At 42.1% G+C, this 72,089-nt stretch overlaps 1 protein-coding gene across 2 annotated transcripts; it reads left to right on the top strand.

Moving 5' to 3' along the window:
• Positions 1-28,602: 28,602 nt before the first annotated feature.
• On the top strand, positions 28,603-39,352 carry RBM47 (RNA binding motif protein 47; the record flags this gene model as incomplete). Of its 2 annotated transcripts, XM_079706964.1 has the most annotated exons (4): positions 28,603-29,731; positions 30,608-30,814; positions 33,377-33,570; positions 38,564-39,352. In XM_079706964.1, 4 exons carry the CDS (start codon positions 28,603-28,605, stop codon positions 38,795-38,797), a joined length of 1,764 nt encoding a protein of 587 aa, XP_079563090.1. In that variant the 3' UTR covers positions 38,798-39,352. The 2 variants fall into 2 exon arrangements, with proteins under 2 accessions (XP_079563090.1, XP_079563091.1); XM_079706965.1 differs by lacking the exon at positions 30,608-30,814.
• Between the last annotated feature and the right edge of the window lie 32,737 nt (positions 39,353-72,089).

Raw genomic sequence — 72,089 nt, 5'->3', positions numbered from 1 at the left:
ATTTCTGTGATGTGAACGTTAGCGTGTTTGTTTTCTTTGCTACTAAAAGAGGTAGATTATTTTATTAAATGTTAGCAAGAAAGAACGATCTGATTAGAGATTATTGACAACCGTAGAAAGTGAAATTGCAGGCTCTGTTTACTCCTTTCATGGGGTCTCTGATTTCTCAAAAACTTCCCCAAATGTTCCAGCTTTTCAAGAATCTAGGGAACAAGTTGGGTAACGAGGTATTTCTGAGCTCATGATATTTATGAGTATCTAACATTCTCTACTTTTCATCCAAAAAGTTAAACTCCTATCTTTATTTCTAACCCAAGTTGAGAATATCTTTTACTGTTTAAAGTTGAATATTGAGATGCTTCAAAAAAATTCTTAGATGTTGGGCCTTAAAAATCCATGGGTTTGCCATTCACAGTTTTGACTTCTCATAAATGACTCTGAAGCTGCAATATAAATACATATAGAGTAATTTGTCACTTTTGTTATAACACAAATTTTAGTTTTCCACTCTTCCAGACTGGGGTGTAGAAGCAATCAGATTCTTCCATAGAGCAAAATAATTAAGAGCACAGATTCTGGTCTCAGACCTCCTGGGTTTGAATCCCAGCTTCATCATTTACAGTTAAAGGACCTGAGCAAATGGGCAGCCTCCCTCTTTTTAGTTCCCTCATCTCCAGGATGAGTATAACCATAGAATTTGCTTTGTGGGGTTGTAGTAATGATTAAATAAGACAGTGTACACGAAATGCTTAGCACGGTGCCTGGTGCATAATAAGTACTCTGTGAATATTAGCTGTTATTAATATTATTAAGTTACATGCTTTGTGAACAAGCCTCCCCTACCCTGTACATCATCCCAACTTGTTTAGACTTGGCCTTTCCTCTGTTCAATTCAGGAGGGACACAAGATAAGGCATAGTTGGGTAAGGCGATCTGGGAATGTTTTTAGATGCATTCTTTTTGAATATCATGGGGAAGTGTATTTTTAAATTCCTCGGTTTCAAGTCTAGCACTCTTTTATATGCTATTTTTTCCCCCTAATTGATTTGCTGTCACGTGGCAAAAGCTGTAAAAAAAGATAAATCCAAATCATCTGGTTTCCTTTGAGAGTTATTTTCCTTCTGCCCTTTGGTGAGAAACATATGAGTTAAAAAAGAAAAAATCCATAAATAATACCATACCAGTGGGCTAAATTCTATCCCCGATGATATGTATTATACTTACTAGAATTCATTCTTTCTTTCCAGAAACACCAGAAACGAAAATCTTAAAAAAGTGATTTTCTGTGTTGTATTTCTTCATTTTATTCCTATGCAACACAGAAGTGGCATTTGAATAAAAATGTGATACTACCAATGACAATATATAAATTATGTGCTTAGCATTAAAAAAGTAACAATCTCTCACACTAAAGTATGAAGCACCTACTCTGTGCTAGGATTGTGTGTGGGACACTGGGATTATAGTAATGAGTCAGATCTAGATTCTGCCCCAGGCAAGTTTACGATTGCCTGGAGAAGACTGCTATTTATACCAACTACTGTAAGATTAAACCATATAAAGTTGCCAATATTCTACCATTTTTGTCCCCCCAAACAGCAATTTCATGAGGTTCAAGCCAGTGTTATGAGAAGTGCTGTGAGGGATTTTATGATGTTTCAGGAATGTTTTGAGGGGCTCCAGGGATGACCTCTGAGGAGTGACATGTAAGGATGAGAACAAGCTGGCCAGGTAGGAGCACTGGTGAGGGTTTAAGGCACTGGGAACAGCAAGTGTTAAGGGGGAAGTGACACAAGATGCGGCTGGAGGAGCAGCCAAAGTCTTCCTTATACCCCTTACTAGGGATACTGATTTTATTCTAAGGGCAGTGGAAGAGAGTGTAGAGGTTTAAGCGGGAGGGTGACATGATCAAATTGTGTGTTTTTAAAAGGTCACTTTGCCTGTCTTGAGAGCCAGATTGATTGCAGCAGGCAAGAGTGGATGGGTCAAAGTCAGCTCGGATACTACTGCAGGCATCCAGGCCGGAGTTGATGGTTGGCAGTTTACATGATGCGTTCAAATGTAGTGTCTCATTTTATCCTTGTAACGACTCTCACATGTGGTGTTACTTGCAGCTTCAGTATACCGGTGAGGATGCTGAGGCCAAAAAAGCTAAGTGGCATACGGGTGGTCTCACACTGCTGGCGGCAGAGCGAGAACCAGAACTCTGTTACTAGACTGTTGCCCTGGTAGTCTCCCGGTAGCTTTAGGCCCGTGTACTAGCGTCCCTGGGTGTGGGCAACTGGTTTATCTTTAGAAAGGATTTGTTTTTAAGAAACAGAATTCTCATTTGTTGGTGGAGGAGTCGGGGTGAGAAAGTTATTTTTAGCCTCGGTTTATGCGTGAGAGTTGAGAGAAGCAGAACGTGACATGGAACTTGATATTAGATTGGAACATCCTTTGGGAAACAATACATTTATTAATTTCGCATACTTATTTACACCCTGCCTCATTGCAAAAGTGGATTTGAACAGCTTTCAAAAATACATATGGTAGACAAAATAAAGAAGAGAGGGTAAAAAAATCAGGGTAGGCAAATTAAGATGATGCCACAGGCGTCATAAGTCCAACAAACGATTGCCCTCAGATCTCACCATTTGTTGAAGAAGGACCCATGAGTAACTCTTAAGATTCACATGCCTGAAAAATTGAAAACGAACCAGTGTTCTGCTCAGAACAGCTTTTTCTTCTACTGGAATCTAAGAAAATTTCCCCAGTTGGTCTTCCTAAAGACTTCATGATATAATGGACAATATCCATAGCTTTTTCACACAACGAGGAGTGGGTGAGGGGTTGGAATGAATTAATTAACCCAGTTTATGTCTAGAAATATTTCTTTTCTCTAAGAACTTCTCCACAAATTTTACATGACCTTCAGTAAGACAGTTTCCTCCACAGTAAATGGAGGATTTGTACTAGAGATCGACTTCTCAAGCAGGGTGCCCCGAGACACCCAATGTTGTGTCAGGAGGAGTGTGAAGCCACGGGAAGAAGGTAGCATATGGGTTTCGCTTGAAGATTTTTATGACAAAATAATATTAAAATATTTACGAAATGGGTTATGTTTGGAGCCATTCTGGAAAATTGGATTTTTCTGGAAACAAATAGTCCGCAGTGTTTTATTTGGGGGAAATTTTCTGTTACTTGAATAGCTGTGAAAGGCACTTCAATAATTCTTCTTCCCATCATTAAGATTTAGCACAAAACTATATAGAACCTATAATTTCATTTATATATTAATAATTTGCTTCCAATTCATAGATTTTACATGTCCATTACCATGATATTATTTCTCAAAGGAAAAAATTTGCCATTACAGAGAGAAAACTTACAATTCTGCACAAATATGTGCCAGGAATGGTGCTTTACAAGTATTTTCTCTGTTCTCCATGCAGTCCTGCAAGGAATTAGCTCCACTTTATGGATGTGGAGACTGAGGCTCAGAAAAGTTGAATAAATTTGTCTGGATTCACTTAACTCATAAATGAATAGTGCAGGAGTCTACATTTTATTCAGTTGCCTTGACAGGGTAGAATTAATTTCAGGACACGGCTTGTGTAATTTGCACATTTATTTTTATTTATCAAACACTGTGATGCTGATCATTAAGTATTATCCAGGATGTAGCATTTAGAAAATCGACCTCACAGATGAGGGTGAGGATTATATGCTTTGAGATGTACAGAGTTTAACAGCAATTACTCTGTGATTTATTTGAGGGTGTGGCTTTTTTATTTTTTTTAGTAGATCATTGATAATAAGGATTAAAGCCAGCTCATGATTTAGTTTTTTTTTTTTTTAGCATCTTTATTGGAGTATGATTTAGTCTTTTGTTTTTTGGGTTTTTTATTTATTTAATTTATTTACTTTTGGCTGCGTTGGGTCTTCGTTGCTGCGCACGGGCTTTCTTTAGTTGTGTCAAGCGGGGGCTACTCCTTGTTGTGGTGCTCGGGCTTCTCACTGCAGTGGCTTCTCTTGTTGCGGAGCACGGGCTCTAGGCGCGCAGGCCTCAGTATTTGTGGCACGTGGGCGCAGTAGTTGTGGCTTGCAGGCTCTAGAGTGCAGACTCAGTAGTTGTGGCGCATGGGCTTAGTTGCTCCGCTCCGCGGCATGTGGGATCTTCCCAGACCAGGGCTCAAACCCGTGCCCCCTGCATTGGCAGGCGGATTCTTAACCACTGCGCCACCAGGGAAGCCCTGATTTAGTTTTATTGCTTGTGTTCCCATAAAGTTATGAATCCCATTGAATGCCTTGCCAGTCATTGCAATATAGAGATAGTTATGGCAGAATAATTTTGGAGCTGTAACTGACTTTAGAAGCCATTTATTTATTTGTTTGTTTGTTTGTTTGTTTTTGCTGCACTGGGTTTTAGTTGTAGCACACGGGATCTTCATTGCAGCATGCGGGCTTCTTAGTTGCGGCATGCAGACTCTTAGTTTAGGCATGCATGTGGGATCTAGTTCCCTGACCAGGGATCGAACCAAGGCCCCCTGCATTGGGAGCACGGAGTCTTACCCACTGGACCACCAGGGAAGTCCCTAGAGGCCATTTAATTGGCAGGTTCCAAATTGTGCTCTGTGGTCCTAAAGATCCTATGGTGTTTCCATACAGCCCCCATGGATGATGGAGCAGAATGGGTGGAGATGCTTCCCCATATCATCCCCAACCACCAGTTTAGCCAGCTCCTGTTTTATCAGTTTGTTTCTGCATCTAGGTAAATTTTTGGTGGAAGAAAGGATGCTACACCTAAAAAAACGAAGCAAAACAAAACAAATATTAAAAAACCAGTTTGAAAACTACTGGTAATCCAACTCTTTTACTTCTTCAGGGGAGCAAACTTTGGCTCAGCCAGGTAAAATAATTTGTCTGAGAACACAGAACAAGGCATGGCAGAGCTAGAGTTAAAATCCCAGTCTTCTAGGTGCTCCGAGTCTGGTGTTGCAGCCACTGTGCCTTTTTTTTTTTTTTTTTTTTTTTTTTTTTTGCGGTACGCGGGCCTCTCACTGTTGTGGCCTCTCCCGCTGCGGAGCACAGGCTCTGCGGCCATGGTTCATGGGCCTAGCCGCTCCGCAGCTTATGGGATCTTCCTGGACCGGGGCACGAACCCGTGTTCCCCTGCATTGGCAGGCAGACTCTCAACCACTGCGCCACCAGGGAAGCCCTGTTCCCTGTCTTTTCAAGGACAGGAGGAGGAATAAAGGGTTGCGTTTCTTGGTTTGTAGAGACTATGATAATTAGTAATAGTAGTTCATTTTTTGAAGAAAATGGCCCTAAATTTGTAATGCACATATGAAAATTATATTCAAATAGAAAACATTCCTAGCAATTTTTTTTTTTACCTCTTAGGATTTGCTTCAAAGGGCGCTCCACAAATCGAACTGAGAAATCCCAAGGAAGCTGCCTGAATCTCCTTGTATATTCTTATTCAACATTGTGTAAAGGACCAGACATATCAAATTGGTGGGTTTTGGTAAGTACATCCGCTGGTGTCCTTTTCTTCTTCACTTAAGGAAAACATTAAATTTTCATTCTTATGAACCAAGATGTCTGCTGTATAGACAATGTGTACCTGGTGTATGTTTATGTCGCAACGTTAGTAGTACATACAACTTGGTAAGTCATTTGGTAAGTCATTTTGAACCGACAATATAAAATCCTTATTTCTTTGTTGTTTACATCTTTGTGGCCCAAGAGGAAAAACTACTGCTGCTGATATGTGAGCATCTTAGGAATTAAGGGAAAATGTGTATTGCTTATAAATGTCTCCCTCACCAAAAAAAAAAAAAAAAAAAAAGATCAAGGGTATTTCAATCAGTTGTCTTTTGAAATTTTGGATGCAAGGAAGGGTCCTTTGTACAAGCTACAGAAGATACTGGTATGTTCTCGAACAGTCCTTCTGCCTTCTCTAATTTCTGTTTCCTCACCTGTCATATAAGGTAAAAATAACAACTGTTATGTTAGACTCTCCAAATCATGGCAGTCCAATGAATTACAACATATGTAAATATACTGTGACAACTATATAATTCTCCATAGACAGAAGGTATTATTATTCTGTGGGTGATAATCCTATGTATGCTATGGCAGGGACGGGGGCATAGAAGAAAGAGGCTACTCATTATCAACTTCACCCAGAACCTTGGACGGGCAGCCCTCCCGGCCGCAGACACGGCCCTCACTTAGCTTTGAAAGGTAGAGGCAGTAAATCCCTGTGTGTTAGGGAGGGGCTACTGGTGACACTGATTGCCCAGCAACTCCCCATGCTCCCCCGAAGTCCCTTTTCATATCCTCTAGGCTGGGTTCTGGATTCAGGGACTCAGAGAGCTAAAATTGTTTTAATTATATATATTTTTTCTTTTTCTGAAAGCATATTAATTAAAGGAAACTTGGAAATTAAAGAATAACATAAAATTACTTATAATCCCACAATCGAAAGGTAACCACAGTTAACATTATAGTATATTTAGTCCTTTTAAAGTTTTTAAAAATATTTCATATATATTCTAAAATATTTTTTAACAAGGTTAACAGAATTGAGAACATGAAATAAGTATTCTAGCCTACAACTATGCTGTAATTTTTATAGCCATTTCCATACTGTTGAACATTGTTTGTTACATCACATATAAATACATGCTATTATGTTCATTACATTATGCTATAAATACCACAGTAGTGAACATACTTGACTATAAATTTTACTCATGTCTCCAATTATTTTCTTGGGGTAAATTTCTATAAATGGAATTAATGAGAAGGAACTGCTTTTAATGACTACTACTGTAAAGCTCTTGATGTTGTCAAACTATCCTCCAGAAATGTACCAAATTATATTTGCCTTCCCATCCCCACCTATTATATATGACAATGTTCATACCACTGCACACATGTACAGATTGAATTCTATCACGTTGAGAAGATTTAAAATTATAAGTATTTCTACAGAAGCTCAGGAAGTATAAGCCTGTTCCCTCCCCCTGGCCCAGCCCAGCCTTAACCAACACCAGGTCTCTGAAGTAGAAGACAGTATCATCCAATCGACACTGCACCCACCTTGATCTCTCAGATCTGTTCATGGGGGAATGCACCTATGAGGCTTGCATTCATTCACTTGGCATTTATTACGACTGCTTGTGTTCATTTCTGTACTATGTGCTTCCGGGGAACAAAAGAGATTTTCTTTGTCTACGAGAAGCTTAATTCAGTTGGTGAGTCCAGACAAACAACAAACAAAAATACTTAACCTTGGATAGGTCACTTAACTTCTCAAGACCTGTTTTTCTTGTTTTAAAGTGAGAGGTTCAATTTGTCTGTATCTAAAGAGTGTCTGAGGTGGTTTTTAGTAAAAATATGTGAGTACACAAAGTAGTGAAAACAGCAATAAAGATATCTAAACTTTGAACAACATGATGTGTTGTATAATTTCCATTATCCCACAGTGAAAGCACACCAGTTCTTTAGGAGAAAAAAAGTTTCCCTGCGTCAAATACTAGGAAAAAATTTCAAGTTAATCATATTTTTAAATGTAAAAGTAAAGTAATAGGAAAATCCTTCAAGATGGCCTCTAAGGTTTCTTTTAGCTCTAACATCTATAATTCATAAGTAATAGATAAAATAGCAAAGGCCGAGGACCCCCAAAGCAAAGGAATGGTCAGTGGGCTTCACAGAAATTTGGAGAGTCATGACTAAAATTTTAAAGTGATCGTTTCTACAGACGAGTTCTGTCTAATCATCATCCTCACCAACCATACACTGAAAGTCTGTCCTAGTACTGGTATTGTTCATGAATTTTAATCAGATTTTCAAACTTTGGAACACACCAAACAGGTTTAAGGAGTAAATAAGCCTATGAATATTTAGCTATCCTTCGCCATTACCACTTACATCTACCAGAAATGTTAAAATTGTCTGACTCAACTACTGAGATACACTGAGCAGTGTCAGGGAGACTGGGCCAAACATTGGCAAGAAAGTCTGCCACTGGCCATTGCTCTCTCTTTGAAGTAGACTGTCCCTTGCATTTTAACACACAGTAGATACTTCATAAATATTTGCTGGATTCCTTTCTACTCAGATTTTGTGCCACTTTGTAATAACCGGTTTGTTTTGTACTCAGAAAAAAAAGTTACATATATGTTGGAACAACTTCCAAAATCTAAAAGCATGAAGGAATTGTAATAATACCTCAGACTAGCTCTAATCTTAATCTTGGAACAAGGACACTTTTTGACTAGATTTCACACACTTGAAAAGTCTCAGTTGAAAAGCCAATATATTGATCATTTGCCTCTCTTTGCAGTTTGAATCGTAAATATGAAGAAAAAAGCTACATAACCTAGAACATCATTTTACCATTTTCTCTTAAAAATCTGCATTCCTTCCTCCCTTTCATTCCATATATTAACTCCGCTGGTTTTCCATGACTCTTTTTTTTTTGTGTGGTAAAATATGCATAACATAAAATTTACTGTTTTAACCATTTTTAGGTGTACAGTTCAGAGACATTAAATACATTCCCATTGTGCAAATATCACCACCATCCATCTCTAGAACTTTCTCATCTTCCTGTACTGAAACTTTGTACCCATTAAACAGCAACTCTCCATTCCTCCATCCCCCCAGCTCCTGGCAACCACCATTCTATTTTCTGTCTCTATAAATTTGACTATTCCAGGTATCTCATGTAAGAGGAATTATACAATATTTGTCCTTTTGGGTCTGGCATGTTTCACTTAGCATAATATTTTCATGGTTCATCCATGTTGTAGCATGTGCCAGAATTTCCTGCCTTTATAAGGCTGAATAATTTTCTATTTTGTATATATATACTACATTTTGTTTATCCATTCATGCATTGATGAACATATGGGTTATTTCCACCTTTGGGCTATGTGAATAATACTGCTGTGATCATGGGTGGTACTAATATCTATTTGAATCCCTGTTTTCAATTCTTTTGAGTATAAACGCAGTAGTGGGACAGGTGGATCATGTGATAATTCTTTGTTTAAGTTTTGTTTTGTTTTGTTTTTTTGCAATACGCGGGCCTCTCACTGTTGTGGCCTCTCCTGTTGCGGAGCACAGGCTCTGGACGTGTAGGCTCAGCAGCCATGGCTCACCGGCCTAGACGCTCCGCGGCATGTGGGATCTTCCCAGACCGGGGCACGAACCCGTGTCCCCTGCATCAGCAGGTGGACTCTCAACCACTGCGCCACCAGGGAAGCTCCCTATGTTTAAGTTTTTGAGGATCTACCATACTGTTTTCCACAGCAGCTGCACCATTTTGTATTCCCACCAACAATGCACAAGGGTTCCAATTTCTCCACGTTCCTGCCAACACTTATTTCTGTTTTGTTTTAAATTATAGACATCCAACAGGTATGAAGTGGTATATTATTGTGGTTTTGATTTGCATCTTCCTAATGATTAGTGATGTTGAGCATCTTATGCTTATTAGCTATTTGTGTATCATCTTTGGAGAATTGCCTACTTAGCCCTTTGCCTATTTTTAAATTGGTTGGTTTGCTTTTTTATTGTTGAATTGTAGGAGTTCTTTGTATACTCTGGATATTAATTCCTTAATATTTTGAGAAATTACTTTCTCCTGTTCCATGGGTTGCCTTTTCATTCTGCTTACAGTGTTCTTTGATTCACAAAAGTGTTCATTTTGATGTAGCCCAATTTATCTATTTTTTTCTTTTGTTGCCTGTGCTTTTGGTGTCATAGAAATCAATGCCAAATCCAATGTCATGAAGTTTTTCCTCTATATTTTCTTCTAAGAGTTTTATAGTTTTAGCTCTTACATTTAGGTCTTTGATCCACTGTGAGTCAATTGTTGTATATGGTGTATGGTAAGGGCCAGGCTTCCTTCTAAAGAGGTACTTTTCAATCCCATCATGTCTCAGTGAAGATGTGTGTCAGTTAAGCAACTGACACACATATTCACATGTATGCTCATCCTCACACACTTTTCTTTCTCGTGTAGGCTTTGGTGGTTTCCCAACAGACAGATGAGAGAAAGCTGAAGCAATTGGGGAACTAACAGCCCAGCAGGCTCAGCTCTTATAACTAGGATATAGCAGTGAGAGCCGTGAGGCAGTGGCCAGGATCAGCAAACATTTTGATGCAAACATGCTTGATGAAATCCCCAATAAAAGAACAGCAGAGGTGCAGTGAACATTGTGGTACATGACACTTTTTGAATTATGGTTTTCCCAGGGTATATGCCCAATAGTGGGATTTCTGGGTCATATGGTAGTTCTATTTTTAGTTTTTTAAGGAACCTCCTTACTGTTCTCCATAGTGGCTGTATCAATCTACGTTCCTACCAACAGTGCAGGAGGGTTCCCTCTTCCCCACACCCTCTCCAGCATTTATTGTTTGTAGATTTTTTGATGGTGGCTGTTCTGACTGGTGTGAGGGGTGGGATAGGGAGTGTGGGAGGGAGACGCAAGAGGGAGGAGATATGGGGATATATGTATATGTATAGCTGATTCACTTTGTTATAAAGCAGAAACTAACACACCATTGTCAAGCAATTATACTCCAATAAAGATGTTAAAAAAAAAAAAGAACAGCAGAGGTAGATAGCATTTTAGGCTGAGAAGAAAAAAGGGAGTGTGTGTGTATGTGTGTGTGTGTTATATGTACATATACTTGGCAGCAGAGGGAAAGAGAGAGGTCACTCCATGCACTGTGACTGTGAATTTTGGGCTACAGCAAATTTTTATTTATTTATGTTCGTACAAAAATAAATTTCTCTTGGTGCTGCTTTAGAGAAACCAAACTAGGTTAGCCACATTTATGTGGGCAAACTGTATTTCCAAAACAGTTATCCTAGTTCTGTTTTACAGTGGACAGAACCTAAATGTGCTTACAGTGTAAAATGTGAAGGTCTGCTTAGCCTTCACTTTCAGAATCTTGAGAAGAAGAAACTACCAGGCGGCGTAAGCTGCCTCATCCAGTATCACCAGGACCAAAGGTCTGCCCTGCACTCGCTGCTCTGACAGGCTTGGAGATAACATCGCCCCACTAACATAACTCATAGTTGCAGGATTCTGCACATGAATTAGATTCTCAACATTAGAACCCAGTATTGGCAGTTGGACATCCAAATCTCAAATAAATTAGTGTTTATCTACTAAGACTCTGACTTCAGGACCTATGAGAAACACACTGTGACCCAGTCTGTCCCCTCTTGTTTTTCATGGGGACTGGTTTACAGACATAAACTGTTTGCTGCTCTAGGTCCTCATCTTCTCTTTGCCATAAAAGGCGACTTAGAGAAAAAGGAAATAACTAAGCCTATTAAGTTTTCTGATGTCAGGTGGGATAAGCTAAGCCACACTTTCTAAAAACAGTTTGCCAGACTGGTGTACTATATTTCCCTTGAAGCATTAAAATCATTTCACACTTTATTAACTCAAAGAATATCCAGTATTTCCCTGTGAGACTGAGAATAAATGACTAGCTTAAATCAAGGGTGTTTTTGTTGGTATGCTAGTTTTTCAATTGAAATATTAACTCCAAGTGCACACAAGGAAAGTACAGACTGCGTGAGACGTGAACAGCAATTACATCTCCAGCAATAGTCCCAGGAGTTTATTATACCTGAAAAATCATAAGCTTCCTGACACTTGACCATTTTGTTCTAAATGCCCTAGGTTCAGGAAAACTCTGGAGATATATTTTCTGTTCATTTCCATTCTTAAATTTCAGTCTATATTTCATGAGTTTCTTTAACTAATATAGTTCTGCTTTCTGTATAACTTTTATATTCTATGTAACTTTTATGTAAATTTCCAGTTAACTTTAACTGCTTAGTTAAATTGTAGAGACTGGGAAAACTGGTTCTCCTTCCCCTCCACCCTCTCTTCTTCTCCTTCTTTTAATAAATATCTTTCCTCAGAATAGAGCAACTTCCCTATGCCTGCCCCACCAAAAAAAAAAAAAAAAAAAAAAAAAAAAAAAACCTCTGCAAATTCTACCTTGAAAAAATTAGCAATTTAGTATTTAAATAATTTGTAATTGAGAAACTCTCTTCCTTTTCCTAGTTTAAAACCATATATTACTACATTTTGTTCAAGTGGTGAATACCCAGTAAAAAGTGGGGTGTGTGTGTATGTTATTTAAACAAGGATTAAAGCAAACAACTACTAATCAGTAGCATCACTCTATTCCTATATGTTACTCTGGGGTACTTACTAACCAGGTATTTACATTTGAAAACCAGTGATATTAACTGAGAATTTAAGATGAGAAAGAGAAAAAAATAATTAAGAAAAAGATACTATGAAGAAATATGAATAAGGAGGAAAGATGGCAATAGTGATTTTTTTCTCCCCTAAAACCAGAGGTCCCAGTGCTGCTTCCCCACCTTTTTCCTGCTGAACAAGAGGTTGCTTGCCTGTGTGGCAAGACAGGTAAGTGACACTACTGGATCAAGAAACTTGGAGATTTCCTACATAGACATTTGTGAACTTCTATATTCTATTCAGTATCAGATTAGTTTGTGATTTCTCTTCCACCTCATCAAGACCCACTACTACTGCATGGTAGAGAACTGCTCGGGAGCGGAGAAATACCAGGGAGAAAAGGACCCTATCCCACTGTGTGAGCTGAAGCACTGTAACACCCAGCCTTTCAAGAAAACACCTGCACGTAAGAGAGCATATGGAAACTGCCTTCATGGTCAGGCACTGTCTTTGTGCCTATTTCCTTGTGGCGGCAGAAAATCTCTACCAAATCCCTGAGACAATATAGTAGAAGCTAAGCATATCGGCTCAGGCAAAAAAAAAGTCATGGAAGTTCTGCAGCTGCCTGACCAGTGCCTGCTTTACCAAGAAGTTTCTAGGGAGCCTTCGATATAGTCCATCAATCAATGGTTGGCGGGGCTTTTCCCCTTGACACTGCTGATGCCTGAGCTGTGTATTAGAAATGCCAGCTCCTGTACCAAAGCTGACCTATCCATTCTTCAGTGTGCTCTTTCTGATTATGTCAACAGACCCTGGACAGTACTTGGCATGGCTCTTTGTACACAGTTCCAAATGCAGGTAAACCACAAAAGTTAAATAAATAGATAAGTATAAATAGAAAAAAATATCCAAAGCAATTTACTGGTAGTTATACAGAATATTTAAAATTTTTTGTAGCTTTATCCTACCATGTTTCTTATAAAAGACAGTGCTCATTCACTGGTTCTTTAATTTTTTCCTTTATTGAAGTACTTTTTCATTCAGTGCTTAGGCACTGGGGATACCAAAATAAAGGTCCCTGCCTTTGAAAAGCTTCAATTATACCTAATGAGATAAACCATATTCTTTTAATTTTTCTAATACATTTCAAACAGTGTAGAAGAAAGTGGAAGTAGCCTAAAATGTCTAAAATCACTTCATAATAGAAAGTGAATTTGACTTTTTCTGTTATAAAGGGACCTCTCTCCGATGGCCCCATTTCTAATAGAGTCCAAGTTTTTATAATAAGAATTAATCTACTGAGTATTAGGGTTTAACTTTAGCCATACTTTTGCTAGAAGGACCTGTTCTTTTTTTTTTTTTTAATACATTTATTTATTTATTTATTTTTCGCTGTATTGGGTCTTCGTTTCTGTGCGAGGGCTTTCTCTAGTTGTGGCAAGCGGGGGCCACTCTTCATCGCGGTGCGTGGGCCTCTCACTGTCGCGGCCTCTCTTGTTGCGGAGCACAGGCTCCAGACGCGCAGGCTCAGTAGTCGTGGCTCACGGGCCCAGTTGCTCCGCAGCATGTGGGATCTTCCCAGGCCAGGGCTCGAACCCGTATCTCCTGCATTGGCAGGCAGACTCTCAACCACTGCGCCACCAGGGAAGCCCGGACCTGTTCTTTAAACTATCATTTTCGTTTCTCACTGTATGCAAAATAATAATAATAAACCAAATATCACCAGAGAAAGACCAAAGATAGAAAGGTAGTAAAGGGCAAATAATATTTAAACATTTAATGAATAAAAAAATATAATTTGGGGGTTAGTTTAAAGTTGCATTTTAATGCATATCGTCTTTGCCTCCCACTATAAAGTTTACTTTCTTTTATATTTTTTTCTCACAAAGAGCCTATTATAGTCGTATTGTTGTGGTACTTAAAAATATTTTTAACTTCAAAAATAACCCGCATTCAATTTAAACATTTGTAGAAGAAAGTAACCCATGGCTTATTCAGTATTGAGAGTATTTCTGGCCAAATGCTATTTCACTGTAACTATTGCCTTGGGATACTTGGCAATGTAATACAAGGACATCAACATTAAACAGGATCTGGTTTTTTTCTGTGGTAGCAGATATTTTTTCATAGTCAGAACTGAAATGACTAATGTTAACCAAACAAAATCAGAAGGTCACACCTAAAACTGAAGCTAATGTTTGACTATGTCACTCCATTTCAGAGTCTTTGTTTCAGAACAGGCAATTTGTCATTTTTCTTACAAAGAGACCTATGATATTCTTATATACTACTATTTGACATACCACCAGAAGGTAATACAAGAACATATCCCATAGAGCATGTACTCATGTATAATATGGCATAGTAATAATAGACCATATTATTACTATATAACTACCACTTGCAAATATAGTTTGAAATTGGAGGAAAGGAAGAGTATTTACACATCATCATAAAGACTGTGTAAGCTTATGTTTGGGAAAGTTCACTTTCTAAATCTGTTTTGCATAAATTCAAGAAACTAAGCAAATGAAAAATATTCTTTACACACAAATTTTAGAATTTTTAAAAAGCTATAGATATCTGGATCTCTACTATATTTGGACTGCCCAGATTTTGTCTTGAATATAAATGGACTCTATTGTCAAACAGAAGTTAAACTAGAGACTATCATCCCAAAGATAAGGTTCCTTTATTAAATTATAATTCCAATTTTATCACTGTGTAATTGTGATCTTGAGCTTAAGCACATGATCATCCAGTTTCTCCATCATGAAAATGGGATTGATACTTTGGCATAGTTTGTAGGTATATATCAGTATAGGGAAGGTATATACAGGAAAGATATATATAGAGATCAATTTTTTAATAACTTGAATCATATTCTAGATGACATAGGGGACTTCCTATCTAAAGGAACTCTGTTATAAATCCCTTTGCAAATTAAAGAATATTTTTATAATAAAAATAACCATTCATCAAACTACCAGTTCATATATTCCAATGCTGGCACATAAAGTTTTTCTGTGAATATTATTCCCAGGTAACTTTCTTAAACTTGCAGTGGTAATTTGAATATATCATAGTTAATAAGCAATATTTACTACTACATTCAAGGGGTAGACACAAAGCATTAGTGTAGGTATACTAAGTAGTAATAAAAAGAATATAATACACAATTGAACAAATAGCAAAAACATAGTGTTTGCTTTTTGCATAATCATTAGCTTTAAAAATGCATCATTATAACATTTCACATTTACAATGTCTTAAAGCATTTTCCTATATAAATGCAGAACATAATAGCTATAGAAGTTCCCTTCCAGTTTATCCACAAAAATCTGGGAGTAAATTCCCTCAGATTCTTTAGCTTTTAAAATTAAATTGTCAAGCAGAAAATTTGTGATTCTAAGCTGTGGCTATATAGTTCTCTCCCAATAGAACATCCTTGAAAAACATCTGCTATTTTGCCCAACTGAAATAATAATAATTTAAAAAGTATATAGGATATGAAAATATAAAATGTAGTCAATTTGAGCATTTGATATAACCAAGTACTTTTCTAAGTGCTTTTATATGCATTATCATTTAATCTTCACAACACTGTGAGATATATTATTACCATTTTATAGATGGTGAAACTGAGGCTCACGAAGATTAAAGTGACTGGTGTGATGACACTTGTTTCTCAAGCAGTGGAGCCAGGATATAAGCCAGGCAGTCTGACTCCAGAGCCTGGGTTGGGTAAGCCCATCCCACTGCCACATTGTAGTCCCATATTCTCACTTAAACATTTGGATTATGTGAATTCTAGTCCCTAAACATTTCCATTTAAGAATTTAATTCAATAGATTTTTTTAAGTCTAAAAATTATAATTTGAACCTATTAACTACTTTATAAAGGGCCAGAAATAGACTATGGAACAGTTTGTAGAACTCTCTGAAGAGGAGTGGGGAGGGTGGGAGGTGCAGTGAGGCATTTGGTAGGAAGGAATGGTTTTCCAACAATTTTACTGTGGATCTGTGCTTGAGTTTCCCTTCAACTCTGTTAACCAATGTCCATCTCTCCTTGATATTGTTTTTATTCTGTTAACACTGGCTATCCCTAACTCTTCTAAGAAAATAGCAAAGGCAGAGTACCATGGTAGAAAGAGCTTGGACTTTGTCATCAGCTAAATTTCAATTCTGAGTGGTCTTGGGTAAGTTATTTGATTGCTCTGAGCCACAAGCTCCTGATCTTTAAAAAGGAGGCAATAATAGCCAACATTTATCAAACCCTTAGTATATACTTGGTTTTGTTCTAAGCACTTGGTATATATTGTGTAATTTATTCCTCACAGTGATGCCTTGAGATAGTGATTATTATTACCACCAGTATCATTTTGCAGATGAGGATGGTGAGGAACGAAGACTTTAAGGAACTTAACCAATGTCATACAGCTCCATAGTTAAAGAACTAGGGCTCAAACCCAGGAAATTTGACCCTAGACCAGGTCTTTTGCTATAAAGCGCCAAACAGTAAATATTTGAGGTTTCGTGGACCACACTAGTCTCTGCTGCAGCAGTTCAACTCTGCCATTGTAGTATGAAAGCAGCTGTAAACAATATGTAAACAAATGGGCATGGCTACATTCCAACAGAACTTTATAAGAACAGCCACAGGGTTGAATTTGGCCCTCTGACTGTAGTTTGCTGATCCCCTGCTCTAGAGCCTGCATTTTAAACTTCATCTCATAGGGATGTCACGAAAAATCAAATAACTTCCTTAAGGTGACTTATGCACATAATAATTGCTCAAAAATCGTAGCTATCATTAACTCAAGAGTTTTTAAACCATACGTTACGGAAATTCTTTGATTATTTGTGGCCCATCTCCTTCCCTCCAGGGAGGATTGCATTTAAGTCATCTATTGTCTTTTATGCCACCCTCTTCATAGCATATAAGTCAAATACACTCTCCAGCCACATTTCCAGAAATGCTAGACATGCCTTGGAACACAGTCCCCCTCTGAAATCATCTCGCTGTGCTAAATGATGGCAGTCAGCAGAGTGTTTGGCTTATAAAGATGTTCAATAAAATTGATTTTGATTTTCATGATTTTAATTAATTCATTCCACTACAACATCATCGGGTATTATGTTCGCAGTAATGCGATATATGATAATGTAACTTTAAGTGTAGGAGGATAAGGAGAGCTTCACCTTGCAGAATTTCCATCTGTCTCTAAATATAATTAAACCAGATGTGCAGATTTTCAGTCCTTGTCCACCTGTTATAGCTGGGTCGCTCCTTGGGTTCTGTTTTGACCCATGGTTCATTGTTGCTTGTATACTTTACGAAGCCACTGTCATACCTTCGGCACTCAATAAAACGTTAATTGAAAGAACATATGTGTCCTCCTAGGGTTAAATAATCTTAAGTGGCTGCCCATCTTTGCTCAGGATGTTTGCTCTGCTCTCTCTCCTCTCCCTCCTTCTTTGTCCACCCTTGCTAGACTAGGAACCCCAAGTACTGTGCAGTAGTCACCACTGTATCACCAAGCACCTAGCATGGCCTGGCATACAGCAAGTGTTCAGTCAGTTCAATCAGCAAGTGTTTGATTGAATGAATGAACACATACACAAATATTGTTTGATCATCTATTTCATCAGTTCATTGCCTTCTGCCTAAGGGGTACAGAGGTTGATTTTAGTATCAGTAAATTGACTGTGTTCCAGGAGCACATTTACAGTGATTGTTCATAGTGTGTCTTTAAAAAAAAAACAACTCAATCTTTTTTTTTTTAATTTATTTATTTTTGGCTGCGTCGGGTCTTTGTTGCTGCGCGTGGGCTTTCTCTAGTTGCAGCGAGCGGGGGCTGCTCTTCGTTGCGGTGCGCGGGTTCCTCATTGCAGTGTCTTCTCTTATTGCGGAACATGGGCTCTAGGCATGCGGGCTTCAGTAGTTGTGGCACGTGGGCTCAGTAGTTTTGGCTCACGGGCCCAGCCACTCCGCGGCATGTGGGATCTTCCTGGACCGGGGCACGAACCCGCGTCCCCTGCATCGGCAGGCGGACTCTCAACCACTGTGCCACCAGGGAAGCCCACAACTCTGAATCTTAAGTGAAGCTTTCTACATAATTAGAAACCAGCAGTGACACCAGAGAAAGGTCTAAGTCTTAAAAACCAGATTGTCAGCAGTTTTCACATGTCCGTGAAGCAGAGGGGTCTGAATTTAATGAGGCATTTCTATAGCTTGGCAGATCCTTAGCCTGATTGCAAAAGTGGTATTTGTGTGACCCAGGCCTGTCAGTTTGCTGGATGACAAATCAGTTTGACGACAGAATCAGTGTGATAGAGCTTTATGGTGGTAGTTCTTTGCTTTGAAAAATAAAATTGATAGGTTTTCAACCAAATTAAATGAGTAGTTTGGTATCAAAAAAACACTACCTTGGACCTTTGAAAAATGTTGTGCCGTTCTCAGTCTTGACAGCCTTGACAGGAAGAGCCAGATCAAGACACCAAGCCCATGCTGGGTGTGGAGGTACTACTATTTAATTAGTACCTCCCATGTGTAAGTGTATAATTTGTTTAAAACTCCAAGATAGACTCGATCAGTAATTCTCAACAGGGAGCAATTCTGCCCCCCAGGAGACATTTTTGGTTGTCACACGTGGAGGGGGGTGGGCATGTAGAGGGTAGAGGGCAGAGATGCTATGAAACATCCTACAGTGCACAGGACAGCCCCCCAAAACAAAGAGTTATCACACTCAAAATGGCAGTAGGGAATGAAGTTCAGAAACTTTGGATTAAATGATACCCAAGGTTCCTTTGCAGCTCAAATTCTGGGATTTTAGGATGTTAGATTATGTACGTGAAAGAATTTTATAAGTTGCCAAACACTATACTATAAATTCAAGCTACTGTGATGATACAAGCCATCGCTGCTCTCCTCCTCTCCGGTATCTGTCTGGCAGTCATCCTTTCTGTTCTGAGCCAGATCCCTCAAAGGTGTAGGTCAAAAGAGCCAAGGTAAGGGGTGAAACTAGAAGTCCCTCCTACTGCTTGTTCAGAGTTTGGGAAAACGTTAATCCAGGAGACAGATGTGGCCGAATTTGCAGGTTTCATTGTTTTCAGCATTATCCCATTAACCTGTTGAGAAAAAGTATATGTGTGTAATGCTTATTTAAAGGGAACCAGATAGCCGATTCTTAATGGGTATTTATGTGCTGCCAAAGCCCCATAGAAAATTCCCCCACGCCACCTCTCTGGAGTGGGTGGTGCTACCCCTCTCCTGGTACACAGCCAGCGTCCTTGGGAACCCACAGCCAAATGCTTCATTTTCGGGGATGTGCTGATAGAAATGCCTGGGAAAAGTGAGCCTCTTGGCTTTCATCTGTTAATCAGTCATTCACTGAATGATGCGCCTTGCCGTAACAAAATCTGTACAAGCATCAATACAGCTTAAGCAACAATACAATTAACTCTTCTCAGATTAGCCAGGACCGGACAGAAGGAATGGCCCAGAATGTCATTATTCTAGTGCCTCTTTATCCTTCCAGAATTTTTCCTAAATAAAAGAGAGTCATCGGAGGATTTTTGTGTCTCCCAAGGATCATGCCTTCAAATAGCACAAGGTTGCCAGCTGAGATAGAAAAAAAAAAAAGAGAGAGAGACCAGGCTTCAGTCTTCAGCTTACTGTGTGGGACCCCAGGTAAATTCCAAGTGTTCTGCCTCCAGTTTCAGCAGGATTTCTTTTACACATTCAGACTCTGAGGTAACAGAAATGTCCCCATGCCAGAGGCCTGCCTGGTGGTGGGAGTGTGCTCTCTGCTATTTACTCTAATGGGTGGTGGTAACTTGACACAGGGCAGTAAGATAACCGCTCAGCGAGAGGCCAAATCTTGGAAACTTTTTGCAGAAGCTGGTCTTCGATTCTGTTCCCCCTGATGTGTGGCACTAAATGTCATTTGATCTTGGAACCAATACTCTGAAATGGGTGCTATTACTAGCACTATCTTAGAGATGTAGACATGAAGCCTCATATGACATGGCGAGTAAGTGGCACAGTCATGATCTGAACTCCTATTTCTTCAACTCCAAAGTCTTTGCTCTTAACCAGAACGGCATATGTTTTATTATATCTGTACATTGTGTATATGAGGTCATGCCTAAGAAGTGACTATTAGTTAAGACAAACATTTTATGGTGTAAATAAGGGGACATAAGAATAGAACTCTAACTGCAAACAGAGATAGAATTACCTCTTGGATAAATACATTCTAAAACCTTCTACTGGATTAAATTCCATCTAGTGCTGGAAGACACTGCTCGCCACTGAATATTAACTTCAAATTGCAGTGTGTCCATTGGTCAGCGAATAAAACTCTCCCAAGAATTCCAATTCCAAATTGCATATTAAACACACACACACACACACACACACACACAAAACATAACACACACCTGTGAACCAAAGCTCACTGGTAGTTTGCATAATTCTAGAGTAAACTCATGCTCATTTTTGATCCTAAGTAAAGACTGGTTGGTAAACACTGGAAGTATTTCCCAGTACAGTGTTTACAGTGTTATCCCTTGCCCTCTAAAATGTTCCACTTCAGGGAATTCCCTGGAGGTCCGGTGGTTAAGACTCCACGCTTCCACTGCTGGGGGCCCAGGTTCAATCCCTGGTGGGGGAACTAAGATCCTGCGGGCCCCACAGTGCAGCCAAAAAAAAAAAAAAAAAAGTCCACTTCAAAGTTAAAATCTTACTGAAATGTACTCTAAACTGGTACTAAGGGAATTCAAATCCTTGATGATTTCTGGTTTAAGTCTGAGTTAACCCCAAAATGTTACGTTACCCCCAACAAGCTCAAACTCAACCTAAAATAAAGACAACAAAAATTCTAGCTAATAGTTCAGAATAATAATAGCTTGATTTGAAAGTATATTCTCCTCTGTTTTACATGCCAAACTGTGAATAAATGATTTGTTTTGAATATATTGCCATGTTTGTTTAATGCGAGCAGCCTTCAATGAAGACTAATGCGTTTTTAGTGTGTGCGAGCGTGGCTCTGTGTTGGGAGGGTCCTGCCTCAGGGGATCTGGCATCCTTGTGAACGACTGCACCATTTGCATCCAATGCAGCAAGTCTCTTCAGGTTCTTTCTGAAGAGCCTCTTGCAAACTGCTATAGCCAAGGGTTAGGTGAGAAACAGGCTTACACTTGGACGCCTGAGCCACGTCACCAATGGAGAATCACACTGCCAGACAGCTTACCTGCAGTGAACGGAATCTGGGAGGCTCTGATATGCCAGTCTACACCAGAACTCACAAGCTAGGCTTCTCATTCTGACTGGTTTAAAGTTGGCTGGGGTAACCTCTTGCTTATTTCCCTATAAACACAAGAATCCTACATAGGGGTAAGAGTCTTACCTCAAGTTCACATATCTTTTTCTAAGTTCAGATTTCTTATGCTGTCATTTCTTGAGCACTTGGTGCTAGGTTCAGCACTCAAGAGCTTTGCATGGATCATTTCAGCCCAAGGGTGAGAGTTAACTTAGCGCAGCTGTGGTACAGACTCTAAGCCACACTGTGGGTTTAAGGTAAGCTCCGTGAGGATGAGGTCCACAGGTATCTGGCACATAGTAGGTGCTCAGTAAATATTTGCAGAATGAATGAATAAATGAACACAAACTCTTCTGTGTTTGTGTCACTTTTAAAATCTTAAGAAATTGTTCACATAAAAGTGTTAGGAGCTGAGCCAACAATCTTTACCAGATGTCTCTTCTTCTAGGCCTCACAAATTTGACCATGTAGTTAAGTGGAAAACAGCTTAGAATGAGGGGGGGAAGGCAGCTCAAGAAGACTCTTTAAAATATATTAGAACTTAAAACTTTGTCCTGAAATGAAGTCACTGCTCAGCATAGGAAAGAGGGAAAAGTGACTGTAATACTTAGCAATAGGAATCTCTGTTACTTAGTCTCATTGATGTTCTCTGCACATCTAGAGCAGAGGTTGGCAAACTTTTACTGTACCTGGCCAGAGAGTAAACATTTTAGCCTTTATGGGCCATGCAATTTCTGTCTGAACTAGTCAGCCCCACCACTGTACTGCAAAAGCAACCATCTTCAAAAAAAAAAAAAAAAGTATGGCTGTGTTCCAATAAAATTTTATTTACAAAAACAAATGGCAGGCTATATTTGGCCCATGGCACAGTTTACCAAGCCCTGGTCTAAAGCATGTCTAATTGTAATAAGTTTTCTGTTTCATCTCTGACAGAAGGATCATACGGCTAATGCCGTATAGTTCCCCTTTTTTAAGGCATTAAATAAACCATATATATTTCACGTATCTATGCCTTTGGCCTTGAAAACTCACTGAACAGCACACCATGTAATTTATTTAACTGTGGTATATTATCTTCTTATAAAGACGAGAAGAATGGAGTTCGTAGCCCATAAGGTTTTATTGAATGTGTACCTTTTTTTTTTTTTTTTGGCAGTGTACCATTGTACCATTGCCCCATGTGTACCATTTTAAAATGGCCTCTAATGAAATCCTAATTTTATGGAATCTTATTTTTATTCTTTTTGCATCTCTGAGCTTTCTCACTCTTTTTTTTAAAATTGTGTGTGTGTGTGTGTGTGTGTGTTAAAATACACATAACAAAGTTAACCATTTTACCTGTTTTTAAGTGTCCAGTTCAGTGGCATTAAGTACATCCACATTGGTGTGCAGCCATCACCACCAGCCATCTCTAGAACTTTCTCATCATCCTTCACTGAAACTCCATAAACACTAATTCCCCATTCTCCCTCCCTCTAGCTCCTGGCGACCACCATTCTACTTTCTATCTCTATGAATTTGACTGTTTAGGTACTTCATGTAAGTGGAATCATGTAATATTTGTCCTTTTGTGTCAGGCTTATTTCACTTAGGATGTCTTCATGGTTCATCCATGCTGCAGCATGTGTGAGAATTTCCTTCCTTTTTAAGGCTGAATAGTATTCCACTGAGTATACATGCCACATTTTGTTTGTCCGTTCATTTGTCAATGGACTTTTGGGTTGTTTCTACCTTTTGGCTACTGTGAATAATATTGTTATGACCATTGGTGTACAAATACCTGTTTGAGTCCCAGTTTTCAATTCTTTTGGTTACATACCCAGTAGTGGAATTGGTGGATCGTATGATAATTGTTACCTTTTTGAGGAACCACAATACAGTTTTCCATAGTAGCTGCACCATTTTACATTCCCACCAGCAATGCACAAGGGTTACAATTTTTGTACATTCTCGCCAACACTTATTTTGGTTTTTTGTTAGTTTCTATGTTTGGTTGGTTATAATAGGCATGCTAATGGATGCAAAGTGGTATCTCATTGTGGTTCTCAGTTGTTTTTATGCTAGTGTTTGTAGTTAGTGTAAAAACTAGTTCATTTAAACACTACATTAATTTATATCTCATGCAAATTTTATATAAATATATATATATTCACATATGTGCATTTATTCCTCTCCTAATGCCAAAATTATGTGAGATGGCTTCCAAGGACATGAAAACAATAAGATGAATAATATACATAGCTAAATTCATGGCATTAGGGATATAGAAGACTAAAAAAAGTGAACCAATAGCCAAGATTAGATGAACCTGAGAGTGTGTTGTGACGCCCTATACAATTATAAAACTGAAGTGACAGAGTCAATCCTGAACTTCCTAGTGGCCAAAGAAAACAGGGAAAGGGGGCCAGTAACATGATTCACTTGTTCCAGATGTGACGAAAGCTCAGGAAAAAAGGCTTTTCTTGGCTCGCAGATGTAGGAGAATAAGCTATAACTATTTTAAAAGAGACGATATGTTACTGAAAGCAGCAGAATTTTTGGTGTAATTAATGGGGCTGGAATTGGGAATGACTCCTCTAGCCTGACTGTTATACAACTTTTTTTGTGTTAAATGGTAGTTTCAAAGTACAATTTTAGGAAGATAAAAAGTCAACTCCACATCTCTCAGCAGAGAGATAAGGACTATTCCTTTGGACTTTAGTCACTGTCTTATGTAGGACAACCATGTAAGATCTTGAATTCCCTCATATATGTTTATATATGTACCTGGCATTTGCTTCCCAGGTCACAGATTATAAATGCATATGTGTTTGTACAAATAATCTTCTTAAGAATATATCCTTATCTTCCTTTTGGAAGGAGGGAAAGATCTTCATGTTCAAATTTGATATTGAAATTTCTGCTTCAACTTGAAACTACAGGAACTGATGTATATTTTCAAATTTATACCAGAAAAAAGGCTTCATGGTAACTGGATATGTTGCCAAACCAGCCTTCAAGCAATTGAAGAGCAAAGCAAATTAAAAATAAGAATAGAAGCCATATCAAACAGATGTTTTTATTTTTTTTATTTTCATTTATTTATTTATTTTTTGCAGTACGCGGGCCTCTCACTGTTGTGGCCTCTTCTGTTGCGGAGCACAGGCTCCGGACGCGCAGGCTCAGCAGCCATGGCTCACGGGCCTAGCTGCTCCGCGGCATGTGGGATCTTCCCGGACCGGGGCACGAACCCATGTCTCCTGCATCGGCAGGCGGACTCTTAACCACTGTGCCACCAAGGGAAGCCCCAGGTGTTTTTAAAGAACTGAGAAAGTGTCAAAATTACTCTAAAACTGAAAGAATTGGTCTGAAGTTTTACCCAGAAGTTTGGATGAAGAATAATAACTGACATTTTTTGAGCATTTACAGTGTTCCAGGCATAGTTCAAAGTGCTTTGTATGTATTAACTCACTTCTCTAAACTCAACAAAGTTAATACTACTGTCATCATTCCCATTTTATAGATAGGGAAACTGAGGCATGGAGTAGCTGAATATCCTTGCTCCAGGTCATACAACTAGGAAGTGTTAGAGCTAGGATTCACACACAACCATGCATTCTGGCTCCAGTGGCCAGTCACTAACCCACTAAACTGCAGGGTTCCCCAGCCTCTGTCGTACTGGTCCCTGGCCTGTTAGGAACCTGGCCACACAGCAGGAGGTGAGCAGTGGGTGGGCGAGAGAAGCTTCATCTGTATTTACAGCTGCCCCCCATAGTTCGCATTACCACCTGAGCTCCTCCTCCTATCAGCATTATGGTGAGTTGTATAATTACTTAATTATATATCACAATGTAATAATAATAGAAATAAAGTGTACCATAAATGTAATGCGCTTGAATCATCCAGGAACCATCCCCCCACCCTTACCCCATCCGTGGAAAAATTGTCTTCCACGAACTTGGTCCCTGTCTCCAAAAAGGTTGGGGACCACTGCTAAACTGTACTGCCCCTTGATGTTACAGCAAATGAACCAAAGAAGTATTGGTTGGCCAACGGGCAAATAAATATCTTCTGTTGTATCCCTATATTTTGTTTTGTTTTCTTTTCTTTAAATGATCAAACTTACCTTAATTATCCTTAAAATTTCCCTTAATATTCTTTTGTAGAATTCCCAGTAGTAAATTTTTTTAACATCTTTATTGGAGTATAATTGCTTTACAATGGTGTGTTAGTTTCTGCTTTATAACAAAGTGAATCAGTTATACATATGTTCTGATATCTCTTCCCTCTTGTGTCTCCCTCCCTCCCACCCTTCCTATCCCACCCCTCTAGGTGGTCACAAAGCACCGAGCTGATCTCCCTGTGCTATGCGGCTGCTTCCCACTAGCTATCTATTTTACGTTTGGTAGTATATATAAGTCCATGCCACTCTCTCACTTCGTCCCAGCTTACCCTTCCCCCTCCCCGTGTCCTCAAGTCCATTTGCTACGTCTCCATCTTTATTCCTGTCCTGCCCCTAGGTTCTTCAGAACCTTTTTTTTTTTTTTTTTTTTTTTTTAGATTCCATATATATGTGTTGGCATATGGTATTTATTTTTCTCTTTCTGACTTACTTTACTCTGTATGACAGTTACTAGGTCCATCCACCTCACTACAAATAATTCAATTTCGTTTCTTTTTATGACTAATATTCCATTGTATATATGTGCTACATCTTCTTTATCCATTCACCTGTCGATGGACACTTAGGTTGCCTCCATGTTCAGGCTATTGTAAATAGTGCTGCAATGAACATTGGGGTGCATGTCTCTTTTTGAATTATGGTTTTCTCTAGGTATATGCCCAGGAGTGGGATTGCTGGGTCATATGGTAGTTCTATTTTTAGTTTTCTAAGGAACGTCCATACTGTTCTCCATAGTGACTGTATCAATTTACATTCCCACCAGCAGTGCAAGAGGGTTCCCTTTTCTCCGCACCGTCTCCAGTATTTGTTGTTTGTAGATTTTTTGATGATGGTCATTCTGACTGGTGTGAGGTTATACCTCATTGTAGTTTTGATTTGCATTTCTCTAATGATTAGTGATGTTGAGCATTCTTTCATGTGTTTGTTGGCAATCTGTATATCCTCTTTGGAGAAATGTCTATTTAGGTCTTCTGCCCATTTTTGGATTGGGTTGTTTGTTTTTTTAAATATTGAGCTGCATGAGCTGCTTGTAAATTTTGGAGATTAATCCTTTGTCAGTTGGTTCATTTGCAAATATTTTCTCCCATTCTGAGGGTTGTCTTTTCGTCTTGTTTACGGTTTCCTTTTCTGTGCAAAAGCTGTTAAGTTTCATTAGGTCCCATTTGTTTATTTTTGTTTTTATTTCCATTTCTCTAGGAGGTGGGTCAAAAAGGATCTTGCTGTGATTTATGTCATAGAGTGTTCTGCCTATGTTTTTCCCTAAGAGTTTTATAGTGTCTGGCCTTGTAAATTTTTTTAGATGATAAAAAATGGAAAAAATTTAGTTGAATGATGAAACCTTATTCAACGATTATAAATTATGTTTTTACAGTTTTAAGAGCGTGGAAGAATGCTTGTAAAATGAAGTAAAGCAGCAGGATGTAAATTTATTAGAAGCACAGCTCCACCTCTCCCACCCTCCAAAAGAAACTATTGAAAGAAGGATGGGAAAGTTTAATTGTGGCTATCACTGGGTAGGAGAATTAGGAATAACTTATTTTCTTATTTTTCTTAATTTCCATAAAATTTACTTGAATACTATCATAGACCAAAAAAATGAACTAAACTTCATTTTTCAAAAAGCTAATCAGAGCTGTTCTTTACAAACGCAAAATACAAAGCTCCTAGTGATAATCTCACTGCATAACTTAAAATCATTTCCATGAGCCCTATGCTATAGGAGTGAAGGTGGCATGATTTAGACTTGCACTGGTGTGGCTATTTAATTTTAAAGTAAAATGAAAAATTCTGCAATAGTCCCATTTCCAGTATTCAGTAGCCACAAGTGGCTAGTGACAGGTTTTCCATCGTCACAGAAAGTTCTATTGCTCAGCACTGGTTTCAAAGAAAGAACATGGAATCTGGAGCCATACACCTTGAAATCAAGTCCTGATATGAGCTGATACTTGCTGTGTGAAATGAGCAACTTACTCAACCTCTCTGAGCCTATTTCCCCATAGACATTTGGGACTAATGATAATATCACTTCCCATGAAAGGAAATTAAGAAGATCAAATAAGATAATGCATGTGACAGTTCTCTGAAAACTATAGTATAGTTTAACAGGTCGTTGCTGCTTCACAAGTCCCCCAGCCTGAACTTAATCTAGCTCTTTGTGCACTGATTCCAAATCCATGAATGATTCATACCAAGAATTTTGCTGATAGGGAATGACACCGTAAAAATCAGGCTTACCAGCTCTTAGTACAGTTCCCAGGACAAGTCCTTGGTAATGTGGGTGTTCCATTTCTTCCTTGTAAAAAGCACACAGCTCTGTATCTTCTATAGTAACACCTCCTCGGTTTTTTCCTTAACAATATAAACACATTGCCCTCCTTCCATTCCTAAATGAAAAAGTCTGTCTTAAAAAAGAAAGCAAAGAAAGAGGTTTTGTCTGTCAAAGAAATAAAGGGGGTAAAATGCTGTAACTAAAAGGAAGTCAATCTGACTTGACAGTGCAGGAATTAAGCAAAAGATGTTGCCAACTGCCGCAAGAACGTGAAGTTTTCCCCAACAATGACAGCAGGTTCTCTATGCTTCAAAGCTATTGGGTTACTGACTAAGCGGAAGTACTTGCTCATTCTGATTTTTCCCCGAGTCACTTCTGGTTTTTCCTGCAAAACACCTTGCCCAATTTAGACAGTTTTAGAGCTGCTGCATATCTAGAGTGGTCTTCATCTTATTTCTCATTCAACCACCTGATAGTTAAGCGTGAGTCTTGTATGGCTTTGAAGAAGAAAAAAAAAAATCAAGTTCTGACTCAACTCGGTAAAGATTCCACACTCACCTTCTCCCTCCTGCCTCCCCCAGGTTTCCGCCGGGTGTGGATGCCTTTGACATTATGACCGCAGAGGATTCCACCGCAGCCATGAGCAGCGAGTCGGCCGCTGGGTCCTCCCCCAAGGTGCCCGAGGGCGTGGCGGGCGCGCCCAACGAGGCGGCGCTTCTGGCGCTGATGGAGCGCACGGGCTACAGCATGGTGCAGGAGAATGGGCAGCGCAAGTACGGCGGCCCGCCGCCCGGCTGGGAAGGTCCGCACCCGCAGCGCGGCTGCGAGGTCTTTGTGGGCAAGATTCCGCGCGACGTGTACGAGGACGAGCTGGTGCCCGTGTTCGAGGCGGTGGGCCGCATCTACGAGCTGCGCCTCATGATGGACTTCGACGGCAAGAACCGCGGCTACGCCTTCGTCATGTACTGCCACAAGCACGAGGCCAAGCGCGCCGTGCGTGAGCTCAACAACTACGAGATCCGCCCCGGCCGCCTGCTCGGCGTGTGCTGCAGCGTGGACAACTGCCGCCTCTTCATCGGCGGCATCCCCAAGATGAAGAAGCGCGAGGAGATCCTGGAGGAGATTGCCAAGGTCACGGAGGGCGTGCTCGACGTGATCGTCTACGCCAGCGCGGCCGACAAGATGAAGAACCGCGGCTTCGCCTTCGTCGAGTACGAGAGCCACCGCGCCGCCGCCATGGCGCGCCGCAAGCTCATGCCCGGCCGCATCCAGCTTTGGGGCCACCAGATCGCTGTGGACTGGGCCGAGCCTGAGATCGACGTGGACGAGGACGTGATGGAGACCGTGAAGATCCTCTACGTGCGGAACCTCATGATCGAGACCACCGAGGACACCATAAAGAAGAGCTTCGGCCAGTTCAACCCGGGCTGCGTGGAGCGCGTCAAGAAGATCCGCGACTACGCCTTCGTGCACTTTGCCAGCCGCGAAGACGCCGTGCACGCCATGAACAACCTCAATGGCACCGAGCTGGAGGGCTCGTGCCTCGAGGTGACGCTGGCCAAGCCCGTGGACAAGGAGCAGTACTCCCGCTACCAGAAGGCGGCCAAGGGCGGCGGCGCATCCGAGGCGGCAATGGTGCAACAGCCCAGCTACGTGTACTCCTGCGACCCCTACACGCTGGCCTACTATGGCTACCCCTACAACGCGCTCATTGGGCCCAACAGGGACTACTTCGTGAAAGGTTAGTGGGGACTCCTTGCCTGGGTAGGCCCAGGGATCCGCGTCTGCCAGGCGGGCGGCGTCGGGGGTGTGGTGGCTGTCATTTACCGAGCCGGTGGACGGCGACCCCCCTACCCACCCTTGTTTGGGTGTGGGTTCTGGGTTCTGTTCTTTGCTGGCGCTTAAGGCATGTACTTCTACAACACTGAGAGAAATGCAGATCTTTAGTATGTGTGGGATGAATGGTAGAATCATGGGCACATGCAAGCTCTTCCTGCGCTCAGCCTTTCCAGGGCCTACCTACTGTGGGGCTAGTCCGCAAGGCTCTGGGTTCTTAGGTTAAAAACTACATGTGAAGTGAAATCTTTAGAATGTTGGGGATTAGGGGGCACAGTGTTGTCGTTGGGTTTTTTGTTGGGGTTGTTTTGTTGTTTGTAGTCACTGGCTAGCCTATAATGAAACCAGGCATTACACTGGGAAGCAGAATGCTTAGCCTCTGGGTCCTGTTCTCTGATTAACTGCTTCTGTGACTTAAGTCAGCCCCTCTAACCTCCTGAGGCTTGTTTTCTCACGCATAAAATGAGAAAGGTGACTAGCAGTTCCCCTTCCACAACTAACTTTGTTATAGTCTGTGAACATTTTTATTTATTGGAGTTGCAGTTGCAGTCCTAGGAACTCACCCTTCAAGTTCATCTCTTGCATTAAGCAGACATTTTAGGGTGCACCTAGGCTGGAACAGAAGGTGTGAACCATCTTCCAGCTCATTGAAGGGCAGAGGTGTAGCCACCTGCAGCTTAGAGCCAGCGCAAGCACCTAAGTGCCAGGAACCTTGAGCTAAGGTCCGCCTCCTGTACTGTTGCTATTGGTAGCTCATCATGTTTTGTGTTGTTATTATAAGCAGGCAGCATAAGAGGCCGGGGTCGAGGTGCAGCTGGCAACAGAGCCCCAGGGCCCAGGGGTTCCTACCTTGGGGGATATTCTGCTGGCCGTGGTATATATAGCCGATATCATGAAGGAAAAGGAAAACAACAAGAAAAAGGATATGAACTTGTACCGAATTTGGAAATCTCTGCCGTCAATCCAGTTGCCATTAAACCTGGTACAGGTCAGTATAAACTGGAGTGAGAATGGATCTTTTCAGCCTGAACCCCAGTCCTCTCTTTGAAGTGACTTCCTTGGGTACTTTTATCTGCATATGGCTTCCTCAAAGGCAGCAGAAGATTAGGCAAGGAATGTGGCCTCCTGGGCCTTCTTATCTAGAACTTAGGGAGATAGTCTAGTGTCTAGTTTTGACCACATTCAAGTCAAACTTTCCGATAGTGGGTTTTTCAAATGGGTATAACCAGTTGTTAGGCTTTTTTTCAATTAGGCAGATTCTCAACTAGGCAGATTGGGATGGGGTGTGCAGAGATAGAAGAACACAAGTCTCTTCTGTGTCTTCTACCAGCTGAAAACTTTCTTCTCCGTACTCAAGCCTATTTCTACCACACGCATCAGAAGCCAGAAGGCATATTTCTTTGCTAGTTCTGAGGGTTGCTGGGAAGGGTAGAAAATTCCCCTTCAGGAGCAAATAACACTACTGTCTCTTGTCATGGTCTTAACAAACCAGAATGCCTGGGAGCAGCAGTGAAAGTTTTTGCAGCTGATTTCCAGCTCTCATTTCCACCTTTTGCTGGATCAGTAGATTGGGGGTAGGGGCACTCAAGTAATTCAAGCCAGGAACCTTGAACTTTGCTTCCACCCTCCACAAACCAGGCCCCATAAACCAGTTTTCCAACATTGTTAGTGCTCATTGGCCTAATGTGCAGCAGGTCTTTCTGATCCTAAGCTGCAAGGAGCTTTATTTAACTCCACAGTGTGAACATAGCACAGACTCCCTATTTACACACACCATACAAGCCCACACATGGGAAATCCCGCCCTGGTCCTCCTCCAGACCTTTTCCCGGTCTCATGGAGGGTAGATTGAAGAACTCTTTGAGAACATCCTCACTTCGAAGCTCAGCCTCTCTGACTTTCTGTTGGCTGAGGTCTGCACTCCTTCCCCTGGCTGAAACAGACTCAAGGGAGCTGTGCGAGTGGGGCGTAGGTTGGCATTGGCCACATAGAGCTTACAAAGCATTTTCCCAGTAGAGCTTCCTTTTGAAGTAATCTGGTGATCTTTTTTTTTTAATGCCTGTGAAAAAATTCTGCAATTTCTGCAGGTAAGTGACTCCTTAGACTGGATTTCCTTATAAATGCCATTGGTGCTTTAAGCAGTGTAAAACAGATCCTGTTTCTCTCCGTAATTCCATAAAGCAGAGCCTGGATACAAGACTTGTCACTTCTACTTGTTGGGAAAGGGACTCCGGTTGGCATTAGCTTAAGATTTAACTAGAGAACTCTTAAACAACCTTTAAGCATATAGTTGTGTTCTGGGGCATGTAGTAGCTGACAGCCAGAATAATCCAGAGTTGCTTAGTACAACTCAAATATAGCTCAAACTTATAACCCTTTCTGGACCCTATCCCCATGACCTCTATTTCTGATTAATCCAGAAAATTAGAACTATGTATTTTATGAGGAACACCAGGGCAGTAGTGAAGTATCTGGGCACAAGATCATATGGATGGAAAGGCAGGTAAAAGATTTGGTTAAGATTTCAGGTTTATTTTATTGAATGGCTGTATCATTGTTTAGCCCACAGTCATTTCTCTTTACCTTATATCATCAGCTTTTATTAGAAGAAATTACTTACAGTTGGAGAAAAAACATAAGTGAAAGGTTACTTTGTGTATGCATTTCAATATTCTTGCTCTTCCTTGCAACACACACATACCACACACTCACGCAAACTCCCCCAAATCAGGGCTAGTACTTTTTTTTTCTTTTTACCTCTCCTTATCATACATTGACATTCGATAACTGCTGTCTGTTTGAATCTCTGGTTGAAATGAGCCCTTTGGACTTGACTCACAGAAACATGTCTTTGAATTGGCAGGTACCACCAAAAAAAGCAGTCACTCTACTGCTTCACTATTATGACTGGCCGTTAGAAAATTAGGGAATTTTCCATTTTTTATTATGTATTTTTCCTTGAGTCAATAATATTGAAATCTGAAATGTGGGGTGGGGAAGATGTATAGAGACCTCTGAGTTCTCAAAATGAAACCCTCAACAGCACCAGCTTTTTAAAACGTGGTGAAAGTGAAAAGGGCAGCGGGTCTGGTAACGAGTTAGGTGAGTGATAAGGAACCAGCAGTCTCCTTCTCACACTCTTGGGCCTCAAGCCTCTGCTCTCACTTCTTATTCTGAGACTGTTTTCTCAGAATTAGAAGGCCCTTTCTTGCTCTGTAGAACCTCAAGAGTAAGAGTCAAAATGCGATTTTCTGTTAGAAGCAGTAGGAAATGTGGGCGCAGAAACCTAACTCTAAGCTTTCCTTCCCTGATGATCTATGGGGAGACCCCATTGGTACCCCATTGGTACTTTTGAAAGTCAAGCCAAGGGGAGGAGGGGTACCTGCCCCCTCCTCTCTCTTCCTCTTGGGTAGCACCTGTACTGAGGGAGCATTAGTTAGCAGGGAGAGCCCTTGGCTGCTAAACTTGGTTTTTAAAAATATTGAGAAAGTGATGGACCTCCCTCAGTGACTGGATGACTGACCTGTGTTTCCTTCTTACTTCTCTTGCAGTGGCCATCCCTGCCATCGGGGCCCAGTATTCCATGTTTCAGGCAGCTCCAGCTCCTAAAATGATTGAAGATGGTAAAATCCACACAATGGAGCACATGATCAGCCCCATCGCTGTGCAGCCAGACCCAGCCAGTGCCGCCGCGGCCGCAGCCGCCGCCGTCATCCCTGCCGTGTCCACGCCACCACCTTTCCAGGTAGGGTTCTTGCTGCGGTCATCGCGTTTGTGTGAGGCCTCGTGTCGTGGATTCATTTAATATTCCACAGGAGAATTTACTGTGTGCCTAGCTCTCTGTTAGAACTATGGGACTGGATGACAGACAAATTTTGTAAGATAAATCATGGCAGGACAGAAAAATTTTTAGTAATAATTGTACTACCCCAGTATCGTCACTGTATTAAAGATGGGAAGCAATATGCAAAAATGGCATGTGTAATTTTTCAGTGTCATAATATTATACATACTGTTTTTTTTATGACACTGGATAATTTTTAACTCATGTTCTTATTGTTAAGGAGCTGACACACAGAATCCCAGGAGATAGTTCACGTTTTCCCATTCCAGATTATAGTTCAATGAAGAGTTCTTTAAAGTTCTGCTCCTCCCTCGCTCCCTCCCTCCCTCTCTCTGTATGAGTAGATACATATGTATACATGTATACATATACATACGTGTGGCTGTAGAGAGAGAAATGTCTATAGAGATAAAGATACATGAAACTTTACAAAATCTGCCTTTACTCCGCTCTTACAACCATATCCAACTATTCCCATATCGCCTCCCAATCCAGTCTTACCATTCCATCCTCCTTCCCCACCTCTACTTACTCAGTTCTCCTCTCTGTGGTTTCTTCTCTAGAATCTTTCCCATCCATCTCACCTTGGAAATCATCTCTCCCGTACTTCTCATTACCTACAGTATTACTTGGCATTTGACTGCCAGTGTGTTCTATCTCCCCAATTAAAACGAAGTTCTTCCAGAACAAGAGTTACGTCTTATATTGCTTTGTATCTGCAATGTGTAGCACACAGGGAATACCTATGCGATGTGTCATTCATCCAGACAGAAAAATAATCTTGTTGAAGCTCTCCTTTGTGAGGCAGTGAATCTCAACTACTTTATCAATCAATATGCGTATTAAAAACTCAGGCCGGGGATGTCTTTTATCTAATTGAGTAAGAATTATCCAGGGGATATGTTTATATTGATAAAACAGAGATTCTTAGATTCAAAGCCCAGAAGATTCCAGTTCAGCAGAACTGGGCTCGGGTTCTAGAATCCATATTTTGTCCCAGCTCCTCAGTGATGACGAAACAGAGCCAGACTGTGAACCCTCACCATAGCCTGCTGTTTGCTTGCTGTTGCCCACTCAGAGCCCCAGTCTTTTTTTCTTTTTTTTTCTTTTGCGGTATGTGGGCCTCTCACTGTTACGGCATGCGGGCCTCTCACTGTTGCGGCCTCTCCCGTTGCGGAGCACAGGCTCCGGTCACGCAGCAGCCATGGCTCACGGGCCCAGCCGCTCCGCGGCATGTGGGATCTTCCCAGACCGGGGCACGAACCTGTGTCCCCTGCATCGGCAGGCGGACTCTCAACCACTGCACCACCAGGGAAGCCCTGAGCCCCAGTCTTGACTGCACTATTCAGACAGGGTCAGGCCATGTGAAGTTTATTTATCTAGCAATATATCGTCAAGTATTCTTTAACTGCAAAAAGCCAAAAAAAGGAATAGGTTGGAAATGACTCACAAAGTAGTTATTCCTGTGGCCTGACTATAAATATATACAGTAACCTACAGGCATTACTTAGTGGAATTCTGCTAATAATTTCTAATTCCTCTTTACTAAGAAACTCGTGAACTTTGGTCTTTGCTGCATGGTCACAGTTCTGGTGGAGCCCAAATTCCAGGCTTCATGATCACATTCTGAAATGTAGACTGTTTCTATCTTATGTCAGTCTGCACTGGATGCTGCCGTGGGGTCTTTACACGAAGTTGTGGTTTGGGAATTTGTTCAGTGTGCTGTCATTAGCAGTGGATTCCTATGGAGATTATTTCCTCCTCCAGTATATTCTGCAGAATGCCAGGAGCTACTTCCTTTGTAACGTGGGAATGGCTTCTTTGAGTGTGTGTGGCCCTGCCACTCTCCCTCAGGTCTAAGTACTCTGTGTCCTGCCTCGAGTTCATTGACCTGGGTTCTCTGACACGTTCAGTCCTTTGCCGCCTCTGTGTTCTCTGCCAAATTGCAGCAGAGGGAGGAGCTTTTTTTTTTTTTTTAAATATTTATTCATTTATTTATTTGGTTGCACTGGATCTTAGTTGCGACTGGCGGGCTCCTTAGTTGCGGCATGCAAACTCTTAGTTGCAGCATGCATGTGGGATCTAGTTCCTTGACCAGGGATCGAACCCGGGCCCCCTGCCCTGGGAGCGCAGAATCCTAACCACTGTGCCACCAGGGAAGTTCCCAAGGAGCATTTCAAGCTCCACGGATCGGTAAATAGAAAACTTTTTGGAGTAGAGCAACACTGGAAATCAGTTCCCAGCATGGCTTCCAGAACCTTCTTGGGGAACACCTTCGATCTTCCTCCTCTGTTTTGCTGGTGCTCAGGGATGTTCCTGTTTAGCCATTTTATATCCAAAGTTTCATATAGCCTTTGCAAGCAATTAAAAAAAACTTGCAGGTGTAGACGATCATTTTTTCACATTGATTTCTCAAAGTGTTCTCAGTCTTCACAACAAGTCGGTGGTATAGGTAGAGCAAAGATAACCATTCGTTTTTTGAGAGGAGCAAAACTTGAGGTCTTTTTCTCTCCCAGTCCCCAACTCCCTATGCTCAGCCTAACCCCACTGCACTCACCTGAGCCCAGGTGTTGGGCTGCACTGTAGCACATGGGAAGGTTTTTCTCAGATGTCACCTTCCCTGTGATTCCTTCCCTTTGTGCATTTGTCATTAAAGAGGTGTCCACACATTTGGGAAAGACGGCTTGCTGTCTTGCTGCAAACCACAGTCTTCCCAGTTCCGAAGATTGTCTGCCTGGTTGTAAAGCGTTTCTAATAAGATATTCATTGTGACTGCATTGTAGGAGGCAGGATAATGCAAGGCTAAACGCACAGGCTCCAGAGTCACACATCCCCTTGCTTAAAAGCTATGTCACCGGGACTTCCCTGGTGGAAGTGGTTAGGATTGCCATGGAGCAACTAAGCCCGGGCACCACAACTACTAAGCCTGCACGCTAGAGCCCGCGAGCCACAACTGCTGAGCCTGTGAGCCACAACTACCGAAACCCGCGTGCCTAGAGCCCATGCTCCGCAGCAAGAGAAGCCACTGCAATGAGAAGCCTGTGCACCGCAACGAAGAGTAGCCTCCGCTCGCCGCAACTAGAGAAAGCCCATGCGCAGCAAAAAAGACCTAACGCAGCCAAAAATAAACAAAAAATAAATTTATTAAAAAAAAGAAATAGGTAAAAAAATATTTTTCAAAGAAAAATAACATCATACAAATAAGGCACTTAGAATAGTGCTTAGCAGACTATAATCTCTCTGTTATTGTTATCATTTAGTATAATTATTATTTTGGTTACAGTTGAAAGAAATGACCCTTAGGTTATGAAATTCCTTTGAACATAATTTTGTGACTCTGATTTGCAGGTATTGTAGAGGAATGATAAGTAATTCCTTTATAAAAATCCAGGAAGAAGTAATTTTTTAAAATCTAATTCTCCATTTCACATATCCTGAATTGTTTATTTTAAAGATACATTAAGACAAGGAGACCACAGCAGCACGTACTAGAGAGCATTCTATGAAACATAAGGTGCACCAGATGTTTTGTTAAATGTGTACTTTATTTTACCAAACATCTATCTACTTTTCCATAAAGCAGCTCAGAGAACGAGCTCCATAGCAAACAAACACTTCGGGAAATACTGAACCACAGTCTTCCCTGCATATTCCTATTTGTTCTGAAAACATAGTATGTTACACTTTCAAATGGAGGGAAGGAAGCAGCAGGGACTTTCAGAGCCAGCATGGCATCTGCAGTGAGGCAGCTTCAGTTAGCTTGTCTTTCCCCACTTCCTCCTCATGTGGAAACCCCACCTTCTTCTTCAGAACCCAGCTCAAATGTCTCCACTTCTGAGATGCTTTCTCTGGCTCCTCAAGTTAGTTGTCTCCCTCTCGAAGCTTCTACAGCAATTTGTTTATATAGTGGTGTCATATCTTAGGTGGGAGATGGTTGAAGAGATCACATTTGCTGAAAATCGTGTCTGGTCACAATCTTTTTAGGTCACAGCTTAAGAAGCTGACCCTTTGGAGATCTGTGTACTTTGTTCCATAAAGTTGTCACAGACTATGCTTCTTTCTCTCCATTCTTGAAACATCATGTTTCTTCAGTTAAGTATGAGTTGAGGCAGCTGGCATGTATTTTAGGAAAAATATTTCTTCTTAGTTACAGTGAGATCAACTGAGTAAAGGGTAGACCTCAACTCCCATCTCCAGCTCACTCTGGGGCATAGGCTGATTGCGTGGAATGGTGGGCAGAAGATTCCAGAGCATTGGAACTTTCCCTGAGCATTCCAATTCCATCAGTGTCACCAGCTGAATTCGAATGAGCCTTGAGTATGCAACTTCACCTTACTTTAATGGCTCCTGCCTCACTCCCTTACAGTTATTGTTTGTCTACCCCTCTGCCTTTCTGCCCTGAGAATGGCAACTTTTGTTTTGTTTTTAAATAAATGTATTTATTTATTTTTGGCTGTGTTGGGTCTTTGTTGCTGCGCGCGGGCTTTCTCTAGTTGCGGTGAGCGGGGGTTACTCTTCATTGCGGTGCGCGGGCTTCTCATTGCAGTAGCTTCTCTTGTTGCGGAGCTTAGGCTCTAGGCGCCTGGGCTTCAGTAGTTGCAGCACGTGGGCTCAGCAGTTGTGGCTCGCCGTCTCTAGAGTGCAGGCTCAGTAGTTGTGGCACACGGGCTTAGTTGCTCTGCGGCATGTGGGGTCTTCCCAGACCAGGGCTCGAACCCGTGTCCCCTGCATGGCAGGCATATTCTTAACCACTGTGCCACCAGGGAAGCCCAAGAATGGCAGCTTTTGTTTCTCTGTTTCTCCTCCAGACCCCTGGGAGTTGAATGAATGAATGAATGAATGGATAGGTAGCTACACATGATCAGTAAGGATTCTTTCTCTCCCTCCTCCTCAGGGCCGCCCAATAACTCCAGTGTACACAGTGGCTCCAAACGTTCAGAGAATTCCCGCTGCCGGGATCTACGGGGCCAGTTATGTGCCATTTGCTGCTCCGACCACAGCTACGATCGCCACGCTGCAAAAGAACGCGGCGGCCGCCGTCTACAGTGGGTACGCAGGCTACATACCTCAGGCCTTCCCCGCCGCTGCTATCCAGGTGCCCATCCACGACGTCTACCAGACCTACTGAGATCCACCCACCACGACCACTGAAGGAACACTTTACTATTTATGAAGAAAGAACGTGTTGGGTTAGCACACACGAAACCCAAACGTGAAGAATGTTATCAGATACCATACTGGAATATTTTATATACATGAAGTTTTCACTAGTTTTTTTAAGACTGTTTTCAATTTAGCAGACCTGTGTTTGTACATTTCTAAGAGGCTTGCAATGGTTTGTGCCTTAAACACCATCTCTTAAAAATTTGTACGCTGTAGTACATTTGTATAGAGGTTTTCGTTTTTGTATTTTTAAGGATATATTTTCAGTATGAAGGTTATTTTCTTAACTTCTGCACTCCAGAGATTTCTATTTTGTAGTACCTTCAATAGTAAATATATCAACTATATATTAAAAAGCACACTTGAGCAGCTAGGGAACTATTTTGAAAAATATATTCAATATTTAAAGATACAAACAATAGTGCTTTAAAAATACTACATAAAACGTTATTTTAAAAGTTATACTGGAAAGTGCAATTTTAAAATGAGTGAAACCTCTATTTCTGCTGGAATTAAAAGTTGACAGGTGTTACTATGTGTTATCCATGACGGTTCTGTTTTTTAAACACTCGACTTCTCCTTAAGCCAACATTGAAAGACTTGTCACACTTCTGAGTCCAAACACTGGAAAGCTCTCTCACCTGCCACCATCACCCTGGGTCCCTGTTCCTTCTCCAAGTGCCTTTGCTCTTAGATAGGTTCTCTCCCCACCCACTAGCCACCCTCTCCCCCTGTTCCCAGTCCCACCTTCGTGTTTGGCAAGTCTAGGACAAATGCATTACTCTGACAGAGAAAACATTGATGACTTTTATACTTCTTTTTGTTGGGGTTTTTTGTTATGGGTTTTTGGTTTTTTGGGGGCGTTTGGTTGGGACGTATTTTCAATAGCAGTTATGTGTAAGCACAAGATTTTAATAGTTTGCATAAGACATCTTTGCATAGCTATTTAATTGTCCAATATACAACTTTCATTCCTTTCCTAATGCTTTTATTTTATTATATTTGTTTTGAAGTATAAGTTTGTAGAGACAGAGAATGTTATTGTAGACAAGACCCTGAAAGACTCTTGTCAGCAGATATGCTTCTAGTTGCCTTATCATGTTTCATGCAAAATGTCTGTGGTTGTCACGGTGTTGGAAATATTATGTTTCTTGAACAGGGCCTCCCTCCGTTGCCATGCACAGCATGGCAGGTGAACTGATTTGGGGCATGCACAGCCAGGAGGAGGAGGAGAGACCAGCAGGAGTAACAGTTTGTAAATATCACCTAATGCTTGTTTTTAGCTGTTTTATGTTGCAGAAGTTCATGGTACCTAGTTGAATGCAAAATGAAACCATTTTATTTCAATGTTATTGAACGGTTTTGTTTTAGTAGGAAGTAAATGTATTGTTGCAGTGTTTTGTGCCTGTTTAAAGGCCTTTGTTTAGCAGAGTGAATGTAAAATACAGTAAAATGTTAAGACTGTCATCTACTTTAGGAAATACACCAACTTGGAATTTTTTTTTTGTAAAGGTTCTATCAAGGAAGTGAGGTGTGCAATAGATGGCATGGCCACAGTTGTGTTTTTATGTCATATTGGAGATTCCATCAAACCTTCTACTCACTGAATTTTGCTGATGGCTGCATTCTTATTGTGGATTAATAATAGGATAGTGCCCTTAGCAAACGTATTAGTTTTGTTTTACATTTTAAATTAAGAGAGTCCCAGATGCCCTCTTTTCCCTCATCTTAGGGTGGGTTGAATTTTTTATATATAAGCAATATTTATTTAACTATTCTATAAAATTATTGAGTGCCTGCGAAGGCCTTTAAACATTCCTAACCTTCCTTTCCATCATTCTTAAGTGACATAAAGTAACTGTGCAATGTCCTGATTCTGTACCCAGCAAACTGCATCCAAACTCAAATCTGTTGTAATGAGTAATCCAACAAAATGCAGTTTGGATTAGATCCCCATCCTTTGACTTTGTATGAAAGAAATACTCTCCTACTCTCCTTCCAGTGAAAGATTAAGTATCACAGAGGTTCACTGGATGAGACTGACCCAGGGATCTTACTGTATCTTACATGTGCCTGTAAATTATTTGCAAAAAAGAAAAAGAATGGTGTCTTAACATGGCAACTACCAAACTACCTTAAAAATAAACGTTGCTGACATAGCCCGTTAAGTATCAGTGAGCCTCCTACCTACCTATGGTCTGTCTGTTCCTGTTGTTTGAAAAACATTTCACATATGTACACTACTGAGGTAAGTTTGTAACTTGAAATGTGAACTTTTTTTTAGGGTTAAGAACAAACTATATAAATGTTTAAAAAAAAACTTTCGAGTTCTCTGTTTTCAAACATGCTAGCAGTTTAGTTGTTATCTTTAGTTGCGTTGTATTTGAAAAGCTTTTAAGTTTATTTAGATCTTGCTTCATTTACAGTACATTCTTAGGATGTATGTAGTAAATAAAGCTCTCTTTAAAGCAATTTCAAGACCTTATTTTAAATTGTGTTTTTCTTTATACACATTTTTTTTTCTAACAAAATTAGAATAACCCTTATAGCATAGAAGGAACTGACTAATTCATTATTTTCAGCTGGAGAAGATCATATCTTTGATTTGGAATTACTAATGAAGATGAGGCACATAGTAAAAACTGTAAATTATCAGTGTCTTCAAACTTGTGCCCAGTGGTAGAAAGTTGAGCACTCAACTACTACTCAGCATCTGGATTAGAATGGGATGTGGCAAAGCCTGTCACTGTTCTCGGTACTGGTTTGTTTATGATCCCAAGAGCTTTACACTCAGAAATCTACATGGAGGCAGTTGATGTGACCTTGAGTTATTTGGTGGTCTCATGAAAGTGCTGGGGTGACCTCATGTTGGTCACTGCATTGGAAACCAAAGCCCTCTGTTTCACCTTTTTCACAGCACCCAGCAAGATTAGCAGGGTACTGCCTTTTTCTCTAGAGATCATCACTAACTTCAGGTAGGATCCATCAGCAAAGCCAATCAAATGATTCAAGGGAAAGTGGTAGGTTGTCAATGGAATTACCTCTAAAAACTGCCCCACGTGGCTTTGCCGTTGATTAAGAATTTTACCTTCTTAGTCTTGAGCAGCCTGGGTCATGGCCTCCCTACCCACATTTCTTAGAATTCTAACTTCCTGCTTCCTCTTAAAAGGAAAAAGGCTCTTTCAGAGGCAGAAGAGGCCAGGGAACTTCCCAAGATGACAGATCATTAGGCAATATTTTCAAGGGGAACAAGATCTGCTGATTCCTTCTTGTTCTAGGAGAAGAGTACAGATGCTCTTCAAGTTGCAGAATCAGAGTTTGATTGCTCTTGTCAGGAAAAAGAATTAAGTCTTACAAAATGCATATTACACCTCTACTAGATTCCCTGCCTGTCTTTGTTCTAGGAGCTGCAGTGACTACAGCATCAACAAAACCAACAAAACCTTGCACACATAGAGCTTACATTCCAGTGGGAGAACACAGACAAAATAAGCAGGTAAATAGTGTGTTGGGTGGGGATAAAAGCTTTGCTTGGGTGATTCATTAGGCTTTTGGCTTCCATTGCCGCGGGACCTCACAAGAACTCAGTGAAGTGCTCAGAGCAGATATGTGACCGGCCAAGGTCCCACAGCTGGTAGGAACCAGGGCAGAAATCTGTGCTCAGACTCCAAGTCCCAGATACTTTCAAACAGCAAACACACTGACCCTGGACATGGACAGATTCGGTAGTGCCAACAACCAACTTCACGGTCTACAAAAAGAAAAGAAAAGCTTTTCTCCAAGTGTAGTTTCTTTTCTGTTGGTTGGCTTTTAGTGTGTTTTCAAATGCAGCCTCTTTCCTTGGGGGGATGGGAACTGAAGGAAGAATGGCTGAAATGCCTACTTTCAGCCTGGAAGACATAGCACTAGGTGAGCTGCTAAAATTGTCTACACTGGTAGGTTTAAGGAATTCGATCTACAATGCCGTATCAAGGATTATGGAGAGGGCTAAACAACTATTGTTAGGAAGTCAACTATACCCTTCTGCTGCTTCACTAGACTAGATGCCCCAATTTGTTTTAATTCCAAAAATATCTGTTAAGACAACGTGCATAAGCACTTACTTAGTTGGAAGTCAAAACAACTAGAAAACAAAGTTCTAATTTTTCTTTTCTTGTGAAGGGTAATCCTATGGACAGTCCAACATTTAATTGGGTGCTGTGACATGGCCTACACTGCTGGGTATAGTTTGTTAACTATAATTGACTTTACTGGCTTGCCAGGCCCTGTTTTAAGGGCATTAGGGTAGTTGACTATTTTCAAGAGATGTATATAGTATATTACATGATATTGGGCTGGCCAAAAAGTTCATTCAGGGTTTTCCATAAGATGGTACAGAAAACCCGAACGAACTTTTTGGCCAGCCCAATATTTATTATAGTCTTTTGGGCAACCTTTATATCAGAGTTGGGGTTTTTTAAAAAACGAAATGTGACATTTTGGCATGGCTATTTTGATGAAATCACATTTGGCACACTGACCCTAAAAAAAAAAAAATACAAAAAATATATCTTCACCTTAAAAAAAAAAATTACTGATAGGATAACAGATGTATTCACTTTATCCTTGCCCAACCACTTCCTTGACACTCCATCTCTTTGACCATCCAAGGTCAAGGGCAGGAGTAGGTTTAAATACAGAATGAAACTCAGGAGATGAGTTTTGCTTCACTTCCAAGTTCTAAGCTATCAGATTGGATACAGCCTTTCTTCTCTTTCTCCTCACTAGTTTTCCCTCTCTAGGTGCCCAGTATTCCTCTGTTTCCTAACTCCTCACACCAAAATGTAATTGCCTAAATACTTGTCAAGCACTGTGACCTGGTAGAACAGGCTGGGCTTGCAGCTGGGATGCCTAGGGGCTGAACCTCCAGCTTTGCTGTTTACCAGCCGTGTGACCTTGGAAAAGACGCCTTGCCTCTCTGAGCACCAGTTTCTTAATTGGTAAAACAGAGATAATAATCCTGACCTCATAAGGTTATTGGGAAAATCAGATGAGTTAATGAATCATAAACTGTTGTGTGAATGCATCCCCACTGTATTAATTCATTTAAGCCTTTCCATTTGACACCTTTTTATGCTTTTGTTCACCCATTTTTTTCAATAAACATTTGTTGAATGCCAGCTATGTGCCAGAACCGTATGAGGCACTGGAGAGACAAAGATCAACAAAATCGACCCCCTCTGCCCTCCAGAAACTCCCGGGTGTGATAAGGCAGTGTTGCAAGGGCTATGAAATGGGAGGCGCACCCAGGCCTGGGCAAGGGGTTAAGAAGACTTTGGGGAGGAAGTGGCATCTAAGCAAAGAAGGACAGGATGAGTAGGAGGGAGGGCAGATGAGCAGGGAGAAGAGGGAACAGGAAATGCCCAGGCCCAGAAGAAAAAGTGGTATAGTCAAGTACCTGAAAGAAGTTCAGTGTGGCAACCTCAAAAAAGGAGGAGAAAGGGTGTGGCGTGAGGAAACACAACCTTTGTTCCCTCCAACACTAAACATGGTTGATAGGCCCATATTAACTGTGGAAGGAAGAGATTTGGCCTCCATAACAAGGAAGTAGGAAGAACCCTAAATCATTCCAATTTAGGACTTTGAGTTTCTTTTAGAAAATGCAGGTGCCCCACATTTATCTAAACTGAGAGGCTGAGGGCTTGTCTAGCAATCAACAGTATGATGCATCTGAGCACTCCCCTAGCAGGCAACTGCCTCTCTCCAGCCTTCCTGGCCCCGGGTGATGCCCACCAACACTGATCTTTCCATGGGAGAGTTTGTAGGGGCAGCCAAGGCTCTTAGGATTCCCACCCCTTCCTTCTTTAGATCCAGGTTCCACCTTCTGGGGACTTCCATCCTTCCTCTCTGGAGTCTTATAGCAGTAAGACTGTCTCCCTCGCCACAGGAATGCAGCCTTCTCAGCAAAGGTGATGGAGGCCCGTAGTCCTCCAGATGACTGTGAGGGTAGAGGAGGGTTCCACGTAAAATCTCCAGACACGCACTGGCTTCCTCAACAGGGTTATATATCCTGTGACTCCATTCCACACAGTTATACCCACAATCAAAAGCAACACCAAACCTTGCATTTGCAAGAAATATGACCTTTCCTGAGCTAATTTTTAGCCACCCTTCTTTCCTGGCTTGTTCTACTTTGTTTGGCAAAAATCTTTAATGATTAACCAAACACGAGGCTTAAATAGGCCTTAGTCATTCTGAGGCAGGTAAGACAAGTTGCTGGAGCCCAATTGTTTCTGAGATGACCTTGCTGGGGGCGCTGGGTCAAGACATTTTGAGCTCATGGTACCATGATAACATTGGGTCATGCCAGTTGCATTCTGCTGGCATTTTTCCTCTCCTTTCTCCAGACTTTTATTCCAAACTGTGGTGGCACCAGGGAATGGTATTTCTGTCAGCTTCACCCCCACCCCAATTCAAATATGGCCATTGACACTTTCTCAGTCATACAAAGTCGTATACAAACTCAGCTTCCCAACAGGCACCTAATCTCCCCTTTCCATATAAGATGCTCTCCTAAGAGGAGAAATTCTGGAAATGCAACTGATTCTAAATGTGCTCGAGCATTTATAGAAGGAAGCATTCTGAACATGAGACAATAGCAAAAATTACCTATTTAGCATACTTTCCTAACCCCTAAGTACAAATATCTAAACCATTGAGTGCCCAGTCAAAGCCTGCCCTCTGTGAGTATTTCTCTTTCTTGTTTGTCATTTTCCTTGTGTTTGGGAATAATGTTAAAGCCTTAGAGGGTGATCACTCAGCCGGAGAGAAAAGGAATTGTTGACAGTAACTTACTATATGTCAAGTAGTTTACATGGATTTTTTTTTTTTTTTTTTTTTTTTTTTGCCGTATGTGGGCGTCTCATTGTTGTGGCCTCTCCCGTTGCGGAGCACAGGCTCCGGACGCACAGGTTCAGCAGCCATGGCTCACGGGCCTAGCCGCTCCGCGGCATGTGGGATCTTCCCGGACCGGGGCACGAACCCGTGTCCCCTGCATCGGCAGGCGGACTCTCAACCACTGCGCCACCAGGGAAGCCCTGCACCAGACTTTTAAATGCAGTGTCTCATTAAATCCTCACAACAACTCTATGAGGCAGTTACTATTATTTTACCTCCCATTTTACAAATAAAGTAACTGAAGGTCAGAGAGGTTATATGACTGCCCAAGCTCTCACAGCTGTGTAGGTGGAAGAGCCAGCATTCGGATCCTCATTGGTCTGACTCCAGAAATGAGAGCTTAAGTATTACCTTGTAGATTCAACCGCCGATGATATCACTGACCCATCTGGGCCCTAAATAGAACTCATGAGAGTTTTGACTCTGATGCGAATAGTAGGGTAAGAGCTCTGTGGTTCTGTGGAAGGCTGTACAATGACTTGGTTGGCTCAGCATAAGCCCTACTTCTTGGGTTAAACAGACATTTCTGTGCATCTCTTACAGAATAGCCTTTTCACCCAAATGTTAAATATATCCATTCAAACAGAACTAGAAATAAAGTCCTTGAAATCTGAAGTTTTAAAAAACATGCCACAAACTAATAAAGATATACTGTATAGCACAGGGAACTCTCTACTCAATACACTGTAATGACCTATATGGAAAAAGAATCTAAAAAAAGAGTGGATATATGTATATGTATATTGATTCACTTTGCTGTACACCTGAAACTAATACAGCATTGTAAATCAACTATACACCAATAAAATTTTTTTAAAAAAGGATAAATAAAAAACATGCACAATAGCTTGATGGCTTAAACACACCCTGCCCTGAGTAGAGCTGGATATGCCAGAGATGGAAGGGAGATTAACCACTGAAGTCTTCACTTCCACTTTTCAGAATGCTCCCCCTAGTAACCTGAGTGTTTCTATACCTTCCTTTCCACCCAAAGTTAGTCCCATCATGGGCAATCACTCAAGGAGTGTCTGGCTCCTTGTGTTTTGAGGATCCAGAAAGCAGAGACAGTGCCCCACTTTCTCTGTGGAGCACCAGCAGCATCTAGAACCATGTGGCAACCTAGAACATTGGTGCTGGCAGCCTCCACATGGACCTCCCTGCCTCCATTCTTGCTGCCCTTCTGCTTGTGCTCAACATTATAGCCAGTGATCTTCCTAAAATCAAATCTGAATGCTGCTCACATCAAAAATCTTCAGCAGCATCCCACTGCTGACAGTACAAAGTTCAGACACTGGCTTAAAACATAACATGCCCTTTATAATCGGACCTCTGTGTCTCTCTAGCATTATCTCCTGCTGGCTGCATGTGGGCAGAACTGATAGTCAGACAGTATGTACCACCAGTATCCCTGTGATTAACCAGAGCCTGTGCTGGTTGCTGAATATTCTGACTATGTTCCTTTCACCTGGTTACCATTTTCTCCAATTACAGACCCGACCTCATTTTATTGTACTTCACTCTATTGAGCTTTGCAGATACTGAGCTTTTTTTTTTTTACAAATTGGAGGTTTGTGGCAATACTGCATCAAGCAAGTCTATCGGTGTCATTTTTCCAACAGCATTATTTTTAAATTAAGGTATGTAAATTGTTTAGACTTAATGCTATTGGAGACTTAACAGACTACAGTGTAGTGTAAACATAACTCTTATGTGCATTGGGAAACCAAAAAAATTCGTGTGACTTGTTTCATTGTGATATCTTTGTTACTGCGGTGGCCTGAAACTACAGTATCTCTGAGGTGAGCCTGCATACCAAACCATCTGCAGCTCCTGTAAGCAGGTTCTGTCCCTCTAGTAGTGTCCACCCAACAAACTTCCAATTTATCAAACATTTATTGAGCACCTCATATACTAAGTATTGTGCTAGGCATTCAGGGTAGGGACTCCAGCTCTCAAGAAAATGCTGGTCTAGTGGGAAAACAGAAAAGTTAAGAGATAGTTATAAAATAGCAGGAGAAGTGTTAGGAGAGAGAGAAACTTCAGTGTTTGAAGAGAACAGAGAAGGGGCACTTAACCTAGACTCAGGGTTTAGGGAGCTTTTCCTGGAGAGGGGAGATTTCTGCTGGGGTTCTGAAGGCTGAGAAGGGACAGAAGGAATCTTGATAAAGTAAGCGATGAATCTGTAAATAGTACAAAGGAAGTAAAGCCTAAAATGAGAGTTGAGGGGACTTCCCTGGTGGTCCAGTGGTTAAGAATCCGCCTTCCAATGCAGGGGCGCAGGTTCAATTCCTGGTCAGAGAACTAAGATCCTACATGCCGCGGGGCAACTAACCTTTGTGCCGCTACTGAACTCACGTGCCTCAACTAGAGAGAAGCCCGCGTGCCACAACTAAGACCCAAAACAGCCAAAAATAAATGAATGAAATAAATAATAATAATAAAAAAAGAGAGGTGAGGCTAGTGATGTGAGGTTGAGAAGTGTGTGTGTGTGTGTGTGTGTGTGTGTGTGTGTGTGTGTGTGTGTTGTGGACCATTCAGGTGTGAGATTCCATCCTGACCACAGTGGGGAACCAATAATTGATTTTCTTCAGGGAAGTGACTTGATTAGAATTGCATGTTAGAATGTTCTGAGCAAGCTGGAAGGGAAGGATGAAAGAAACGGAGACCAGTTAGGAGTCTGTTGCAGGAAACAGATGAGAGATGATAGTGGGCTGGACTAAGGCACTAGCAAAGGGGTTAGAGATGGAATGGACTCGAGAGGTGTTAACTAAAAGTCAATAAACACTGGTGACTAGTTAAAGATGGGGCAAAAGGAAATGAAGACTAACTCCCAAGTATCTTCCCTGGGTAACTGGGTGGCTAGAGATGCAGTTTTACATAGCTAACATGATATAGCACTGTTCTGTGCACTTTACATGAATTGACCAGTTTAATCCTGTTAACAAGTCCATGAGACTATACCATTTTCATTCCATTTTATAGACAAGGAACCTGAAGCACAGAGAGGTTAATTAAGTTGTCCAAGGTCACACAGCTAGTAAGTGACAGAATCAGGATTTAGACTCAGGCAGTCTGAGAACACAATTCACATACTTAACCAGTACCACTGGATTGCAATTTACTGAAAGGAAGAGTATGGAAGGATTAGAAGATTTGGTTGAGCATATGACAAGCCCAGCTTAGGACGTGTTGAGCTTCAGATGCCTGTAGAGGATCCAGGTAAAGTCCAGAAGGTATTTGGATATATGGAGATGAGCTAAAACTATGAGTTTATAAAGTATGACCCTTTATAATCTAATATTACTTCTGGAATTTTTCAATGGATGTATTTTTCATTTGCCTTAAATCATGGTGTTCTGTGACTCCCAATGGGATCAATGGGATTCGGTGCTTCATGGAGGGAAGAGTGGGACGTCAGGCCGGTGTCCAAGTCACCCCTCAGCTTTGACTATCAGTTTCTTTTCAGTCCATAGTGAGACAATAGTTTTGAAAGCCAGGTCTTATCAAAAGACAAGCAGAATTTCTGAATTGTGGCAGCTCCCTTTTCAAAGGGCCAATCCTATCAAGTCAGACCACTGAGCGTAGTCATGATTGTTGAACTAAGAGCACATGTGTATCAGCCAATATTCACTCTGATTGATCAGCATCCATTCTGAGTGGTCGATTCTGTGTCATATCAACAGGAAAGGAGAAAAAGGAGGCAAAATGTAGGAGAAAGGACAGGAGGTCAGTGGCAACAGTCCCAGTCCAGAGTCAAACAAACTCGGCAAATATATTTAAAATATTTTGGTGCAAGGGCTTCCCTGGTGGCGCAGTGATTGAGAGTCCACCTGCCGATGCAGGGGACATGGGTTCGTGCCCCGGTCCGGGAAGATCCCACATGCGGCTGGGCCCGTGAGCCATGGCCGCTGAGCCTGCGCAACGGAGCCTGAAAAAAAAAAATATTTTTTATTTTTTTATTTTTTTTATTTTTTTTATTTTGGTGCTGAGGAGCAAGATGAGATCATCCAAACTCCAATGGGACCCCAGACGTGTTCAAAGAGAGTCAAAGAACACTGCAGCCAGTGCGCTGTTTCCCTATCACATCCAACATGGCAGCGAGAGGCAGAATGATGTGTCAAAGGCAGGGGACTGGGTGGATATGCCTGAGATAGTGTTACTAATTCTGGGTTCTCCATTGCCTTACTGTGATGTGTTCCCACATGCTCCCACCACCCTGCTGCCGGCATGCCTCACCTGCCCAGGGGAGAAGGAAACAAAACCAGTTACCCACAGAAAACATTGCTATGGACACCCAAGGCAGGGCTTCTGCAGAGGATGTGACTGAAACTCCAAGGGTCTGCAGGTCCTGCACCACCAAATGCTCTTGTGAGCTAGATATAGCTCAACTCCCTGTGCATGGCCAAGAAAACCAATCACACTTTACTGCCGCAGACTTCATTGATTGGCACCAGGACTAAACACTCAGGGGTCAGGTTAAATCACCTCACCACATCAGAAACCAGCAAAGACCCATTGACCAGCATGAGGATCCAGAGCTTCTTATCTCCCGCCATGACATTATATGAGCTCCTTGCAAACAAAGAGCCATTTTGAAGGAAAAGGAGTGAGAGCAGAGAAAGAGCTCTGGCAGGGAGATGAACTTTAAATTGATTGAATATTTACTTAAAAGAGACGTTTTTAATCAAAAAGAAATTATTGTAAACCAAAAGAGCTTGAGATATCTTTAATTGCAAAACCAAGTATTTTTTTAAATTATTTTATTGAAGTATAGTTGATTTACAATATTGTGTTAATTTCTGCTTTACAGTGAAGTGATTTAGATATATAGATAGATAGATATAGATATATATACATTCTTTTTCATATTCTTTTCCATTATGGTTTGCCACAGGATATTGAATATAGTTCCCTGTGCCATACAGTAGGACTTTGTTGCTTATCCATCCTCTATGTAATAGTTTGCATCTACTAACCCCAAACTCCCAGTTCATCCCTCTCTCACCCCACCTCCCCCGTGGCAACCACAAGTCTGTTCTCTTTGTCTGTGAGTCTGTTTCTGTTTCGTAGATAAGTTCATTTGTAAGATTAAGTATTACTGTTATTCTGGCTACCCAGGAAAACAAAGGTATACACTGCTATATAAAACAAAGAAACCCAATTTATTTTCTCCATCTGAGTGCATATTACTAATGAGGAAAATGTCAATCCATTTCCTGATGCTTCTTTTCATGTACAGAGAGTTCAGTGAACATAGCGCTAGGCCTCTCTCTGCCTCTGTTTTCTTTTCATGCCTGGAGCAGTAGTTTCACACCTGATTGATAACTTTGGGAATAACTGGGCATTCGTGGCTATGCAATTTCCTCTTCCTCTTGGGAGGGAGCCTAAGGTAGACAAGTTCCCCTCTGTTCTTCCCTCTCCTAAGTCCTCCCAAACCCAGTTTTGCCTGTGACCAGGGGGTGGGTAATTCTGCTGAATTTTGGGGCTCAGTTGACAGGCGCATTTGGCTTTCATGCCAAGCTAAGTCCTCCAACATCCTCCAATCTCCTCCATCAGTAATAAACATAGTACCCTCATCTCCATTTTTTAAATTGATGGTAAAATTAACATAATATTCACCATTTTATTTGGAAGTAGACAATTCAGTGGCTTTTATTACTTTCACAGTGTTGGGTAACTATCACTGCTATATAATTCCAGAACATTTTCATCACTGCCAACCCCCCCCAAAAAAAAACCCTTACCCATTAAGCAGTCACCATCCATACCCTCTCACTCCAGTCCTTGGCAACAACTGATCTGCTTTCTGTCGCTATGGACTTGCCTATTCTGGACATTTCCTATAAATGAAATCACATAGGGCTTCCCTGGTGGTGCAGTGGTTAACAATCCGCCTGCCAATGCAGGGGATATGGGTTTGAGCCCTGGTCCAGAAAGATCCCACATGCCTCGGAGCAACTAAGCCTGTGCACCACAACTACTGAGCCTGCGCTCTAGAGCCCATGAGCCACAACTACTGAGCCCATGTGCCACAACTACTGAGCCCATGTGCCACAACTACTGAAGTCCACGCACCTAGAGCCCATGCTCCACAACAAGAGAAACCATGGCAATGAGAAGCCTGTGCACCGCAATGATGAGTAGCTCCTGCTCAATGCAACTAAAAAGAAAGCCCACGCGCAGCAACGAAGACCCGATGCAGCCAAAAATAAATAAATAAATACATTTATTTAAAAAAATGAAATCATATAACATGTGGCCATTTATGACTGGCTTTTTTCCTCTTGGCCTATTTTCAAAATTCACCCATGTTATCGCATATATTAGTACTTCATTTCTTTTTATGCCATTGTATGGGCATATCACATTTTATTCATCCATTCAACAGCTGATGGACATTTGTATTGTTTCTAATGTTTTGGGTATCATGAATAATGCTGCTAGGAATGTTCATGTACAAGTTTTTGTTTGAACACCTATTTTCATTTCTTTTGGGTATGTACCTACCTAGGAGTGCAGTTGCTGGGTCATAAGGTAATTCTGTGTTTAACTTTTAAGGAGCTGCCAAACTGTTTTGCAAGCAGCACCATTTTACATTCCCACAAGCAGTGTATGAGGGTTCCGATTTCTCCATATTCTTGCCAAGGCTGAGTTTTTTCCCTCTTTCCTTTTTTTTTTTTCCCAGCCATACCAGGGATCGAACACATGCCCCCTCTGTGGAAGTGCAGAGTCCCAACCACTGGACTTCCAGGGAAGTCCCTCTTTTTTTTTTTAAAATTCGAGCCATCCTAGTGTGTTTGAAGGGGTATATAGAGTGGTTTTGATTTTCGTTTCCCTAATGACTAATGATGTTAATAATGTTTTTGTGTGCTTATTGGCCACTTACATAAATTATTTGGAGAAACATTAAGTCCTTTGCTCATTTTATTTTTTTTTTTTTTTTTTTTTTTTTTTTTTTTTGCGGTACGTGGGCCTCTCACTGTTGTGGCCTCTCCTGCTGCGGAGCACAAGCTCCGGACGCGCAGGCTCAGCGGCCATGGCTCACGGGCCCAGCCACTCCGCGGCATGTGGGATCCTCCCGGACCGGGGCACGAACCCGCGTACCTTGCATCGGCAGGCGGACTCTCAACCACTGCGCCACCAGGGAAGCCCCTTTGCTCATTTTAAATTGGGTTGCCTTTTTGTTGTTGAGTTGTAAAAGTTCTTTAAATATCCTGGATACCAAACCCATGTCAGATACATGATTTGCAAATATTTACTCCCATTATATTGGTTACCTTTTCATATTCTCTTTTTTTTTAATTAAAAATAATTTTTTTTGGCCACGCAACATGGCTTGAGGGATCTCAATTCCCCAACCAGGGACTGAACCCAGACCATGACAGTAAAAGTGTTGAATCCTAACCACTAGACCACCAGGGAACTCTCATGCTTTTCATATTCTTGATAGTGTTCTTTGATGACAAAAGTTGGATGAAGTCAAATTTATCTGTTTTTTTCTTTTATGCTTGTGCTTTTGGTGTCATATCTAAGAATTCATTGCCAAATCCAAAGTCATGAAGATTTTTCCCTGTTTTTTCCTAAGACTTTTCTAGTTAAACTTTTACATCTTTGATCCATTGAGTTAATTTATGCTTATGGTGTGAGATAGGGGTCCAACTTGATTCTTTGGATAGTTTGTTGTCCCAACACAATTTATTGCAAAAACTGTTCTTTCCCTATTGAACTGTCTTGGCACCCTTGTTAAAAATCAGTTCACTATAGAGGTATGGGTTTGTTTCTAAACTCTCAATTCTATTCCATTAGCCTATGTCTATCCTTAATGTCAGCACCAGTCTTAATTACCTGAGTCTTGTAGTAAGTTTTGAAATTGGAAAGAGTGGGTCCTTCAGCTTTGTTCTTCTATTTCAAGATTGTTTTGACTATTTGGAGTCCCTTGCAATTCCATATGAACTTTAGGGTCAGCTTTTCCATTTCTGAAAAAACAAAAGTTTCTGGGATTTTGATAAGAACTGCACTGGACCTGTAGATCACTTTGCAGAGTATTGCCATCTTAACAAAATGAAGTCTCCCGATTCATGAACGCAGGATGTCTTTCCATTTATTTAGGTCTTCTTTAATTTATTTCAGCAATGTTTTATTTGTTTTCAGTATACAAGTCTTAGTTAAATTTATTTCTAAGTAGTTCAATCTTTTTGATGCTATTGTAAATGGAATCGTTGATTTCCTTTTTGGATTGTTCATTGCTAGTACGTTGAAATACATTTGACTTTTTATGTTTTAAGTATCCATTTTTTTATTGAAGTAAGTTGATTTACAATATTATATTAGTTCCAGGTGTACAGCACAGTGATTCAGTATTTTTACAGTTTATACTCCATTAAAAGTTACTACCAGATGGCTACTATAACCTGTGCTATACAATATATCCTTGTTGTTTATTTTTAGTATCCATTTTAACTCCCTTGTGTCTTTTCTTAGTTTATTTAGAACATGAAAGGGGAAAAGAGGTGCTATTTATTGGGATCCTTTCAGAAACCAACACTTGATACAAGTGCATTTGGTGGCTGAGGACGGAAAGAGTGTGCACACTGACAAAGGGGGGGTCAAGAATGGTACTTTGGTGAATACCAATGATTAGGGAGCAGTTAGGAGAAGACTCACCCATATAGGGGTCTAAGGAGCCATAGTCAGAGAAATGGGAGAAAAATTACGTTTCATCATTTATTGTTGTGTAATATGTAAAAGTCCGCCACAAAGCTTAAAGTCTTGAAATAACAATTAGTTCAGCTTTGCTTTTCCTTATTTCAGATACTAGGCTTCAGTCTTGTATTTGATAAAATAGTTTTGCCCAATATAAAATAAGTCTGGAGAACCCTAAATTAGATTTATGTGTTCTTTTAGCCCCAAGATATAAAGATTTGTTGTCTGTGATGAGGAGGTAACGAGCTAGGGCAGTGGCTTGCTAGTAAATGTTTAACAACTGGCTCTCTGGAAAGAAAAAGCCCTGATTTGTAGCCTTTACCAATTTCCATGGTCCAAGTAGTCCCACCGTGGCTGATTTCAAGGTGCTATCACCAAACACCAACTTGGGAAGAGAGTGCGATAGTCCAGAATTATTCGGTATCTCCACCATACAGATAAAACAGGTGCAAATAACCTTAACAGCATAGATAACAGTGGCAAGTTTTAAGTATTTATCACCTTTGTTTTTACTATAATTTATGTTATTATAAGTTTATATACTTTGTTTTTTCAATAATGGCTGCGTTTAACAATTGGCTCACAAAATTCCTGAAAATTAAAGAATCATCTCTCATGAGCTAACACAAGTCAGCTTCATCCTGGGCTATAGGCACACTTTGAGCTAAGGGACACATGTCCTTGCATAGACACGAGAGCATGGCCATGAGGTCAGGCAGACCTCTCTCAGACTTTCTCCTTATGAGAATTTGGGAAAGTCACTAAATCTCAGTTTCTTCACCAATAAAATGGGATGATAGTGTTTCTTTCTCAAGGTTGTTATAAAGATGAGAGGTAACTATACAGAGTCTGAGCCATAAGAGGTGTTCAAAAATCCTAGTTTAATATTATTTTCCATAGCTTTAAGCATAGCATCATTTTGTGTGTGTGTGTGTGTGGAGGGGGTGGAGTTTAAAAGAAAAGACAATTGAGAGTTACCCAGGGTATAATTGGGAGATACCAAGTCCCACACTAGGCATAACATTTGTGTGAAGACACAGATCCAAATAAGTTTCACTTGTTATACACTTGTCATGGGCAGAGACTTGGAAATCTTGCCGCTGGGAGTTTGGGAGGAGGGGAAGCAGAGTATCAGGCTCATGGCAACCCTAGAAATTGGGGAATCAGACTGTGATTATGGGTCTCCCTACAAGGTCTTCCTGGCTCCCAAATATATTCCTGACAGACTGCTCAGGAACTTGACTGTTCTACCCTTCAAATTTCAGATGTGTTACCTAAAGGGAGGGAGGCTTTGCCCTGAGCTCGTCATAGGGATCAGCTTATCAGTCAGCCTGGGGGGCAGAGAGCAGGGCCTCAGAGAGATGTCACCTGGGGCAAAAGGGGGAGGACTGGGCAAAGCTCCTGGCCTGGAGTAGGGCTTTGCAGGGGACTGTTGGGACATGAAGGAAGGAAAGAAACCACGCAGCAGTGAGAGGGAAGGGTCAAGAAGAGGCACAAAACCAGTTCTGCCCCACCTCCCAGACCTGCCCACAGACTCTGATTTCACACCACCCCGTGAGAAAGCTAACATCCTCTTTGCTTTTCTGTGTCCTCAGCTGCAAATACCAGGGATACACTTAATCAGGAAGTAAATGCACAGTGGCTGGCACTTGATCCCGTTTGTCAACATTTCGCAGCCTCTTTGGAGAGGCCTGTGGAAAGATGAGCTGAAAGGTATAATCCTTTTGCCCTGGGGAGGCCAGGTTCTTTGTTGGTCTTTTGCACCCTGGTATACTTATGAAACAGCAGTTGCAAACTGTCGATCATGTTTTAAGTATGGAAAATCCAGCATTCTGACAATCCCACCAAAACAGGTTCTTATTTCAGAGAGCAGTGGCCAAGTGTGTGCTGGGAACCTGGATTTGTGCTCAACTGGGGGTCCCTGGGCAAGTCACTTGGCTTCTCTAGGCGTCCATATCCTTTCTGTAAATCAGAAATACAGTAACAGTACCTACCTTGTAAGGCTGTTTTGGGGAGACCTACCCTAATGCAATGCTTTGCCTGATGATAGCTAATGTAGTAAGTGCTCAATAAATTGGAGCAGCTGGTGTTATTACTACTGCTTGTGTGACCTTGGCAAGTTATTTCATATTTCTGGGTCTCAGTTTCCTCACAAGTTTTTGTCTTGTGGCCTAGATGACCTTGGAGGCATCTCTGATTCTAGCATTCTATTATTCCCTGACAAACAAGATTCTTGGCCTCGACTCTGGCCCTGTTTATCTAAAGCAGGAGATCAGACCATTTGCTGCTGCTGTTGCAATGCTCAGATAGCAGAGACCTTTGACAGCCCAGAAGGCTTGTTCACCCTTCCCCCTGAACGGAGTTTCAAGGCTCTGGCATAAATAGCAAACTGATGTGTTTCCCTAACCACAGCATTAGAAGAGGGGGCAGGGTGCTAGGCAGCAGGACCTGGGTGTATTGAAAACAACTGCCCTCGAAATGCTGCCTAGAGGGGAGAATAAACGTGCTCTTGGGCCAAGGTCATGACAGACATGTCAGCATTTGCTCGGGGACCCAGCACCATCTCCTAGGATTCTACCCCCAAAATAGGTGGTGGCTGAGGCCGGAAGACAGCTCTCCACTTTCAGAAAAAAATTCCCCTCTGGACTCCGGTTGAATGATACAAAGTTTCTCTTTCTGAATGAGGCCCTGTGAATGATTATAAAAAAGTGAGAGAGAGAAAGAGAGGTGGAGAGAGAGGGAGAAATGGATAGATGAAGTCAAACTTTGTATCTCTGGGCTGAAGGGGACAGAAAGATAGGTTGAAGGCCGGTGGCACCCTATTAATGCTCTTAGCCCTGCCTAATATTTCTTTTTTTTTAACTTTTTATTTTATACTGGAGTATAGTTGATTAACAATGCTGTATTAGTTTCAGGTGTACAACAAAGTGATTCAGTTGTACATATACATGCATCTATTCTTTTTCAAATTCTTTTCCTAATTAGGTTGCTGCAGAATACTGAGCAGAGTTCCCTGTGCTGTACACTAGGTCCTTGTTCTGCCTAATATTTCGAGTTATCCTAATGTCCTTAGCTCGGGCACACAACGCGACAAGGATTGAGTACCTTGGACACAGAATAGAGGGAAAGGCTTCTTTTCCTCAGACCCAGGTCCCTAGGGCAGAATGCTAAGGAGTTCAGACTGACTTATTTCCAGAATATCTTGGGTCAACCTCATCTCCATAACAAGGGAAAGAAAAGGAAAAATACCTATGATTATGTACAGAATGCGTTTTCTACAATCCATGTTTTCTCAGAGCCTCACTTCTTTGGGGCCTCCCCTGATTTCCATTAATGATTTCCAGATGTCAGCTAAGGAGCTGGTTTCCAGCTGGTAGGAAGTATTGCTCATTAAGAATATTCACAAGACCCCAGGCCTTTAGATGACAAGTCACAGGGCTTCTGTCACCCTCCCAGCTGGAAGGTTTCTGCTAAATGCCAAATTTCCTGACGTTTTTCCTTACACATCTTGTCCTGTGATCAACTTTCAAGATTACATTTCAGTTTTTTATACTGTCTCTCATTTTGTGCCACTGGTTCCATGCCTCCCTGTCAGTACAAAAGAAGCATCTGTCAGAAAAATGGCTTGAGTGGGTAAGGGCCACCCCCTACCCAGCTGCCATCGTTTTGTGCCTCTGTCACTCGGTCTCCTGCCTGGACTCAGAAAGGTGAGAGCTGCAAGGAACCTTAGAGGTTATGTGTTGTCAGTGAATACCAGCCTGCTCACTGATCCATCATGCCATGGCTACATTTTATGCTAAATAATGGCAATATATCTAGCATTATCCTCAGAACAGGACCATTGACCTGTAGAATGCCCTGCTACTGTAAAAAGTATGCCGGGTAATGGGCTCCAGGTGGGGCTCTCTTAAACCATGGGACACTCGCACAATTCTGTTATCCAGGCAAAAACAAAGAAAGGTGAGTGTATTCGTTTGCTAGGGCTGCCATAACAAAAGACCACAAACCGAGTGGCTAAAACAACAGAATTTATTTCTCGCAATTCTGAAGGCTGGAAGTCAATGATCAAGGTGCTGGCTGGTTTGGTTTCTACTGAGGGCTCTCTCCTTGGCTTGCAGACGGCTGCATTCTTGCTGTGTCCTCACGTGGTCTTTCTGCTGTGTATGTGCATCCCTGGTGTTTCTTGGTGAGTCCAAATGTTGTCTTCTTATAAAGACACAAGTCAGATCAGATTAGGGCCCTCCCTAAGGCCTCACATTCACTTAAGTCACCTCTTTAGGGTCCTCGCTCCAAATACAATCACATTCTAAAGAACTGAGCGCTCGGGCTTCAACATATGAATTTGGGGGGACACATTTCAGCCCATAACGTGAGCTTTTCTGCTCGCTGTTGTCACTGACGTGGCGGAAGAGGAAGAAGAGGAGAACATACTCTATAATTTCAGAGGAATATAAACACTCAGGACCTACCCAGAGGTTAGCAACTAGGACCAAGAAAGTGTAAAAAAGGGAAATCACTGGGCCTGAAATAGAAAAGGCTGATTTCTTTCATTGAAATATAGGGTGGCAGGCTTAAATATCCTCACCATCAAACTTGGGTGTGCAGAGAAAATATTTTCCTCGTGTTCTCATCTTATTTGTTGTTATTTGCTAGGTAAAGAGGAGAAAGATAACTGAATGCCCAATCCAGCTTAAATCTTAGTCTACATAATCATTCAGCTGGTCCCTTTTGGGTTCCGGCAACGATGCTGGGAAGAAGGCACCTTGGCTTTGTGCAGGCCCTTAGGTGGGTGCTTGGCCCCCATTACTGATGTCTGCATCTGGCATAGCTCCTGGTCTGGACTCCCCCTCACTTGCCTCCAGCTCCTCTCCTCACCTCAGCTCCTTCTGGAGCTATGGACCCTTCAGAGCTCTGCCCCAGCCTCCTTCTGCTGTGCTGGCGCAGTGGGCATCAGGGCTGGCTCCTGGCTCTCCAGTGGGAATGGAGGGAAGCTTGGGACTGAATCCGGCCCTCTCTCTCTGCCTGACGTGCAGCCTGCCTTTTGTACCATGTTGGACTGCCCAGCCTTGCCACTGTCCCAGAGCAGAGTCTGCTACCAGAGTTCTCTTCTCAGCTTATCCAGCATGCCTTTCATCAGAACATGTAAACTCACCACTTTCCCTCCTAACTCAGCTCTGTTCGTGGCCTCTTCTTCCCACGATGCCCCTGAACGAGAAGAGGCAACTCATTTATTTCCTCTGCCTTAAAACTTCCTGGCTCTAACCCAGATATAACCTATAGACTCCTGACTAAAACTCCTAAATCATAAACAGAGTTATCATCTCTGTCCTATGGGAGAAACTCTATGATCTAGACCAACTGGGAGTTTAAGTTATTTGGAAAAATCCTTTCCCTCACTCCAAGCCTAGCGTTCAAGTTATTGTCTTGCTGTGAAATCTTATTTTCCATGTCAGAAACTGAATACTAACTCTCTTTCTCCTTGAATTCCTTCAGGAACCATTCTAATCACTTCTCCGGATAAAAAGATTCCTCTAGCCAGTAAGGAGAAAGCAAAAAAGAAAAGCACATTAATCCCCCCAATTATAACTCCCATAGCAACAGTTTGTTACTTCTTGACATGCAAAGGGCAATTTGCCAAAGCACTTGCTTAATGTTTTTTAAGGAAAGGAAGGAAAAAGAGGGAAAGAAATGAATATTTTGAAGTTCATAACTAATTATCCGTGATCTTGACAGGGTAGAACAAGGCATATTTGGTTTCAATCGAAATGGAAACTGCTTTGAGCAGTCTGAGAGAAGCCGAGCACGTAACCATGCTTAGGAATTAGAGTGAAAAAGGGTCATTGTGGTAAAGATGAAGAGATGAACTAAATGATCTCTGGTCTGGACTTCTTCTAGATCCCACTCCTGCTCTAACCCCGAGAAGGCCCAGAGATGATGTTGGAGCTATTGTTTCTGGAGTCCAGTGTATACATGTGGCCAGGGGTCCACCCCCTGCATGGTAGGAATATGATAGGGCCGAGAAATCCTTGGTTCCACAGAGGGTCTGTGACATCCTTCCCAGCAAGGTGGCTGAGGTTCAGTAAACTTCAGGAGACGTGGAGGCTTCCAGGAAGAAGAAAATCAGAAAGGCAGCAGGGATTCCTCTACCCCTGGAGGTGGGGAAGCTGAGAGGACCTTGAGGAGAGTGAACCAAGCCCACCCGAGGCGCTGCTTGGTGACTCGATGGGGCCTGGTAGACAGGGCCCCTGAGAAAAAGGTCATATGGCTTCTCGAAGCCTCAGTTTCCTCAAGTGTAGAAAGTGGGTATCGGTGCCGACTGCCTGGGTTTACTGAGAGGGTTACTGGGATAACATAGACCCAGCACCTAGCACTGGGCCTGGTACAGAGCAAGTTGTCGGCACACGGTGGCTGTTTTTGTGACTGCCATTTTTTCTTTTTTATGAAACCTGAAGAAACAATAGAGGGACAGCAGAGTAGAAAAACCTGCAAGAGGATCCTCTGGTATATAAAATAAACAAAAGATCTCTTTGTATGGCCTTTCTTCCTCCTTCTGGGTAAAACCAAGGAGCAAAGATCCGATTCTAAAGTTGCAGTCCATATTGTCAAAAATGTAACCAGGATCCTCTGGGTGTTTACTGAGAAAATGACAAGGATATTTAACCCCATGCTTAGGGTGAGGGTCACATGCTGAGAGCTCAGCCCCTCTACTGTTCTCTCGTGACCCAGGAAAAGTCAGAGTCCTCAGGCTGAGTGACCTGGGGCAATGTATGCATGACACTGTGTAGGAGGACTCCGGGTTGAGCAAAGAATGGAAAATTCCCCTTTTTACTATGGCTCCATAACTGGCGTGTTAAAAATGAACAAAAGGGATAGAAATAATGCAGACCAGAATTAAGAGTGGGAGAACCAGGAAAGTCAGGAACCCAAGAAGTGGAGTCAAGCAAAAAAAAGACATTGGTGTTAGAACCATCATCACTGTGACTCAGCAGCACAAGAAATCTTTATAGTCACCGCCCCCTGGATTTCCCAGAAAAGGAAACTGAGGCTCATAAAGTCAGATTACTTGCCCAAGTCCACCGTTAACCAATCTGGGTCTCCTGACTTCAATCTATCACTCTTGCCATACCCAGTGATTAGAGAGACGACCCTCAGAGGGAAGAGCCAAGAAGGAAAGAAAAGGTCATTTCAACCCAAGTCCCAAGATCTGTGATTGGTTAGCTGGCAATGTGCGGCTTCATGAAAGGAAACTTGACTCCAAGACTTCAGCCAGGAGAAGGCCCTGGGGATGGAGGCCCAATGCTAAAAACAACAGGCAGCTGGAGTTGAGCAATGGATGGCAGGACTCCAGGCACTGGAAGGGAGCAAATGCACCTGCTCAGGTACTGAAGCATGACAGGTCTTGGCCAGGCCCAAGCTCAACAGGAGAGAAGGTGGAGGAGGGCGGAGCAAAGGGCTTGGTTGAAAAAACTCACTTTACAACACGAAACAAGATTCCGGCATATCAGTGGACATTCTATTTTTTCCCCTTGCTGTTTAGTGTCTAAATCCCCCTTCCTCATTTTGAGGAATCCCCCCGCCCCCTTTGGGAGTCAGAGCCTTCTTCTGGCACCAGCATCTCAAGAGTTAACCAGAGGATGTGAACCCAGCATAACTATGCTGTATGTTCTGAGTGTTAGCCAACACGTGCATAGTACAGAAGCGAAAAGGCGGAAAGCCTCGCACTTCTTGTCCTCGCTGCTGAAGGGACCACACGGGGTCTAGGACACCCCCATCCAGGACTCTGAATTGTGCAAAGTCATAGAAACAGTGGTGTTGGATCTGTGGTGGTGGCTAACGTCGTGGTCTAGTATGAAGGTCAATGTCCAAGGACTGCGGCCATGGTTGGCAAGGGTGGTGGTGTCCCGGCCACGCTGTGTCTGCTGCTTACCCTGCCTGGTTTCCAAGCCTGCTTCTCCTACCTCCTTCCTTTCATTGATTCATTTCTATCACTGTTGGCCAGCCTCCAACTACAGATACCTGGTTGCCACAGGCCCTGTGCCTCACCTGCCACAGGAACAGCCAAGGAGTTTTAGAAGGCTAGGACTCAGCTGTGAATCTTACAAAGGCAGAAGATGGGAGGACACGATGGAAGATTAAAAGGTTCACGGTGGAACACATCCAGTGGAGACACATTTACAAAACTGTCTCTTATACCTGCTCAAACCACTTATCTGATTCTGGGAGAGAGATTTGGCCACACGGTCCTGCCGCTGCTGCTCTCCTTTGCGGACAGACCCACGTTCAGGCTGGAGGTTTAAAAACTTGCCCAGGGTCACACAGGTAGCCAAGGGGCACAATGCTTGGAAGCTGTTAGGTTCAATTGGGCCTTGAAATGTCAGGAAGAAAAGAGGGTTTGGTTCTTTTTAAAAAGAGGCCTTAGGTGCTAAAGGTCTGGACTGGATTATACAATCTGCACCAAGGACTTCCCCAGTTTCATAAACAATGAAGCATTGATTGCTGGAGAGAGAGTGGAGAGCTGTTTCCTGATTAGAACAAAGAAGACAACCCTAGGATCTGTAAGCCACGCTGAGAAAGTTACATAGCCATACTATCTCCCAGCTCTTCCATGCTAAAACAGGAAGAAGGGAGAAACAAAAAATAAGTAAATAAGTAAGTAAATAAATAAAATAAAATAAAATAAAATAAAATAAAATAAAAGAGGAAGAAGGGAAAAATCCATGGTGGATATAGAGAAATACCCTCTGATCTTCTGTTAGGCTACCATTCTCTAGGTCCAGCCTCTGGACTCCCTTTTCTTTCTTTGCAACAAGCCCCAAAGACTTATCCTGTTTCTATTTCCTCTCTAAAGCTGCTTTCATTCTCTCTATCCCCTAGAGTTCTTACCACTCTTCCATCCCACCCCAAAATGGCTACAAAGTAAGAACATCTCATTCCAGCTGCCCCCAAAGAGGAATCCAAGCCCTTATTCTCTTAAGGATTTTCCTCCTAAGAATTCAGGACAAACGAACAGGGGGACAACAAAAATACAAACAAAGGGATAGTTAAGAAGCTTAAGAATCGGGGCTTCCCTGGTGGCGCAGTGGTTGAGAGTCCGCCTGCCGATGCAGGGCACACGGATTCGTGCCCCGGTCCGGGAGGATCCCACATGCCGCGGAGCAGCTGGGCCCGTGAGCCATGGCCGCTGAGCCTGCGCGTCCGGAGCCTGTGCTCCTCAATGGGAGAGGCCACAACAGTGAGAGGCCCGCGTACCGCAAAAAAAAAAAAAAAAAAAAAAAAAAAGCTTAAGAATCTTAAAAGGTTCACATAGTCCTGGTTCTTTCATGCTGAGCCAAGACGTTGCTAACATTTACCAGGCATTTATTAATTAATTAATTTATTTTTGCTGTGTTGGGTCTTCGTTTCTGTGCGAGGGCTTTCTCTAGTTGTGGCAAGCGGGGGCCACTCTTCATTGCAGTGCGCGGGCCTCTCACTATCGCGGCCTCTCTTGTTGCGGAGCACAGGCTCCAGACGCGCAGGCTCAGTAGTTGTGGCTCACGGGCCTAGTTGCTCCGCGGCATGTGGGATCCTCCCAGACCAGGGCTCGAACCCGTGTCCCCTGCATTGGCAGGCAGATTCTCAACCACTGTGCCACCAGGGAAGCCCCTACCAGGCATTTATTATTCAGCAGGCACTGGACTAAGTAGTCCACAGGTGTTATCTTACTTTATATTCCCAGCAACCCCATGCATTTTATTAATGGGACTGAAGCCAAGAGAGAGATTAAGTAATTTTCTAAGGTCAATTGGTAGTTAGCTGCAGAATTGGAATTTGAACTCAAGTCTCTCTGACTCTATATCTGGTGCTCTTCTTTTAAATTTTATTTTATTTTTATAATGCTCACTTCCATTCTTGTCCCTTCATCCCATCCCCATCTTCCCCTTACAGATAATTTATAATAATTTCTGATTTACCTTTCTAGTGGTTTTTTTTTGAGAATATACATACACACATGCATACACACACAGAGATTAAAGCTGGTGCTGCTTACAGTATGCCTAGGGTGAATGCCTACTCTGTCTTTTTAAAAACAAAACAAGAGACTTCCCTGATGGCGCAGTGGTTAACAATCTGCCTGCAAATGCAGGGGACACGGGTTTGAGCCCTCGTCCGGGAAGATCCCACATGCCACGGAGCAACGTGCGCCACAACTACTGAGACTGCGCTCTAGAGCCTGCAGGCCACAACTACTGAGCCCGTGTGCCACAACTACTGAAGCCTGCGCGCCTAGAGCCCGTGCTCCGCAACAAGAGAAGCCACCGCAATGAGAAGCCCGCGCACCGCAACGAAGAGTAACCCCCACTGGCTGCAACTAGAGAAAGCCCGCGCGCAGCAACAAAGACCCAACGCAGCCAAAAATAAATTAATTAATTTTTTAAAAAAAGAAAGGAAACCAAACAAAGCAAAAAATCAGTTTAGTCAGAAGGAAGGTGTTTTCCAGAGCCAAATCAGAGGGGATTTGTAGGAAGTAAATGCTTCTATAACGGGTGAAAACAGGTATGTAAGGATTTTCCGACATTGCCTAAAACTATTCCCAGATAGCTTTTTTAAGTGTCTACAGTAATGATACTAGTATTTGGATATCAGAAACAGAAGTGTGAAAAAATTATGTTTCCCTAACATAAAATAGAAAACAGGTCTAACCCTAACAAAAGCCGGGTGTCCATGTGACCAAGTCTCTGCATAGAGTCACAAATAAGGAAGCATATTACTGTGCCCCAAAGTAATAAAAACTAAATTCCCATTTTTACTCATATCTCTCAAAGAATATCAACAGAAATCCAATTCGTAAACCTCAGCAAGTTTCCCAAATCCAAATTCTCTCCAATACTCAGTCTACGATATTTTTTTCTTCCTCCCTCCACCTCTCCCCTCTCCCCTAGCTTTTTAGTATGTAAATCAACTTAGCTTCTGTGCTAAATCTTCTGTGCTTTCTTCCCACTTCTCAGATTTTGTCTATTTCTTCCTGTCTCTTTATTCCTCCAAGGATCTGGGAAAGGGAGCTGGCAATGATCCTGTAGAAGGGAGGCTACTTTAAAGAATGGCTTCTGTGTTGATAAAGCAATTCCCTGAATAACACCCAGTAACTCATCATTGATAACAGTTGCAGTTTAGCGGAGAAACACATCAGGTATGTTTCCAGGAAGGAGAAAGAAATCACACCAGCTATTTGAATAAGGAAACTTTAACACAAAGAACTGTTAACTAGTAGAAGGTGATTACTACTAAGGGGAGTAAGAGAGCCCCCTAAAGGGTTCAGAAGTAGCCAGTGCAATAAAAAGAAGCTTTTACCTCTAGGCTGAAGAAACTGGACAAGGAAGGAATTAAGGAATTAGGAGACCTCTTCCAAGAGGATGTGGCTACTACAAGAACACACAGCCTGACAAGACGAAGAAACATAGCAGAGTCAGACTAGAGCTGTGTCTAGAAGGATTCCTCTATTAACAGAGCTTGTGGGCATGAGACAGGCCAGGACCTGGGGCCCTTTGCTGCAGTGCTGCAGTGCTTTCACCTGGACCAACGTCCTAGGCTACAAAATACAAAAAAACTATAAGGAACTAAAAATAACCGTGTGCACCCGTGCAGTTGGGGCAAATTCCGGACAAAAGATACAAAAAGACGAAAAAAAGCCCAACTGCCACTTCTGAAGTGCCTGGAGCAAAAGCAGGGGGTCAGGAGGAAAAGCAGGGTACTGTGCATGCTCCCTGCACATAATACCGAAAGGGGTGGGCAGACCCCCTAAGCTACCCCTACAGCCCGACCCCTGGACACACCCCTACCCTCACCCCATATAAGGAAACAGCTCCCTCCCCCCTTGGGAGCAAGCAAGGAAGGGAACCTGTTGTTTGGTCTCACTCCCTGCTGCTAATCCTAACTAACCCTAACTAACCCCAATGTCTGGCTCTGATAACACAAAGCTTTGTAAAGAAGGGTAAACTTGGAGCTGAGAGACAATAAATTGATAAAGGTACAGATCCTGACCAGTCAGAGTGGATGCCAACCGTAAACAACCAGTATAGACATACTGTTGTGTATTAGTTGAGTATCACCCTGCAAAGATGTTGCATTTTTCTAGACTCTTGTTTCAGCTTTCTGCTGCATCCCTAGAGCTTGCATGTAAGAAAAACCTGGGATATAGGTTCTGTACTCAGAAATCAAAGAGATGCGATTGGAGCGGGGCAGGTGATGAGGAGTGGGGTGTCCAAAGGATAATTTTTATTGGAGACATTTATAAAAATACCAGTTGTGAGCCAGACATTGTTCTTGACGATTTGTATGCATTTTCTAAGTTAGAGCTTATAGCAATCTTAGAAGGCCGGTGTTATTCCTGTCTTCCAGGTGAGAACGCTGTGCTTCACAGACGCTAGGCAACTTAACGAAGTCACACAGCTAGTAAGTGGCAGAAAAAAAGATATGACCTCACATCAGCTTGATCATCACCAAGGTCTGCTCAGTCCTATTTTCTTAGGGAAATGTGTTAAACTGCTAGTTTTATAAGCTGTTGCGTTACATGTTTCCAGGCTGTCTTCTTAGGTGCATATCTGTTCATGGTTCTTGATGTAAAGGTCTGAAAACAGCACATAATGCCCCCCCTTGTCTCTTATGATCATTTTTCATATGATCATATGAAATTCTATTTTATCTATTATTGAAATTGCTCTCCCATCTTTCCTTTGGTTTCCTTGTATGTGTTTTCCTATTCCTTATTTTCAAATTCTCCATATCCTTTCATTTCAAAAATGTCTCTGTAGACAACATGTTACTGGATAGAGTGGAAGAGGATGTTTTGCAATTATCATTTTAAAAAAATTTAATCTGAGAGTCTCCTTTTTGCCTTTGATTCTAAAGTCTGTGCACTACATTTCTCCTCAGAACAAGCTGGCAGGCAGTTGGGGAGATTCAGAAGCAAGGGAGGACCAGACATGAGACCAGTGGTCAGTGTCTGGGTGCCAAGCCCTGCAAGGGCTGTGGAGAGAAGACCAAGGTAGGACCTCAATTTTCAGAGAAATAGGATAATAGACAAGAAAATGATGTAGAGCCAGGGACCTCTTCTTAAAATTGGGGGTGGAAGTTGGGAGTCTGGTCATGGGGGCACAAGCAAGGTTTGCATTATTAGAGGTCAAGTCAAATGAAGTAAAGAAAATGAAAGAACATGGTGTTTACAAATATTAAAATATTTATGATTCTGCATCCCTAAATTACAGGGACTTCTTTAGCAGGTGTGCTAAATGACTTTTCTCAGTAATGCATTCCAAAATTAGCGCTTCCTTCTTCCAGTGTTTGTGTCTTTTCCATCTTCGTTGTCCTAGTGGTTGTATTTGAGGGTAAACCAAATTTCTTTAAAACAATTGAACAAAACAGCTTCTTGCAATTATTCTTTTACTGGAAGGTTGAATTACTTAACCATCTTTCTCCAACCAGTTCTTGTGCCTACTCCCTGCCATCAAAGCCACTCCTCTCTCCTGCAAAAAGAAATTGCCATCAGACACCATATATCTAGAACTATTCGTCACAGAAAAAGAACTGGAAAGACTGTCAACAAGACACTCCCAAAGAGTCATCCATTTGACTAATTTATTATTTTCCCCTGATAGTCACTCAGATTATTCAGTGTCCCAGAAAAGGAAAGTTTGGGGTTCTACTGATCCTTGCTTTTGTTCACTAACTATGGAAAAGGTATCTTGTATTATTTGGCAAGTGAATACAATCTATTACATAGAGAGAACATTCTCCAGGTTTTGAAACACTGTCAGGTGTATTAATGCCATTTAAAGCCTCCCATAGCTCACTGAACTGGAATTTAATCGGTGGGGAAATGAAGGCTGAGAATGGTAGCATGACTTTTTAAAGATTACAGAGAGTCAGTAACTACACTGGGACTCAAACTCAGGATTTCTGACTCAAAATTCAGCCCTCTTTCCAGTTTCATTTTTTCCCTCCTCTCCTTCAGTGATTTTGTCTTCTCTCCTCCCTCAGCCATAGCCATGGTCCTACCTTAGACCTTGCCATTACTAACAATCTACTTATCATGTTAGTTTTAAGCATCCCAACTACCACCCACTTTTATTTTTCCAACGTACTCCCTCTTGACCCTGACCCCAACATTTCTTTGATCCTACCAGGACCTATAATCCTACCTCTTGACCCCATGTTCTGACCTTCTGACTTTCCCAGCTCAGATTCTACAGTATAAAATTGTCATCGTTCCCATACATACATCTTCAGCTCCCTTGCCCCCATCTCTTTCCTCATAAATCTCCAACCCTGGTGACATCTAATTTGCCACCAATTTTGCAATATGGCAGCCGAACATGGCTGAGAAACACCGACACACCCCCCCCCCCCACAGATTCATTATCAGTCTCTGAGGGTTTCCTTCAATAAGCAGCATCCTTCTTCCCCAACCACGTTCTCAACAAGTTGAGAAATAATGTAGAATAAATACGGAGGCCAAAATCGCCTTTATGACTGATAGAGACCAGATGAGAGGACAGGCTTTAGGTGTGTTGGTCAAAGGCTTGCTGATACTAAGTCCCAGGACCCACCCAGCCCCAGTAGCAGTGGCAGCAGCACTGAACTAGAGCTCTACCTTCAATGACTTCCATAATTCAACCATTCCATCTTTATCACTCCCACTTGGGTCCAAGCCACCATCATCCCTGGAATTCAGCAGTAACCTCCTGATTGTCTCCATAAGCCCACCCCTGCCCGACTCCTCCTGTCTCCTCACCACAGCGGGAGTGAGCCTTTTTTTTGTGTGTGTGATACGCGGGCCTCCCACTGTTGTGGCCTCTCCCGTTGCGGAGCACAGGCTCCGGACGCGCAGGCTCAGCGGCCATGGCTCACGGGCCCAGCCGCTCCGCGGCATGTGGGATCTTCCCGGACCGGGGCACGAACCCGTGTGCCCTGCATCGGCAGGCGGACTCTCAGCCACTGCGCCACCAGGGAAGCCCCGGAGTGAGCCTTTTAAATCAGTAGTCCTCAGCCTGGGTAGCTAAAGTTGAGAACCACAGCAGTCAGATGTGTGACTCCTCTGCTCACCCCCGGCTCCCCACCCATGACCTCCCATTTTGCTCAGAATAGAGGGAAAAGCCCTTTAAAAGGCCTGCAGAGCCTCATGGGACCCTCGGTAACTCCCAACCTCACGTCCAGCCACACTGGCCTCCTCGCTGTTCCTTAAACACACTAAGCCAGCTCTTCCTTGGGGCTTTTATGTGCTCTTCCCTCTGCCTAGAAAGCCTTTTCTCAAGCCTTTCCTCACTCCCCCACTTCCTTCAGATCTCTGTTCAAATATCTCTTTATTAAGAGGCCTATTCCAATATTCTGTCCAAAGAAGCACGTGCGCACACACACACACCCCCATCCTGTTCTACCTCTATTACTCTGCTGAATTTTTCTTCATTGCGCTGTTGACTGTCATTGATTGACTCTCACCCCCACTAGAACAGAAGCTCCATCAAGGCAGAGATTTTTCCTGGTTTGTTCACAACTATATTCTCAGCGCCGAGAACAGTGCCTGACACAGAAGAGGAAGTTAATAAATAGCTGTAAATGGATGAATGAATGAATGAGCCTCTCCTTTGCAAACTGTCAGCTCAACCACGCTGCCTTCTTCTTGATCTACAAGACTCAAAAAGCAGGTTATCATCAACCAAGATATATCCAACCGAGGACACCAGGTATGACTTTTAACTTCCTAAAGAGAAATATTATTGGACAGGAAAACTACCCTCTCTCCTTTCTCCTTCCCTCTTCCCAAGCCCTTCCCAGTTCCTCTGGAACAAGATGAACTCTAAGCAGCGTATGCTGAATAAAGCCTGAGTGTCCCCACGGGTGAGGTGCCCTGACCAGTTTGGCTTTGATGAGAAGCAATGTGGCAGGGTGTTCATGGATCACTGCCACTTCGAGCATGTCCTGCAGGGGTCCGTCCACACTGGAGGAAGTCATACAATCCCAGTCCACAGCCTGCAGCCAAATCAACAAAGGAAGAGAGGATCAAGGACAGAATCCACAATGGATCATCCTGTGCCTGTCATTAACAGAATACCTAGGTCCTGGGTTTGCCAAGGGAGGGAGGCAGAGGAGGAACAGAAAGGAGGAAGTGGATTTTTGTTTAATGCATTTATTAAAAAAATTTTTTTTCTTATAAGTAACATATTGGAGAAATTTAGGAAAATCTTATAAGTAAACTGAAACAAATAATTTTTCATGATCCCACTACCCAAATATAACAACTGCTCAGATTTTTTTTTTTTTTTTTTTTTGCGGTACGCGGGCCTCTCACTGCTGTGGCCTCTCCCGTTGCGGAGCACAGGCTCCGGACGCGCAGGCTCAGCGGCCATGGCTCACGGGCCCAGCCGCTCCGCGGCATGTGGGATGTTCCCGGACCAGGTCACAAACCCGTGTCCCCTGCATCGGCAGGCAGATTCTCAACCACTGCGCCACCAGGGAAGCCCAGCTGCTCAGATTTTTATGAGTTTCTTTATAGTCTTTGTCCTATGAGCTTTTTTTTTCTTTTTTTTTTCTTTTTTCGTTACTGATGTAAACAACACAATGGCCTCCCTTGGCAAAATTTCTGATCATTTCTGTAGGATATTGCTCCAAAGTTTGCACTCAAATGGATGATAATTTTAAGGCATTTTGAGATACACTGCTTTATTGCTTTATAGAGAGGTCATACTGATTTACATTCCCTCCAGCAGGGCATGAAAATACATACCTCACTTGGCCTCACCTGGTCTCACCTGACCTCACCTCGCTTCACCTTACCTCACCTGCCCTCACCTCATCAGTGCCAACCAAAATCACCTTGAAAACATTTGAATCAAAACACTGTGTAAAAAGATGCAGTCAACAGGCGTTACCATCTGACTACCTTAAACCTCCCAGAGAGGCAATGAAAAGGCAAGGGGAAAAGTTTGACAGATTGAGATGCCCTCTTAGTCTAATAACAAAGTGCTTCTCATCACCTGCCTTGTCTTTTATAACCAGCAATTGACCACCTCCCCACTTCTCTTATCAGATCTGTGGCCAAACCCTTGTCCCAAGGGCTTCTCTTCTTCACTAAAGCCAAATTAAGCCATCTCTGTCTTTTTTTGGTAATTTCCCTGCATTAACTCCTTAGGAATCACCTGAGCTCAGAGCCCACTGCCCTGGCCACAGCAGCTTTCTCAATAGCTCTCGAATCTGGCCTCTCCCATTCCTGATTTGCTACATTGCTTTCTCTTCTTCTGTCATTTGGAGATTAGGAGGAAATATGCAAGCATCCTACCTTGGGTTTTTCTTCTGTGGGTGTGTATGTGTGTGTGTGTTTAAGGACTCAAAATCCTTCAGAGTGTGGTGATGATGAAGGTGATGATGTCACTGCCCTCTGCAGCAATGCCTGGCATTGACTGAACGTTCCAGTTACTGTACTCAGCAACTGGAAACACGTGTCCTTTTAACCCTCACAGCTGCCCTATGGGCTGGGCACTGTTATTACACCCATTTTATAGATTAAGGAGCTTTAGGGAAGGAGGTTTGATTTAGGTCCCTTAATCTGTAAACAGCAGTGCCATGCCTAGAGCTCTATCTGACTCCAA

The sequence above is a fragment of the Hyperoodon ampullatus genome, assembly GCF_949752795.1.
Source record: "Hyperoodon ampullatus genome assembly, chromosome: 1".
Classification (NCBI taxonomy): Eukaryota; Metazoa; Chordata; class Mammalia; order Artiodactyla; family Ziphiidae; genus Hyperoodon; species Hyperoodon ampullatus.
Note: the sequence above shows the minus strand (reverse complement) of the source record. Positions and strands in the feature narration are given on the sequence as shown.